Below are 72,089 nucleotides of genomic sequence, written 5' to 3'. Positions count from 1 at the left end.
AATTCCCCAAATATTCATCCTTTGCCCAAAAATTACCAAAATGTCTCAGAACTCATATTTTCATGTGTAGATAATCCCTGTAAAATTTCATGACTTAACTCTAAACCTACCACAATCTGTCCAAAAATCCAATACCGAACGTAAACCGAATATACCTTTTGTTTTCCGCCACTACAAGCTACAAACTCGTCTTTTCGCTTTATCTACCACTAAACACAGATCCTACAACCAACATACCACAATACCAAGCAAGTTACACTCACGATCAAGCCTCTTACACTATAGTTTCGGTTATGATTCAAGAACAAGGATTTTAACCGTAAAAATTCGTTTTTGGTTCGTTTAACTCCTTTCTTGGACCTAGATCCCTTGTATAACCCGTATACATCACTTGATCATGCAAGAATTAGTTTTCATCTTTGAAACCTCATTTTCTTGCAAATAAACTCAAGAAACGAAGATGGAAACGTAAATAACTCGACTTTTTACCTCGGTTTTCTTGCTAAAATCTCGGTTTTTGAGTGATAATGTGGAGAGGAAGAAGGATAATCCATGGTTGCTCAAAAAAAGAAATGAAGGAATGGGGTTGGACCCTTGGTCCGATCGGAAGTTTGAGGGGGTGCGGTGGGACCCACCTTTTCATTCTTAGCCACATATTTAGATTTCAGAAATCCGGATAATGTTTTGGATAATCTGGTTCAGCTCGTTTTTCGGTTAAATATTTAATTTGGCTTAAAACGAGGCTAAAACGGTCGTTTTCGGCTTAAAAATGAAATTTATATAAAACCGATTTAAAAACTTTAAAAACTTAAACCATGACATTTATTAACTTAAAACATCATATTATTAATTATTGCGCATCTTTTTCGGCTTGATCGATCGTCTCTTGCTCGGTTTGGTATTAAAGGTTTCGTTTAACGTACCGACGTACCATTAAATCGAAATTCTTTTTCTGTGCTTCAATTCACTTATCCCGAAGCTTTAATACTTCGTAAACATCACTAAATGTCATAGATATCGTCTATAATTGTACCCTCGATTCGTTCGGGTTTCAATAACTATCGATCGATTAATCGCATGTTAAATACGATGAATTATATATTCACGTATAATCAATACAGTGAACCATGTATTCTCGTATATTTACTAGGGTAATTCATATACCCGACATTAAATATAACGTAACTATTGTCTACCGGTTAGGGTATACCTGGTTTAGTCGGAATCGTTACAACACTCGACCCTAATGGCAATGAATACTACACAACCAAGGATAGAGGAACAATTCAACTTAAACTAAAATAGATCAACTAGTCATTCAAAACACCTAAACCTGACAAGAAACGAACTCGCTCTCGCGCAATCCTTATTCTAGCATGCAAAGGCAATGAGACAACCCTAACTTCCTATCACCTCTCGGTCTCAAGAAGGTGTCTAACCGCTGTACTTTAATCAAATAATCATGCAACAAAACCCTACGGTTGTTCCTACCGCAAACAAACCCTAAACACAAAGTCTAGAATCAAACAATGCACCGATCAATCAACACAAAACTAATCAATCAACACACGGGGTTTATGCAATGAATCACTAAAATTTCCAGCCCTTAAACACAACCTATTTCATGTCTAAATCAAACTTTACAATAGCAATTCAAGTCTATCAATCAAACAATCCAACAAGCTCATCAAACACTAACAAGAATCATCATTCCTAGGTAGAACTAACAAGATTAGCCGAACATAATTTTTGGACAGCAGCAAACACTTAATAAAACCATTAATAAACTCATAGCAATCATCTTAACAATTGTCCAACGATCAAGAATAATCATAAACATTTCAATCTCTAACACAATTGCAAAACAAATTAACAATTAAGCAAGAAACTAAAAGTTTGATGAACAAAGTAATGAATGAAAGGATATGGAGATGTTCCGGGCTGCTCCTTGGCTGTAATAATCAATGGAGAATGATCCCGAGGCTTGCACTTGCTTCCTTCTTCCTTCCCAAGCCGACAAAACCTTCAAACCCTAAGCCCAAATAACTTTTTCCTTTTCATTTCTCCCTTGGCTGCTTGCTGCGATCGCTGCCACTATTCAGCAGCTAGGGTTTTTTTAATTTTTTTATATTATAATATTATAATAGTATTTGGGCCTCCATGATGCATACGGGTTGTCTTGAACTTATATGCGTAAAAGGCTCGTAGAATGCTCGAAAAGTCCCGGTTTTCTTCTTTCTTTCACCCAAAACCTACAAGGTTATTAAACTTACGTAAAACCTATCTAAAACGAGTAAAAACACATAAAATATAATATATTACGTAGATAAAAGGTGCGGAAATTACGTGTGTTTTACAACACATCAGTTGCCACGGATCGATGACTTGTTTGATCAGCTGCAAGGTGTTAGTTGGTTCTCGCGAATAAACATTAGATCGGGGTATAATCAGTTAAAGGTGAAAGAGGCGGACATCCCTAAGACAGCGTTTCGGATGCGGTACGGACACTACGAGTTCCTTGTGATGCCGTTTGGTTTAACCAACGCTGTCGCGGCATTTATGGACATGATGAACAGGGTATGTCGGCCGATGTTAGACAAGACGGTTATCGTTTTCATTGACGATATATTAATTTATTCAAAGACCGAGTCTGACCATGTTGAACACCTGAGGAAGTATTGGAAGTTTTGAAGGAGGAGAAATTGTATGCAAAGTTCTCGAAGTGTGCATTTTGGCTGCGAGAGGTACAGTTTTTAGGTCACATAATCAATCCCGAGGGGATTACTGTGGACCCAGTCAAGATAGAAGCGATAAAGAATCGGAAGACTCCGCGAAACCCGTTGACCGTTGACCCGGAAAAATGTTCAGATATGCCTACTGTAAGCAAGATTACAGTAGACCCAGTTAGCTGGCTATTATAGGAGATTCATTCCGGGCTTCTCCAAGATAGCCGCACCGTTGACCGGCATGACCCGGAATACTGTAGTATTCAGTTGGGGTAAGAATCAGGAAGAAGCGTTCGAAGAATTGAAGAGAAGACTCACTCGGGCTCCAATCCTTGTTCTGCCTGATGGTGAAGAAGATTTGGTAGTTTGCACTGATGCTTCACATCAGAGGTTAGGTTGCGTGTTGATGCAACGAGGGAAAGTCATAGCTTATGCGTCTAGGCAATTGAAAGTTCACAAATGTACGTACCCGACGCATGACCTAGAGTTAGCGGCTGTGGTGCATGCTCTCAAGATTTGGAGGCACTACTTGTATGGTACCAAGTGTACTATATATACAGATCATAAGAGTTTGAAATACTTCTTCGAGCAGAAAGAGCTGAACATGAGGCAAAGAAGGTGGTTAGAACTGATATAGGATTATGACTATGACATCAAGTACTATCCCAGAAAGGCTAATGTAATCGCTGACGCCTTGAGCCGGAAGAACGCAGAAGTTATCATGACGGTCAAGTCTTACAAGTTGGTTATCAATTCGGATTTCTTCAAAGAAATCAACACGGTGCAGAACGAGTTGATAGATAATACTTGTTGATACATGTTTTGTACATCTCGATCTTTATCAGGGTTATTAATGTAATAGATTAAAGTATAGGGGTTGTAATGTAAATATGGTTAAAAGGCCATTCGCTCTAATGTAAGTTACATTCGTTACCCCGTAACGAATGTAACTCATTCGTCTAATTATAAGCTCATTCGTTAACCCTATTTAACGAATGAGATAACGAATGAGGGCCATTCACTATCACTTAAAGTATTAACGAAATAAGCATGTTTATTCGTTAAGGTATTTGTAACGAATGACCTATTCGTTAAGTTAAGTTTAACGAATAGGGTCATCTCCTATATATCCCCTGTAAAGTATTACTTTAAAACAGTTCTGATTATTCCATCTCGAGTCTCGTTATTCTGCCGAATTATTCTCTCAACACACACATCACACATACATAACGTAATTCAAGCATAACCGTATACCTAATCAACATGAGCATCGATGTAATCATAAGATCTAGATCCATTATAAGCTCTCTCAAGTGGTATCAGAGCTAGAGATCTGATCTTTGGTGTTACTCAGTTGATTATTCGTTCAATTCATAGTGTATTAAAGCTCTATTTATGATGAATTGATAGTAATCGAAGTTTAATTGTGTCAAGTTGAAACAGAGGATCATAATTGACTGTAATTAGCACTGTTCTAAGTGTATTAAAGGATTGATTAAGGTAAAATTGATTCGGTAATGGAGGTTTCTGGTTAATTTGAGGACGAATTGAGGATTAGTAGATGAATGTTTCGTCTGGACTTAGTTTGAATTGGTTTTTTGAGTTTATTGAGGATAAGTGATAGGTCTGGAATGGTTTGAGATAACGGACGTGTTCGGATTTAGTCTATAAGTTGATAGGTATCGTGTTCAGGAGCTTCGAACTAGTTTAGACAAGATCTGAGTTTGTGAAAGTTTGAAAAATATGAGTTCTTATTCGTTTCTGATGAACACTGATTCGTTACAAATGAATACTGATTCGTTAAATCTTAACTGCTCATTGGTTAAGAATTACCTGTTTATTTGCTAAAATTTACAGACTCATTCGTTAATCTCTCACTTTCGTTATACTCACATTTGTTATTCAGACTCCTTTCGCTTAAAACCTTATTCGCTAAGAGCCCATTCGTTCACACATTCGGTACACTCATTCGTAAATTTCTCTTTCGTGTCAATTCATAACGAATATAACTTTCATTCGTTAATCATCCATTCGTTAATCGGTTCATTGGTGTAAGGTATTAACGAATATCTTCGTTAATCATCTCATTCATCACTGTGATCACATTCGTGTGAACAGTAAGTCTAAGTTTACAGTTTTACAAGTTTAGTCCTTGAAGTTTTAACAAGTGTGATCATAGCTTCGCAAAACATGTCTTACTATACATTAGCCTCTCAGAACGTATTACTGCAGCAGATGCTAACCATGGATAATGAAATTGGAAGTCACAACAAATGTCCCAAATTGTTGAAATTGTCAGACTTTGCTCGCTGGGAACCGAGGTTCCGTGCTCACTTGGGATCCGTGCATCCAAGTAGTGTACATTTTCTTGACGATGTGTATGCCGCACCTTTGGTAGGCAGTGACAACATGGGGTGGACACCGAAGGAATTCAAAGATTATGAAACTCAAGAGTTGAAAGATTTTGAGAGTGAAACTAAAGCCTACTTAACTCTAACTATGGCATTACCAGAACAAATTTTTCATCAATACAATACAATTAAGATTTGTGCTTCTTTGTTCACATCTTTGAAAACAAGAAGTTTGGGGAACACACTTGAGAGTAAAAAGACGCTCGTAAAATTTCAATTTAGAAATTTTATTTTGATGAAAAACGAGACGGTTGAAGAGATGATTAACAGATTTAGTCATCTGATTGTGGAGATGTCAAGTGTCAATCTTGAGCCAACTGAAACAGATAAGATTGATACACTGAAGAATGCTTTACCTCCTTCATATTCTACTTTTCTGTTTGTATTGAAAGAAAAAGGTTTCTTTTGAAACACCGAGCTCACAGCTGTGCAATTCATCAACAAGATTGAAGAAAGAGAATTTGATATTAAATGTCAAAACTCGTTGAAAGAAAATCAAAACCAACAATCTTCAACTCAAAACCCTTCACTCTATGGGGGTGCAAATCATTCTTCAAGTTCTGATTATTCTATCTCAAGCCTTGTTACTCTGCCGAATTGTTTCCTCAACCTACACATCACACACACTAACGTATCTCGAGTATAACCGTATACCTAATCAACATGAACATCGATGTAATCACAAGATCTAGATCCATTATAAGCTCTCTCAAGTGTTGAAGAAATTCCTAATGTAAACTGTTCTCCTAATATATGATTTATGGCCAATAGAGCTAATGCAAACACAAGTGCTCCATCATCAAACTTGCCTAAAGTAAATCTGCAAGAAGCTAAACAACAGTTTTCATTCTTGTGTGCTTTCATGACTTCATATGAACAGCTTGTTGGAAGCAAGATTGCCACAAGTGAATTAAGAGATGAAGATTATGATCAAATTGACCCAGATGATCTTGAATTAATGGATCTCAAGTGGAACATAGCTATGATCGTTCGAAAAGTCAAGAGATTCATGCAGCGAACTGGGAAAGATCTTCCTGCTTTGAATAAAAGGGTCGGATTTGATAAACTGAAGGTGAAATGTTACAATTGCGGGGACTTTGGCCACTTTGCCAAAGAATGTGATAAGCCAAGAAAAGAATATTTTGGGCCACACAATTCAGAAAGATCTTCAGGGAAGAATTCATCTGGTGGGGATAAGAGTAAAACGACTCTATCTAGTGGTGAACAAGATAAGTCTCATGCTACTCAAGCTCTAGTGGTTAATGAAGCTGTTGATTGGTCTCAACGTCTGTTGGGAAATCAAGCTAATATGGCAATCGTTGAACCAGTAGAGAAATTCGAAGATGCTAGCAGTAATAATATATCTGAGGAAAGTGATTCATCGGATTCTGTGACAGATACTGATCATAGTCTATCGTCTCAAACTGAATCAATTCCTGATCAAGTTAAATCTTATGCATGTATGGCTAAGATTGGTGAGGTATGTCCTAAACCTCAAATTAATGTTTCTGAATCTTCAACTGAAGTGATTGATTGTGCTGAATGTGCTGTATTTAAACCAAACTTGAAACAGCCTTAAATCAGAACAATACTCTCACAAAAGATCACTTTATGATCAATGAATGCTACAAACAGAAAACAAAATTGCTAGAGCAATCAACTCTTAAAATTCAAAAACTGTCTGAAAGCAATCATGATCTTAAAGCTAAGGTTCAGTGTAAGATCATCGAAGTTGATCAACATTTTAAGGAGATTCTTCGACTCAGAACTTGTATTTCCAATCTCTAAAACGAAGTAATGGAACTTAAAAATAAACCTGGAAAATTTAGAGATTCTTCATTTCTTTTAAATGAAATAATCGAAGTTAACCATTCACATAAGAAAAATGGAAAAACAAGTTTGGGATATGTCGAAATTCCTCCTCCTTTTAAGCAAGATTACAGTAGCATTCCCGATGTGGAAAAATGTTCAGATATGCCTACTGTTAAATCTGAGAATGTTGATACAACTGAAACTACTCGTGAACCAATTCATGTCAAAAATAAAAGTGTTTTCACCAAAAATGAATTGGATGGTTCAATCGAGGAGTTAACTGAACCAGATGAAATTGTCAAAAACAAAGATATACCAGTTGACAATCACATTCTATGTGAACCCGAAGAGTTTGAGCAAGCAGTTTATGACTCAAAATTATCGGGTGGTTCAATGAAAAAGTCCAATGTAACTCCTAAATTGAAGAAATCAAATAAACCAACTGTAACTGATGAGGAATTGATGAAATTTGTTAATCCTCAGTCGGGTTCTTCAGATGGGAAAGTTTTTAAATTAAAGGGTTTATCAAAAGTGTTCTCAGACAAGGAAGTTCCTTTGAACCTTCTTAAACCTGAAATGATTGAAAGTGTATATCAAGATGATACCTCAAAGATCACCGAACTTGAACAAAAAATTTTTCAATCAAAATTGGTTAAAGTTCATGAAAAACATAAAAATGATGTGTTTAAACCTATTAGATTTGTAAAATCATCGGGTTTGGAGAATTCTTCGAATTCAACAAATCTTGAATTTTAAAAGAATAAAAAGGGTGTAAAACATGAAACACCAAAGAATGTCACATTTGAGAAACTAAAGATGATATTCGTCAATCTTTTCTATCAAATACTACTTGTGCTTCACCACCAAAATCTTTGGACTCTCGATTATGTTTCAAATGTGGTGAACCGGGCCATGTCTCCAAAAAGTGTAAAACAAAGATAGATGATATCAAAAGCTCATCAACTTGAAAGACTGATTTGTTTCCAAACATAAAAGAAAATCAAGTTGATGAGTGTGTTACAATGTATTCGAATATTAATCCAAAGAAAGTTATTCGGATTGATTCGGATAATGTAGCAAACAAATGTGTTGAACATACTCAACCAATTTGTTCAAATACTGATTCGGGAAGAATACGTGATGGATACTTAAAGAAGAAAACTAAGAAAACTGTCACATATTCTCAAGTCCCGAATGTTAGCATTAATTTAAATGTTTCTCCTAACGTATCTAAAGGAGAGCCCAAGACTGAGGCTTGGGCTGCCTTTTTGAACTAATCATTTACTTGTTTGTGCAGAGTTCATCCAGTTCAGGTTCTACACACAAGTGGATTTTGGATAGCGGATGTTCTAGGCATATAACTGGCAACCTAAATCTTCTGAGGAATGTTAAAAACATTCAAGGAGGTTATGTTGCGTTTGCCGGTAACAACGGGGGAATGATTACAAAGGAGGGAGAAGTGTCAAACGGGATTGTAACGTTTGAAAAAGTAAATTATTGTGAGAAGGTGGATCATAATCTGCTAAGTGTTTCACAGATATGTGATAAAAAGTTTGCCACCATTTTCACATACAAGGAATGTATTATCCTTCAACCCGGATATACAATTCCTGAAGATATGGTTGTCATGAGGTCACCTCGATCGAATGATATTTATGTTTTGGATATGAGTTACGATGTCAATGTTCCACCCTCAACTACATGTTTTATGACTAAAACTATTGAAAAGGAATCTATTCTTTGGCATCGACGCATAAGACACATTCACATACGCAAGATGAACTTTCTTATTACAAATGAGTTGGTGGATGGTGTATCCTTTAAAAATTTCAAGATCAATGATCATTGCGTTGTGTGCAAAAAGTGGAAACAAAAGAAGAAATCACATCCCAGCAAGTCACTTAACACGATTGTTATTCCTCTGGAACGACTTCATATGGATCTCTTCGGTCCAGTGAATCGTGCCAGTATTGCTGGAGACTGGTACTGCTTAGTAGTGACTGACGATTTCTCACGTTACTCTTGGGTGTTATTTATGGGATCGAAAGATCAAACACCTTTCTTAATTCAGAATCTAATTACTAAGATCGAATCACTTTACAAACTAAAAGTGAGACGAATTCGTAGTGACAACGGCACTGAATTCAGGAATAATGTATTGGATTTCTTCTGCATACAGAAAGGAATTCATCGGGAATTCAGTGCACCTTATGTTCCTCAACAGAATGGTGTTTCTGAAAGAAAGAATCGTACGCTAATTGAAGCTGAAAGAACGATGCTCACAGATTCGAAGCTACCCGTTCAATTCTGGAACGAAGCTGTGAACACATCGTGCTATACTCTAAATCGCGTACTAACAGTAAAGAAGCTCAAGAAGATGAGTTACGAGCTTCTAAACAATCATAAACCGAACTTAAAATATTTGGAACCGTTCGGGTGTCCATGTACTGTTTTGAAGAGAGAGGCTGGAAAGTCTAATGAAAAAGCCTTTGAGGGATATTTCTTGGGATACAGTTCTCCTAAGAAACGGGTATTCAATATCTCTTCGGGTTGTGTGGAAGAATGGTATCACGTTGATTGCCAAAGTTATACCACTCCACCAACTGGTACTAGTCCCGACTGGATGTTCGATTACGATGGATTATTTAATTCGTTTACTTCAATGGTTGAAGAAGTCTCTGAAGATCTCATTAGATCTTATTTAGAGGAACAATGTCTTCCGAATCAAAGGTGTTCTTCAGTTGATGTAAATGACTCACCTAACATATCAGAAACATCTAACGAAGTTTCTGAATCTTCCGATGATGCTGATTTTGTGGATACATCGTCCGTTATGTTAGATGAAGCTCCAGAGACAACTGAGCCAATTCTAATTAGTGATGATTCACTGACTGTCTCTTCAGACACAGCAGAGGAAAATATCACCAATTTGGGTGATAACGTATCTGTCCCTGCCAATCCTTCTTTAAGGAGTCATTCGAGTCATCCGCAAGAACAGATAATTGGTGATGTGAAAGACGGAGTTCGCACAAGACACCAATTAGCTATTGTATGTGATGATCAAGTTGATCTTAATGTATCTCCTACCGAGGATTTGATAGTTTGTGCTTATGCGGATTTGCACTCTTCGGGCATCCTCAGTATTGCACAATACACCTGCTTCCTATCACAGATAGAACCGACAAGTGTCACAATGGCACTTAAGGAACTGTCTTGGGTTGAAGCTATGCAGGAGGAGCTGCAACAGTTTGTTCGACTGGGTGTATGGGACTTAATAGATAAACCCGACCGTGTGAAAAAGGCTATTCCGACCAAATGGGTTTTTAAGTGTAAGAAGGACGATCGTGGGGTAATCGTGAGGAACAAGGCACGATTGGTCGTTCTTGATTACAATCAGCAAGAAGGCATAGACTACACTAAAGTATATGCTCCGGTAGCACGACTGGAGGCTATACGTATCTTTCTTGCCTATGCAGCCTATAAAAACTTTAAGGTTTATCAAATGGACGTGAAATCGGCGTTCTTGAACGGGGCTAATCATGAAGAAGTGTATGTGATGCAGCCTCCCAATTTCGAGGATCCAGACTTTCCCGAGCATGTTTACCGATTAAACAAGGCTCTTTATGGTTTACACCAGGCCCCGAGAGCCTGGTACAGCACGTTGGCTGACCATCTAATTGAAAGTGGATTCACGAGGGGGACTGTGGATTATACGTTATTCTATAAGAAGGTGGGTGATGATTTGCTCCTCGTCCAAATTTATGTGGACGACATCATTTTTGGTTCGACAAACGACAGCTTGTGTAAAGATTTTGAAAAGACGATGCAAACCAAATTCGAGATGAGCTCAATGGGAGAGATGAACTTTTTCTTAGGATTGCAAGTTCACCAGTCTGATTCCGGGATCTTTATCCATCATACGAAATATGTGAACGATGTCTTGAGCCGTTTCAAGATATCTGACAGCAAAATTCCTTCGACACCTCTTCCCGTAGGTCACAATTTATCACCGGATGAATTGGAGGATACCGTTGATCCAACCCTATATCGTGCTATGATTGGTTCTCTCATGTATTTGACTGCATCGCGACCTGATATTATGTTTGCTGTTTGTTTGTGTGCTAGGTACCAATCGAGTCCCAGAGTGACTCACCTGGTGGCAGTAAAGCGCATCTTACATTATCTGAGGGGAAATCCAGACATCGATTTATGGTACCCCAAAGACGATAAGTTCAATCTCACCGCTTTTACTGATTCGGACTATGGCGGATGCAAAATCAACTTCAAGTCTACAACAGCGGGATGTCAATTCTTAGGAAACCGGCTTGTTTCCTAGCAGGGTAAGAAGCATACGACGGTCTCAACTTCAACAGCCGAAGCGTAGTATGTGGCGGCCTCGAGTTGCTGCTCACAGGTTCTCTGGATCCAGCAACACTTGCGGGATTACGGTTTGAAGTTTCTTGCTACTCCCATTTATATTAATAATTCTGCTGCAATTTCAATCACCAAAAATCCGGTTCACCATTCGAAAACCAAACATATTGAAATCCGTTATCACTTCATACGTGATTGTTTTGAAAAGAAATTAATATCAATTGATAAAAATTCACACGAATTTTCAAAAGGCTGACCTTTATACCAAAGCGTTTGACAAAACACATTTACAATATCTGTTGGGTATAAATGGTTTAAAAACTTTAACAGATATTCAAAAGCTTGGTTAAATCATTTTATTTCTTGTTTGTTTCGTTTTTTGTCGTTTTTAGGGGGAGAAAATATAAAAACCAAAAACATTGTGTTTTCAGTTTGTACAGAGAAAATTAAAAAACTCCAAAAACATTCAAATATTGAAAATTTTCAAATGAAAAATGATCCTCAAAATGAGCTTTGAAGAAAAAGGGAAAATGATAGTACATTGACGGGATTGATCTAGTACATGGATAAACTAGATTAAAAATTACCGTAAGGCCAGTAATATGATATGCGAAGATAGGCTTGACAGACTATATAGGAACAGATAAGATATTGTAAGGCCCCGAATTCCGGGAATCCTACAGTTGGTGATCACTTCCACAAATTCACAAAAAAATTTAAAACCAAACAATTCTTTGTATTTAAAACCAGTTCAGAGTAAATAATAGCGGAAAAAGTTTAAGTATTAAAAATCCCAAAAACGGGTACAGGGGTCCAAAATCAAATGTAAATAAAATATTTTTTTTATTGGAATTCCTCGACCAGAAATGCCTTCAACCTCCCGAGTAACATCCAGCACGTCCAAGCGGTAGCATCCACTTCTTAACCTGAAAGTCAATCTAACATACACACAAAGTCAGCTTGAGCTGAGTGAGTTCAAGTTTTCATAAGCAATAATTCATACTTTATTTCAAAGTTATAGTTATAAACAATAGAGAGGATAAAAATAAAATAAAAAATATAATTCACCAAGTAATACATTCATCATCGAACACACGTACACGGGCCTCTCCACCACGAGTCAAGACTCGAGTAATATATTTGACCCGGACGCAGTAAGACCTAAGCATGTGACACGAGCCTCTCCACCACGAGTCAAACCCGAGTAATATATTTGACTCGGTCACGGCTTACACATCCAAGCACGTGATACGGGCCTCTCCACCACGGGTACAACCCGAGTAATATATTTGACTCGATCACGGCTCAACATTCAACGGCCTCTCCACCACGGGATTTTAAAACCCGAGAAATATATTTGACCCACCAAAATGATGATCACGTCACACGGGCCTCTCCACCATGGGATTTGAAAACCCAAGTAATATATTTGACCTGGCCGTGAATCACCATGCACACACACATCAATAAGCCTACTCACATCATTTTTAGTCACGAGGAACTAAATATCATCACACAACCGTAGGCTATAAGGTAACACATATTTATACATACATACATACCTCCATACATACATACATATATATATATATATATATATCTAAATATATATATATATATCATCCCATACGTGAACTAAGTAAATAGGTCTACTCATATTCAATTACTACCAATTCTATTAACATCCTCGAGTCTAGACCATCAATAATGTATGTAACCTTAAAGGGTACAAGACCATAAACGAGTCTAAAATATCCTAAAGCATATAAAATAATTCAAATATAACTTTCAAAATGCACAATCACGAGTGAGACCATGTAGTACCATTCAAATAGTTATAACGGGTAAAATCGTATAAAATTGGATTTCGGTGTGTATGCTAGCCCAAAACGTAAAAAGATTAAAAAGGGGTATCATGAACTCACCTGAAATCAATCGAACACCTGCAACGAGCTAGGAAATCCCTAAGTGCACAATCACAAACAAGGGCCTGTAAATTATACACAACGCGTTACTAAACTAGACCGTAAGAAAACTCTTGCCTAATGGGCCATTCAAGCCCAATACTTTGGCCCAAGGCCCAACAACTTGGGCCGAGGCCCAACCCAAACCCAATTACTTTACCTAAGCCCCTAAAACCTTTCAACTAACCAAATCCACCCTACGATTATGGCCGGGGCTAACCATGATGCACAACTCACCCGCCGGTAATCAAATCGAGTCGAATACGCGTGTAATAAATCTTAAAACCAATTGTCAAACGAATCAGCCCCAAATGACCAAATTCCCATCTTAACCTTTTCTTACATCATAATTATGTTACCCAAGTTGATAGGGTTGACGGTTCCTTTTTACAACTTTCAATTTAACATCTAAACGAAAATTCGCGCGCCGCCGACTCGATTGACCAGTCACAAACCAAAAAAGCCCCAAGTATCAAAATTTTAATTTTCCCACAGTCCTTAAACCACCCTAGGGCTGTACAAACTAATTCGGTCGGTCATCCGATTGATTAACGCATCAAACTCAACAATTGCCAATCCTACATCCGGTAAACCCTAGTTTTCGAACTAAAATCGATTGGCTGGCCTAAACACCTCCATTGACCATGAAATTATAATATGATGTACATGCCATACCTAGTGGGATTTTGATGCGAAAACCTTACTCAAAACAGCACCGGAAAAGCTTAATTGGACAGCCACCCGGTTAGCCTACAACAAGACGTTTTTCGATCAATACGCATAATATAAGGATCAATTAACGTGTAAAAGACTTGGGGAATCATAGAACCGACCTGGAATTGGAGTTTTATGGCCTAATCACAGCTGCAAAAAAGAAAAATCGTGGGTGCTTGGCTCTTGCTTACTGCCGATCGCAGATGGGGGGGGAGGGCTAGGGTTAGGATTGTTTGTTTTATGATATAAAATAATAATTTACCCTCTAGTCCCTCCAGTATGAAGTGTATAGCAACTTGGGTTGAAATTTAAGTGAGAAACATTTTCGAGGGTGGTCAAGGAGCCCTCGGAAGGATGCCAGGCCAGGCCCGAAAGGTGAACACAACACTACAAGGTTAAACCTTTTTATCGAAAATTTACGGACATTACAGTTATAAACATAATGAATGCCGAACCTAGTGGAATTACATCTTGAAAGATTGATACTGTATCTGATTTAAAGAAAAGTCAAAAGTCAAAATGATTACTGTGTGAGCATGCTTTCATTTTTGAAGAAAATTCTGCCTTATTTTTATTTTATTTTGCAAAGAAATTCAACTTTATTTTTTCTTTATTTTTATTCAAATATTGGATCCTCTCCTGCGCGATAAGATTATCCGACCTGAGGGTTAATATTTAAGTATTCTGCTTTATTTTCTTGGTGTTTCGTATAAAATCTTGGACTTTCTTTGCGCGATAATACGGGATTATCCGAATTGAGAGTTAAGATTTTATGCAACTTCAATTTATTTTTATCCTTTTATTTTATTGAAATAGAACCTTATCTACGTGTAGTAATACCGATCTTAAGGGAAAATTTTGACATTCTGCTTTATTTTCTTTTTATTATTTTTGCATGAGTCACAGTTAATCAAAATTTGGAAAATCAATGAAAAACGTACATGTGATGTTCAATGTATAAGAGATAGAAATGTTATATCTGATTGATGGGGTCCACATATGGTTTTGTGCCTAATTGAACCAAATTAAAGCATATCGTAAAGTTTCTGACAACTCTGTGAAAAGTTTAAGAGGACGGTTATATCTGCAATCATCGTTGGGTTACGTGTATAATAATCATCAAAATTGAAGTGTTACTTAGTGACATTTTAGTCAATATGATTCCCTGCTCAACTCATAAAAATATGTATTGCTTTATTAGTATAGTTTTACATTCTTGTTTGTCATTTGTTAATTGAAAATTTTTGAAAATCCAAAACAGATTTTAATTCTTTTTCATTTCTACTTTAGTTTCGATTTACCAAGCTAGCGAATAATTCAAAAGAAAAAGAAAAGGATTGATCCCCAAAATTTTTAAGTTAATCATGCTTAATGTATTTACAACTGGTATCAGTTGTATTTTTAACGTAAAAATCCATTTTAAGTTAAACTTTACCGATCAAAGGTTGATCAGGTATTTTAATGTATGCAATTAAAACCTAAATTGGATTTAATTGAATATTTAAATCATTGTTTAAAACCCTAATTGGTTTTAAATATTATGTAATTCCTTAATGAGAATTTTGTCTCATTCGCTAAGGAACATGGTGATTCGTTAAAATGGTTTAACGAATGTAAAAGCCATTCGTTATTTTAAGATTAACGAATGAGTTTCTTATTCGTTATAACTACATTCGCTTCCGTTGTTCATAACGAATGGATGACATTCGTGTAACCATTAACGAATGGAAGAATTTAATTTATCATTCGTTAATATGTTAACGAATGACACTCTTATTCATCAGAAACATTAACGAATAACGTATGTTCGTTAAATTTAACGAATGAGAGATCTTTTCGTTTAAAATCTTAACGAATCTGGATCATAATTTAACGAATGAGGCCATTCGTTAGTTCAAATTTTGAACGAATGACCTCGGATTACGTGAAATTATTGGGTATATAATCCCAAGGTTAGACGAATGGAAATTCATTCGTCTGTTCCTATTCCATTGCCTCCATGAACGAACTATTGCCAATTTTTCTCAGAATCATTTGCTTGCTTATTACCGATATTGATTAACATCTTTGCTAACGTAAGCGACTACGAGCTTGCTATGCAGTTTCAGAAGGTTGTTAGAGTCAGTTATGCATACAAGATTCACAGTTGTGTTGATTGGAAGACCAAGATGTTCCAGAGATAAATGATAAAGAGCTCGAGACGAGGGGGAGTTTGTTGATACATGTTTTGTACGTCTCGATCTTTATCAGGGTTATTAATGTAATAGATTAAAGTATAGGGGTTATAATGTAAATATGGTTAGAAGGCCATTCGCTCTAATGTAAGTTACATTCGTTACCCCGTAACGAACGTAACACATTCGTCTAATTGTAAGCTCATTCATTAACCCTGTTTAACGAATGAGATAACGAATGAGGGGCATTCGCTATCACTTAAAGTATTAACGAAATAAGCATGTTTATTCGTTAAGGTATTTGTAATGAATGACCTATTCGTTAAGTTAAGTTTAACGAATAGGGTCATCTCCTATATATATCCCCTGTAAAGTATTACTTTATTAACAGTTCTGATTATTCCATCTCGAGTCTCGTTATTCTGCCGAATTATTCTCTCAACACACACATCACACATACATAAGGTAATTCAAGCATAACCGTATACCTAATCAACATGAGCATCAATGTAATCATAAGATCTAGATCCATTATAAGCTCTCTCAATACTCATGGTGTAAAGACCAGGTTTGACCGGATGTGGATCCCACGACATGGGAAACTTAGAGGTCGAATCCTAAATGAGGCCCATAAGTCCCGTTACTCGATTCTTCCAGGATCCACCAAGATGTATCAAGACTTGAAGAAAGACTACTGGTGGCCGGGTATGAAGAACGAGGTGGTGGATTATGTTAGTAAGTTCTTGACTTGCTTGCAGGTTAAGGCCGAGCACCAGAAACCGTATGGGAATTTGCGGACACTGGAGATACCGGAATGGAAATGGGAACACATCACCATGGATTTCATAACTAAGCTACCGCGTACACCTAGAAATCATGATACCATATGGGTGATTATGGACCGTCTGACAAAGAGTGCTCATTTTCTGCCTATACGAGAGACCATCTCGTCAGAAACGTTGGCCCACGTGTTCGTCAAGGAAGTGGTTACAAAGCATGGGGTGCCGTTATCGATTGTGTCAGACAGCGATACCCGTTTTACGTCAAGATTTTGGAAAAAGTTCCACGAAGCCATGGTGACAAGACTGAACATCAGCACGGCGTATCATCCTCAGACTGATGGACAGTCCGAAAGGACTATCCAAACCCTTGAGGATATGCTACGTTCTTGTGTGCTAGACTTTGGAGGAAGCTGGGATGATCATTTGCACTTGGCAGAATTCTCTTACGACAACAGTTATCATTCAAGTATTGGCATGCCTCCTTTTGAGATGTTGTATGGTAGACGTTGTAGAACTCCCGTATGTTGGGGAGAAATTGGTCAGAAAGAAATTGAAAGTTTAGAAATGGTGCAAGAAACCTCCTCAAGGTTTGATCAGATAAAGGCCAGAATGAAAGCTGCCCAAGATCGTCAGAAGTCATATGCCGATAAGCGGAGACGGCTGATTGAGTTTAATGTTGGAGACCACGTGATGCTTAAGGTCTTGCCTTGGAAGGGGATTACACGTTTTAGAAAGAGGGGAAAGTTGAGTCCAATAATCATAGCCCGAGTGGGTGAAGTGGCTTACAAACTTGATTTACCTGATGAGCTGGAAAGAATTCACCCTACCTTTCACGTATCCTACTTGAGAAAATGTCTAGCGGACGACTGTAACGCCCGTTAATTCCGATTTCAAGAATTAAAGATTGTAGTGTATGTATAACTCTCGGGACTTAACCGACGTTTCTCGGGAGCCTTTATGTCATCCCCGCTACGTTAAAAACACTTAACCTTCCTTACAAGTCGCCAAATCTTGCAAATTCGAGGGACTTGGATGAAACATATTTGTAATATATCATAAACAAAAAAAAAAAAAAAGAAAAACCCTAGCTGCTGCTGTTTGTGGTCGGCCAAGTCCAGCCACCCCCTCCCTTCCTTGTTTCAACTTTTTGATCGATTCCAAGCTCCTAGAAGTAGTTCAAGGTATGTACTACAAACCCCAATACTCTTTTTGTTCACCCCTAATCGTTTTGATGCTCAATTTTGCCGAAACTTTTCGTTGGACAGATTTTCATCCATGGTGTAATTGACCCACTTCCCGTGGATAAAAATTAGAGTTTCTGGTGTAGAAATATCCCCAGGTATGGCATTTACATCATATTAAAATTTCGTGATCATTGGAGGTGTTTAGGTCGGTCAATCAATTTTAGTTCGAAAACTAGGGTTTATCGGGTGTAGATTTGCAAATTGTTGAGTTTGATGCGTTAATTGATCGGGTGATCAACCGAATCAGTTTGTACAACCCTAGGGGGGTTTAAGGGCTGTGGAAAAATTAATTTTTAGATGCTCGGGGCTGTTGTGGTTAGTGCCTCGTCAATCGAGTCGGCGGTGCGCGAATTTTCGTTTAAATGTTAAAGTAAGAGTTGTAAAAAGGAACCGTCAACCCTATCAAATCGGGTGACATAATCTTGATGAATGAAAAGATTTAAAATGGAATTTGGTCCATTTGGGGCTGATTCATTTAACAAATGGTTTTAAGGTTTATTTCACACGCATTCGACCCGATTTGATTACCGTTAGGCCTTGGGCCAAGTTTTTGGGCCTTGGGCCAAAGTGTTGGGCTTGAACGGCCCATTAGGCAAGAGTGTTCTTACGGTCTGGTTTAGTAACGTGTTGTGTATAATTTACAGGCCCTTGCTTGTGATCATGCACTTAGGAATTTCCTAGCTCGTTGCAAGTGTTCGATTGATTTCAAGTGAGTTCATGATGCCCTTTTTACTCTTTTTACTTTTGGGCTAGCATGCACACCTAAGTATTTTCTTACATGATGAAATGTTTTTAAACGAATTTATATAGGCTTGCTAGCATATGGTAGGCCTTGGGATGTTAGATATATATATATATATACATTATTGCTTGGCCTATATCTGGCGATGTTGTAGTCGTTTCGACTACTGATGTTGTGTATGCCTACTTTGTGTTTGCATGCACTGATGTTATGTGTTTGGGTTGTACGTTTGCTCGACCCTGATGTTATACGTGGATGTTATATATATAAATACTGTGATATATATAGAGATGTAATTGAAAGGATGTTTACATATACATTTTGTATATGTATGTATGAGGATGTTTAGTTTCGGTAATGATGATTTGATGGATGCACCCTTTTTCTTTTTTTAAAACTTTTGGTAAGACTATCATAACTATTATTTACTGATATTATTTACTTAAAACTTGAACTCACTCAGCTCAAGCTGACTTTGTGTGCATGTTAGTGTGAGTTTCAGGTTAGGAAGAGGATGTCTTATAGCTTGGACGTGCACGAAGCTACTTGGACGGTGAAGGGCATACGGGAAATTGAAGTTTTACCATTAAACATTTATTTTTAAAAGTTTTTATTTAAAGATAACTATGTTGATTTTGGGCAAAATTCCTGGGTTTTGGGAACTTATTTTATTATTTATGTTTTCCGCTGAATTATACTCTGAATTGCTTATTTTAATGAAATGAATCATTTTTAAGTTTAAATATTTTCACAAGTGTTTTCAATGATTACCAACTGTAGGGTTCCCGGGGTTCGGGGGCTTACAACGACACATCTCATGTGCCACTACTGGACATCGAGGTGGACGAACAGTTGAACTATGTCGAGCAGCCCATTGAGATAGTCGATCGCAAGGAGAAGCAGCTTCGTCGTAAGGTTATTCCCTTGGTGAAAGTGATATGGAAGCACCGTAAGGGATCGGATGCCACTTGGGAGGTCAAAGAAGAGATGCGCAAGTTTTACCCGCATTTGTTTAGTAATAATAGTTAGGTTTCGGGGACGAAACCTCTTTTAAGGAGGGTAGACTTGTAACATCCAACTTTGCTAAATTATAAATAACAGAAAGTTCTATGATTAACTGTGTGTCGTTAACTAATTGGGTGTGTTGATGTTTGGATAACAAATGGTAGAAGTGTGAGTTGGTTGTGGGGCCCATAGTCCCCTATATAAACCCAACCCCTCCTTCCTTTCACCACTTTCTTCCCTTCCACTACACACACACACTCAAGAACACACACATTTTCTCTCAAGACCGGAATCCGATTCCGGGCTAAAGCAAGGAAGATCTTGGTGTTCGAGTATCTCAAACATCAAGAAAACGTCCAGATCTTCGGGGTTGTCCAAATCTGAACCGAACCCGGAGCTAAAAAAGGTAAGCTTCGGCCAAAGGGTTAAGTTTTACGATTAGAATCGACATGCAAACCGATGTAATGATAGATCGGGTTGTGAAATGTAAGAAAAACATGAACTTGGTGAGTTTTAGCCTCACGGGTGTATTATAGAACAAAAAAAGGTGATGTCTGGACTATGAGAAACACGGGTATACAAAGTTGGTATAACCCAAAACCCATAAAAAGAGTAGAATCGGGTCCTAAGGAGGAAACAAGGAGAAAAATGGCTTTAAAATGGTAAAAACGATGAAAGGCAGGAATTTCGCATCGCACAGCCATACGAAGTGAAATCAATAATTTCGCATCCCACAGTCATGCGAAGCGAAAAAGTCATGCAAAGCGAAATTCCATTCGAAGCGAAAAAGTCATGCGAAGCGAAATTCCATGCGAAATTTCATGAAATTCATTTTCTGATGCATTTTTTTTCTTCCAACTCAACCCTAGCCAGGGGCTCTGCCCCTTGGACCCTGCTAGGGGCTGCCGCCCCCAGACCCCGCTACTAGGGGCACTGCCCCTGGACCCACGTTAGTTGAGGGTTTCACTAACTTAGATGTAGGAAGTAGTAGTATTGGATAATTGACACGCGTAATATGTTGTACAGTTAGTCGTGCGCAACTAAGGAAAGGCATTACCATTAACAGCGAGAGAAACCGACTCCAGGTGAGTTCTAACCCCCTTTATCTGTTATGTTTTCGGGGCTGTGTGCATACTCCTATGTGGTGGATAATACACTTACTTGATTAGTAAAGTGAATGATACGTGTATGATGGTGTATTGAATGTATTGTTACATAATGATTGTATGAACGAGTAAGTATATATATATTTATAACTAGAGGATAGGTAAAGTATGCACGTGTGATAAAGGTATGGTTATTCGAGACAGAAGGGACCAGACCCTCATAATATCTGAGATGATAGGGACCAGACCCTCATAATATCTGTGATGTTATGGACCAGACCCTTATAGTATCTGTAATGTTTAAGATAGAATAGCTTATGGTATACCATAGGGTTTTATGAAAGGAAGTATTTAAGAACGTGTGCATGTACCTAAAGTATGTATGAAAGAAGTAATAGTAAATAAGGTATGAATACGTATCTCCGGACACGTATGAGTATAGTATGAATGTTATGTATGTTAATTGAATAACTAGAACTCACTCAGCATAGATGACTTTTAGTATGCACGCTGGCAAATAGGTTGAGGCAGCTGGCTTGAGAAGGACACATGGCATGAACGGAAGAGACTGGCATCTACGAAGAAGTGTCATGAATGTTTTAATTAATGTTTATGGAAAGACAATTTGTATGTTAAGACAAAAATGAATGTTTTATAATGTGATGTTTGAAGTTTTAAATTATTCCGCGAAAGTTTTAATTAACTTTGATTTTAGAACTGTGTTTATGAGTAAATCCAACACCAAAGTAGGGTTACCAAGAACGGGGCCCTTCATTAACTATCTTGTGTCAACTACAGACTGTCTAACCGGTTAAACCATAGGCATCCACGATCGCTAACACACGGCACTGGTTATCAAAGGGTCCCTACCAGTGCGACTCAACTAAGGGAAACGTACGCTTTCTCGCAATTAACTGGTCAAAACAATCCTACGAGCAATTATTATAGCAACCAACAAACTAATCGGTCTAATCGACAAAAACCTAAACCGACTAAATGCACGAACAAACTAAACATCAATACTCATAGATTAACATCAAAATAATTATAACTAGTTGTTCTGGTACATGAGAAATAAACTGAAAGATTACAAACTATACATCCCGGGTATGACTTGGTTTAGCAGCTTCTCGGCATCTCTCAGTCATCGATTATGATGTTATGGAACATATATAAGGCCTTGAGATGATTGGAGGTGATGGTTGGCTGCTCTCCTTCTCAAAAACTGCTCTGGAAACTCAATGATAGCGTTTCGGGTCGGAAAAACGTGATATAAAAACAAACCCTAACTTTACCGACTGTGGGGACCATCGCGTAGCGCTATGGTCTCCTCCCCTGGTCCATCGTGCTTCCCGACTGTAGGGACCATCGCGTAGCGCTATGGTCTCCTCCCCTGGTCCATCGCGTAGCGCGATGGACCAAAAGTCAAGGCCCATTAAAAAATAATAAGGGCATTGCGTAGCGCGATGCCCTGCCTTCCACACCCATCGCGTAGCGCGATGGGTGAATTCACTCAACAGATTAGTTTTGTGTCTCGATTTGAGTGTTGGACATCCCGGGTCTTTTATCCCGTGCTCGTACAGGTCCAAATTAAGCGCGCTAAGTACCTGTGACCAGAAACACAAAAAACACGTATGAAGTACCAAAGTTTCTAAAACTAAACGAATAAAACAACTAAGTTAACGAGCTACAATATGTATAAATAAACCGAACATCAATAGTTGCAGGGCAGCATAGGATTCATAATAATAATAATAATAATAATAATAATAATATAATAATAATAATATTTAGAGTAATAAAATATAATAAAAATAATAATAATAATAATAATAAATAGACAACAGTAACATCATGTTACAATAATAATAATAACAATAATACAGATGACATCCAGATACTAGTGGTGGATTGGTTAAGGTATGGTTGTGGGTATGAGAGGTTGTAGGTTCAAATCCCACCTCCAACAATCTATTTTTGAAAATGCGATTGGGCTTGTAGAATGGAATGCAATTTGGGCCATGCAATTGGATTTGGGCCTTACAAGTGGATTTTGGCCATGCGATTGGATTTGGAAGTGCGACTGAAATGGGCCATGCGACTGAAATAGGCCATACGATTGGACTGGACTGGCAATCTGATTTGGATCCATGCAGTCCGATTGGGTCCATACGATCCGATTTGGGTCCATGAGATCCGTTGGATCCAGATGCTATTATGACCTGTTGGACCCAATCTGGCCAAGCCCAAGAGCTAAGTAGGCCTATTCCCTAGTTAATCCGAGATGAACCAACAAAATAAACCAAACTAACCAACCTCGTCACCTCTGTATGTCCTGATACTTTTTAAAGATAAATTATCCGGTAACAAAAAGAAATATATATATATATATATATATATATATATATATATATATATATATATATATATATATATAATATTAATGGTAAGGAACATATTTATAATAAAGGAGAGGAATATATGTAATAACAATTAAAGAGTATGAACGTGAAATAAAGACCGTCGTTAATCAAAGTAACCCTGTTAGATTCATTAACCCAAACAAACGAGCCCAGCTTATCAAGTATGCTAGATAACTAAACTACAAATTTAGTTAGTTCTATTGGTTAGTTATACGATTAATTAATGAATACGTATGTTAAACAATTAGCCGTGCACAACTAAGGAAGGGGATTACTATTAACTCTGAAAATAACAAGATCCAAGTGAGTTTCTAGCCCCTTTTCTTTGTTATGTTTTTCAGGGCTATGTGCATACTCTATGTGATAGGTTAATACACTATTATATTTAGTAAGTGTATGATATGTGAATGTGTATGTGTATGTGTATGTATAGACGTATATTATTATATGTATATATATATGACAGAAGGAATTTATGGATGTATAGTTGTATGGTTGTATGGTTATCCGTAAATAAAGGACCAGACCCTAAAAATATCTGAGATAGAAGGGACCAGACCCTAATGATATATGAGTTGGAAGGGACTAGACCCTAATAGTATCTGAGATAGAAGGGACCAGACCCTAATAATATCTAAGATGGTAGAGATAGTTACGTATATAGTATGAAAGAATGTATGTATGTATGTGTAAAGTATCTGAGCCCGGCCACCCCGGTTTATGAATTTTTTTTAATACGAATTGAATCCAGCCACCTTAGCATTTTTGTCCAAACTTCGACACAACTTACTTGACCGTTTATAACCTAAATCATTGACTCTAAATAAGCATAACAACCATAATTGGCTACCAATGACTCTAATTGATCATTACTCACTATAAATAACCATAGTTAACTCTAATTAACCCGTAATATTCTTAAATGATTCATCATTAACCATGAATGACCCTAATTAACCATTATTGATCATTAATAGCTCATATTAGCTATTAGTGGTCATAATGATCATTAATGACTTTAGTAGACCATCAATGATCCTAATTAATCACCAAAGCTTAGACGGAATTAACCAATGACTCTAATTGGTCAATAGTGATCCAAATTAAACCATTATTGACAATCAATGTGTCTATTTTGCAATCATTAACTCTGAACTATTACTATAGTCGATAATGGTTGAATTTACTATGATATGAAAAATAATGGGCATAACACTTTAGTCATTTCCTATACAAAAGGCATCTGAGACTGACAATATGTTCCCAACTCCCTATTAATGTGCCTTGCAAAAATTATTAGGATCATTTTTCAATTTTTAATATATTCCCTATGTATGACATACTGATCAAGATTAGTCACCCTTATATTTAAACTGTTTTTCATTAGAAAGGGAAACATATTTTGGGACTGAAATTTCGTAGACAATAAATTTCCCTCTTAAACCTTATATGCAAATACATATTAGTGGCTAAGTTTAAGTCGTAAATAAGATGCCAAAATATTAGTGACTGATTATCAATTACTAACATGAGTTACATAAAAATCATTTCCTAGTATTATCAAAACATCAACAAGTGATAAAGCGGGTCCCCGATATTACGTTTTAAAACTGATGCATCAGTTCCTTATATTTTCGTCAGTAATGAGTTCACGATAAAGGTATGGGAGACTAAAAATAATTATTTAGTAATTTTCTATAAAAAAAGGTATTTGAGACTGGCTATCAGTCCCAATTGCCTCGAAACGTTAAAATACGCGTCGATTATCCTAGACTAAATATCATACCATAGTCACTTTATCTTCAAAACTATTTGGAGACTGAGTATCAATTTTGAATAAGGTCACTCACAACGTTTTTGAAACTAGTTTTCAGTCTTGCATACTTTCCTGGCAAGAAATTGCACCAATAGTTTTGGGGGCTAAAAATCAATCCTTATCCTTTTCATACACAAAGTGCTCTCAATGGTTCGATGCATTTTGAGAATATTAAGAACTAGTTTTATTAACACTATGGAAATCAAATAATATTCAGTTCATTAATTTATTTAAATTCAAAATACTGAGAATATTCTAAAGGATTATTCTAGTCAAGGGTTGTTATAGTTTCCAACTTTATCCCTTTAATTTAGCATGTAGTTATGTATTTTTTGCTATATGTATCCTTGTACCATCTATTCAATTGTGTGAATTAATATACAAAAAGTTCACTTCATATGGTAATCAGAGCCTACAAACTCTTAAGAGTACAACGATCCACATCTTAGTTTCTTTTTCAAGCTCTCCATCACATCCATCAATGGCTTCTTCCACTACAATCCTCATTACCGTCACCGCCTCCACCTACTTTACTGTCAAACTAACCCGTCAAAACTACTATATTTGGAGACGCCATGTGTAGTCCACCCTAATCAGCTTAGGCTTGGACGACTTTTTTAATAGCGCCCTCCCGGCTCCGGTAAAAACCACCAAGGACAATTCGACCATCAAAACCAATCCAGACTATACAACCCCGTTTCGTCAAGATCAGGTTATCTTTAGCACCTTCCTCGACTCATGTTTTGATGAAATCCAGCCAGTCATCGCTTCTACCTCCACTGCTGCCGAGGCTTGGGAGCGCCTAACAGCTAGCTTTGCAAGCAAGTCACGCTCCAGAATCATCTCTTTAAAGTCCAAACTCGCAAAGAACCCCAAAGGGACTCGGACCGTCTCCGAATTCTTGAATGAGATGCGGTCCATTGCTAATAAATTAGCTCTTGTTCAAAGCCCGATTCATGAAAAAAATCTATTGGCTCATATTCTCAACCAACTTGGTGAAGAATACAACACCATCACTGCTGCTCTTAAGGTACGAGAACAACCAATCTCCTATCCAGAGCTCTTTGACAAACTCGTGGACTTTGAAGATCTCTAAAAGAAGTTGTCCGGTACCGCTCGTCTTGCCACCGCAAATGCAACCCAGCGTCAGCAAGGTCGATCTTCATTTAGATATGAGTCACAAAATCGCAACAACCAGAACCAATCCCAAAAGCCCTATCGGTCTAACCGAAACATGTCTGCTTCATCTGGCACTCGCGCCAACCAGTTTTGCAATTTCTGCAATATTCCTGGTCAGGACACGCGTGACTGCCGAAAGCTCGTTAAGTTCTTGCAAGAATCAAATCTCCTTTCACAATAACTCCTCTACTCCCGTTGCTAACGCCACTACCGCTGCTCCAACACTTCAAAGGTGGATGATGGACAGTGGCGCCTCTCACCACCTCACCTCATGTCCCGCCACCCTCACATTGTTTCTGAATACGATGGTCCTGATGAAATCGTTTTGGGAAATTGTACGGGTCTTTATATATCACACCACACAATTCGTTTGTTGCAACTAAACCATTACAACTTCTTTATTCCGATGTATGGGGACCGGTTCAACAATCTATTGAGGGTTTTAAATATTATGTTGTATTTGTGGATTACTATTCAAAATACGTGTGGCTTTATCCTCTTAAATACAAATCCGATGTGTCAAAAATCTTTACACAATTCAAGCTACTCGGGGAGAAGTTTTTTCAAACACCCATTATATCTATCTTCACCGATAATGGTGGTGAATACATTGGGCCCCTCCCTTTTCTTCAATCAATGGGAATTTCCCACTATACCACTCCGGCTCATACCCCCGAACAAAACACGATTGCCGAGCGCCACCATCGGCACATTGTCAAAACCGGTCTTACCCTACTACACACTGTCGGCTTACCACTTAATTTTTGGTCTCATGCGTTCCAAACGGCAGTCTATCTTATAAACCGTCTACCTACACCAATTCTTAATTCCAAAACACCTTACCAAATGCTATATCGTACTTCCTCGAACTACAAAAAAATAAAAACTTTTATGTGCTTGTGTTACCCATGGCTTAAACCTTATGTCACGTCTAAACTATAACCTCACTCCAAGCCATGCATTTTTTTAGGCTACTCCACCTCCAAATCCGCTTATAAATGTCTTGACCCTCAAACACATAGACTTTACCACTCTAGACATGTTACCTTTGTTGAAGATCAATTCCCATCCAAACAGAAATTGTCCACTGTATCACCGCTTCCAAAAGTTGATGATTTTCTAACACATGCTCATGTCTCACAACTTCCCACCCAATCCTTACCTACTCATGCATCACCTTCACCTACTCATGCAACTTCACCTTCCATGTCACCATCCCATGTAATCTCTTATTCCCACTCTCATCTTTCAATATCTTTAGATTCACCCACCCACTCTACCACTCAAGAACTTTCCACACCCTACTCCACTCATTCAATCCAAAATGCATCCCCAGTATCATCCTCTACCAACCCTGACCTCACCACTCCTTCCTCTAGCTCATCCACTGCTTCCATACATTCACAAACTCCAACTCCATCTCATGCTCAAACTTCAACCTTACCACCTAGACATCGAAAACTAAACTCTAAATATTACAATTCCCATTTTGTTAATTCAACCACGGTTTATCCTATCCCACATGCTCTTGAACCAAACACCTATCTTCAAGCATCTAAAGACCCACTATGGCGCAAAGCTATGGATGACGAGTATAATGCTCTGCTTCAAAATCAAATGTGGGAATTTGTTGAACCAAACTCACGTCAACCCATTGGAGGCAAGTGGATTTTCCGCATCAAACGCAATCCCGATGGCACTATCGCCAAATACAAAGCACGACTCGTTGCAAAAGGCTTTCTACAAGAATATAGCAAGGACTATTTCGACACATTCAGTCCGGTCACCAAACCAGTTACTATACGTACAGTCCTTTCTATTGTCTTGTCTCGAGGTTGGTCTCTATGTCAACTCGAAGTTAATAATGCGTTCTAGCATGGTACTTTACAAGAGGAGGTCTACATAATGCAACCTCCTGGTTATGTTCATCCACAACTTCCCACTCATGTGTATAAACTAAAAAGATCCCTTTATGGTCTTAAACAGGCACCGCGAGCTTGGTATATGACGCTAACATCCTTTTTAGTTGAATCCAATTTCACCAAGTCCTTTGAAAATGCCTTATTATTTATACACAAACGAGATGGCACCACTTGCTACTTCATGGTTTACGTAGATGACATAATTTTAACAGGTAACAACCAGGAGTTTATTGATCAATTTGTTTACAGTCTTGCTTCACAGTTCTCGGTTAAATATTTGGGTTATCCTACTCATTTTCTTGGAGTGTAAATAATACCAACCAAAAATGGTTTATTTCTATCCCAAGGTATATACGTGACTTATTGACAACACATCACATGGATGGGGCTAAACCAGTTCTTACTCCTCTTTGCTCCTCACAAGTTCTAACTCTTGATGATGGGTCACCAAAAGTTTATCCTACTCTTTATCATAAACTTGTGGGTTCGCTTCAATATCTTGCTTTCACAAGACCGGATATCTCTTTTGCTGTTAACCGACTCTCACAGTTCATGCTTCAACCATCTCAAACTCATTGGCAATCTCTTAAACGATTACTTCGTTATCTCAAAGGTACCGTTTATCATGGGTTGTTCCTGAATAAGAAATCCCCCTAGAGCTTACTGCGTTTTCTGATTCTGATTGGGGGGCATCTTCACGGCTGGTCGGTCGACCACAGATTACATCTTCTATCTTGGTAATAATATTATCTCGTGGAAATCTGCTCGACAAAAATCTGTCTTCCGATCATCAATTGAAGCGGAATATAAAGCTCTTGCAAATGCGGCTGCCGAATTAGCCTGGGTTGAAAACTTACACAAAGAACTTAATATTTCCACGTCCGCTGTTCCTAGGCTCTACTGTGACAATACAGGTGCGACATACTTGTGTGCAAATCCAGTCTATCACTTGCGCATGAAACATGTTGCTTTGGATTACCACTTTGTTCGAGAAAAATTCACATACGGAACTCTAACATAAACTCAATGGATCAACTGGCAGATGCACTTACGAAGCCGCTGTTTCGAGCTCCCTTTTGAAACTACGGTCCAAGATTGGAGTGATGGATCCTCCATCTTGCGGGGAGCGTATTAACACTATGGAAATCAAATAATATTCGGTTCATTAATATATTTAAATTCAAAATAGTGAGAATATTCTAGAGGATTATTCTAGTCAAGGGTTGTTATAGTTTCCAACTTTATCCCTTTAATTTAGCCTGTAATTGTAATTGTGTATTCGTTGCTATATGTATCCATCCTTGTACCATGTATTCAATTGTGTGAATTAATATACAAAAACTTCACTTCATAATATATTCACTCTTTAAAATTTTTAATAAGTACCAATCACATTAACTCTTTGTAAGATAGAAACTATTGTTCTTACCTGGTTTTGATGTATTTGGAAAGCTGGTAACGAGCTAATTAAATTGATGGAAGAGGTAAAAGTTTTGGGTTTCTGGTGGATTAATAACCGGGCGGGCTTTTGTGCTTTGACTTGTGAAGAATAGCACGCTTGAACTAAATATTAGCGACAATATTACATAATCTATAATATATATAAATGAAATCCCTAAAATCCTATGTGTCGCGATGTGGTCGCTCCCCCCTTTTATGAAAGCCACCAGATTGCTTGATTTTTAAATAGAAACCTCTTATTGATTTAACCCAAATTCATAGGTACAGGTCTTACCAAAACCAGATAGCTCTTAAACGGGTTATAACATCTCATTAAATTAAAAATTAATCTTACCAACTATTTGATATGAAAATCCTATAAATGGGGATATACTAAAATTTAATATCCAATTTAAAAAGAAAAATATATTATTTATAATTAATAAACAATTTTATAGTATAAAAACATAAGCGGGTCATGAGTCACCAAATCCAGATAGCTTTTAAACGAGTTATAACATATCATTTATTTATGAAACCCTTTCATCATCAACGCCAACGTATATTATTAACTTTTTACAATAAAGAAAATTAAAATCCAAAAAATAAATATTAAAAAACAAAAAATGTAAAATAACCATTCTCTCAAGCCATCAGATTGCTTTATTTGTAAATGAAGATTTCTCACGCATTTGACCCGAATTCACGGGTAAAGGTCTCACCCTATGCAGTTAATATCGGTGATATATCGCCGATATATCGGTTATCGGACCTCTACTATAATATCGGTGCAAAATATCGGTCATAATATCAGTCCCGATATTATCGAAGATAATGACCGATATATCGCCTATAAGTGGTACTTGGCGACTAGATATCGGCCACATAGGGATTTACGACAGCAAATTCCGACATCGGCGCCACAAAATCTGCCGGAAACGATGAAGAAAGTTGGCGCCGGAATGGATGAAGAAGATAGAGAGCGGCTGCAGTTTCCTAGAACCTGATTTTTAAGTTTTAGGTTAAATAAGTTTGGTATTTGACATTTAGCCCCTCCCTCTTTCTCTATTTTACGTAAAAGATCTAAAATTAGTTTGCGTATTATAACAATTAGCCCCTCTATCTTCACTAGTTTACATCTTGGCCATCAAACTTATAAATTTAACATAAAAGTATAAAATTAACATTATATGCTTATAAAAATTTTATATATATATATATATATATATATATATATATATATATATATATATATATATAATTATGCATGATATTAAAATTACCGATATCTCATGTATCGGTCCTCGACCGATAACCGATATTTTTCCGCATTAACTGCATAGGTCTCACCAAACCCAGATAGCTCTTAAACGGAAAACATCTCATCATATTAAAAATTAATCTCATAAAAATTTGATATGAAAATCCTATAAAATAGGGATATACTAAAAATTAATATCCTATTTTATTTAAAAAATATATATATTATTTATAATTAAGAAACAATTTTATAATAAAGAAAATAAACGGATAATGAGTATCACCAAACCCAGATAGCTTTTAAACCGGATTATAGCATATCATTTATTTGTGAAACTATTTTATCATCAAACCTTAAGTATATAAATTATTAACTTTCTTACAATAAATAAAATTAAAATCCAAATATATATATATAAATATTAAAAACGAATAATGTAAAACAACCTCATAATACGGAAAAATCTAGTAAATATATATCCTTTGAACTAAAAATAGAGAAAACCCAACAAACTTGGAAAAACATCACGCTTTCCAGATCAAATTGTGGTTATTCTTTCTGTTGCCATAACTATTTCCTTCAATTTTTCTCTTTGCTTTCATTATCAATTGATGGTCATTTTTCGTTTTCATTTAGTTTTCGGTTCTTAGTAATTTACGAAGCGATAATCATTGGTTTATTCGATTTGATCAAATTATCGTTGGCAATATACGGACACAGATTTAATAATTAGACTTTGGATTTTATTCCGGTTATTTCCCGGTATGCATTTAATTTGCTTATAATATGCGGGTTACGACGTATTATCTATCTTATTGTATTTTGTATGAATGATGCTTAAGATCATGATCTTGATTGTGTAACTTAAAGTATAGGCGCTTGTTTAGAACCATTGTGGAATGGATAATGGTGAAGGATCGGGTAATCGGGTCAGGAATGGAGAAATAGAACCTCAAAGAGAAGATGGTTCTACGGGTCAAGACCATGTTCAAGAAGGTGGTCCAAATCGACGTATTCAAGAAGACGATTTTGCGGCTCAACATGATGGTCATTCGGCACAAGATCTTGGTCATGCGGAAAAAAGGCTTGACAAGTCCGAGAGTAGACTAGGAGATGTTGATACGACGGCACCCTTTGATTCGGTTAAAGATGCCGTTTCCATGTTCAGCGAAATTGTGGACTGGAAAGAACATAAAGTTCAGATTGCGGAGGTATAATCTGAGTTATTATAAGTTTACTCGATATTATATTATTATGTCTTTTATCTCGTTCATGATATGCAGAGGCGCAAGCGAGCAGCACAAGAACTACGAAAAGCACAAGAAGAGCTCCCGTCATTAAAGAAAAAGTCCAAAGCCGCCGAAGAATCTAAGGAACAAGTCTTAAAAGAACTCGAGAGTGCAAAGAGGTGTATGGGGGATTTGAAACTGCATCTGGAGCTAGCCCAGACCGAACAGAGTCAAGTAAAACAAGACGCCGAACTCACAATACTAAGAGTGGATGAATTACAGCAAGGTATTGCAGATGAATCTAGTGTGGCTGCCAAGGCACAATTAGAAGTTGCACAGGCTCGACATCAAGCTGCGATTTCTGAACTCAAAGCGGTTAAACTCAAGCTCGAAAACCTTGAAAAAGATTATAGTTTACTTGTACCAGATAGAGATTTAGCTATAAAGGATGCTGAAGAGGCTGAGTCTAGTTCTACAGAAACTGAGATAAATGTTGAAGATCTGACTGTTAAACGGATAACCACGAAAGAGGCGTTAGAGTCGGCCCACGGTGCTTATTTGGAGGCTGAAGAACACCGGACCAAAGTAGCTACGGAGTATGAACAAGAACTGGAGCATTTAGAAGAAGAATTGGAAAAGATCAGCCAACTGGACGCTGCTCCGGTGTTGCTTCACCATTTGGAAGCGGAACTCGCGTCTTACATGGAAGAAACTCACAAAGGTACACAAACAGCGGTCGATTCAGCGAAAACCGACCTTGAAGAAGTGAAGAATAATATCGAAAACGCGATAAGCGAAGTGAATAATATGAAACTAAATGTTAATTCGTTAACCTTGGAGTTAGAACAAGAGAAAGCAGCACTTGTGGCGGTAAAACAGAATGGTGGGACGGAGGCTGTTGTAATGGCGGCTCTCAAAGCCGAATTGATGAGAACGGTTTCCGAAATTACAATAAATGAAATGAAAGAAAAGATGCCGAAACAAGTAGACAACGCAGCCGAAGAAGCGGATCAAGCTAAATCGCGTGCACGAAAAGCACGCGAAGAGTTGAAGAAAACCAAAAAAGCAGCAAGACAAGCTAAAAAAAGAGAAGGCCGAGTGATGGGTAAACTAAATGCTGCGGTAAGGGAGGTCGAGGCAGCTCGCGCATCAGAAAGGTACAGAATAACGAAAACCCCAATAAGACATTTATATTATTAATCAACTATATAAAATATATACAGTTATTCAGTAAAGATAATTACAAACAAAACCTAACTAACCAATAAACCATAACTAATATGTTCTCTCTGGTGAAAGGTTTGCTCATGGAGCGATTAGCGCGGTTGAGGAAAGCGAGTCGGCCAGAAGCAACGAAAGTGAACCCGAGGCGGGAATCACTCTTTCTGTGGACAAATACCATGAGCTAACCCGGAAAGCTAAGGAAGCCGAGGATGAAGCTAACGATCGCGTTTCAAAAGCCATTTCTCAAATTGATTTAGTGAAGGAGTCAGAACTGGAAACTATGAAGAAGCTTGAACAAGTGAAGCGTGATAATGTTTTGAAAAAGGAAGAGCTCTCTGCTACGGTTCAAAAGGCGGAGAGGGCGAAAGAAGGGAAGTTGGTGGTGGAGCGGGAGCTTAGAACATGGAGGTCGGAATTCGAGCAAAGATGGAAGGCTGGAGCGGCTCAGAAGAAAAACAAACGATCGTTGATACCGAGAATTTGTTTGTTTTTGTGCAGGAAGAAAGGGAGACATTCAAACAAGAATAATACGTGAATAAGAATGATGTTGAGCTAGGGTTTTCGTTTCAATCATGTACAAAAACCAGTACCTAATTCCCCCCTGAAACATCAAGTAACAAAAAAAAAACAAAAAACAAAACAAAACAAAACAAAAACAAAAACAAACAAACCACCGGACAAATAACGAAATCATCGACTTCAACACGGAATGTGTCACGACTATCCATATTATCTACAACTTATGTATGCATCATCATCACCATCACATGCTAGTGTCTTGTGAAGTCGAGTGATACTTTCTATTACGAAGATGATTAATTCGTTTATAGGATTTTGTATCAACATCATACTAGCTAGCGGCTTCTAGTGCGTCTAGCACATGTTAATAATCTCATGTTACATATGGTCAAAAAATTCTAGTGAAGCCGTCTTTAACTCTTATCGCCTATCTAACTCCTATGACCAATCGTAACTCCACTGAAAGAAACCTTAAAGATGCATTAGATATAAGGTCTTCAGTGATTTCTGTTATAGGAGAAGTGCCGAAAGGAAGCAGCAACCTGATAAAAGAAAAAAAAAAAGAATGACCCGTGTGCATGACAATGCGATCTTACAAACTAGAGGTGGCAATACAGATCCATTATTACTTATAAATGAGTCAGTTTGGGTTATGTTTTGTTTCATTAGATCAAATGGGTTGAAAAATAATTTTTAGCTACGAATGAAACAAGTCCACCGGGTTGAAAATCACAGATAGTGTTATCAATGCGTACCCTTTAAATTCTTTTATTCAAAAAAGTTTACTATTATTAAGAAATTATAGTTTGCAAAGTGCAATTATAAACTATCTATGTAGAAGATTTGAACGAAAGTGTTTCAAGTCAACCTAACCTGACTGGCCTAGGAACCAAATGGGTTGGTTTGGGTCAATTTGGATTACTTTTTAAATTGAGATGGGTCAGGATGGATAAAAGAATTTTGTAAGTAGGTCAAGATGGGTTGGGAAAATGTTAGTGACTTTTGGTTATAGGTTAGAATGAGTTTCTTTATGGGTTAGAATTTGGGGTGTTTTTCGGGTTTGTTATTCGGGTTTCGGGTTTTTTGGGTCGGGTTCTTCGGGTTTCAAAGTTTTAAATCTTGACCCGAAACCCAACCCAAATCTCTCACGGGTTCGGGTAATTTGGGTTCGGGTTTTTTCGGGTTGGGTTAATCGGGTTTCGAGTATCCTAAAAAACAAACAAACAAAAGAAAAAAAAAACACAAAAACAAAAAAAATTTAAAAACTACAATGCTATATTAAAACAACATATTCTTTTTTGCCTATAACAAAAATAATCAAATAACAAACTAACATAACTTGATAAAACAATTCAAAAGAAGAGTAAACTAACCCGAGCCTTAATCGTATTCAATCGGGCGTGATTTGGTTGTTCGATTTTGGTTACTATTAGTAATAAACGGAAAACATAAATTAATAATAAACAATCGATCCATAATTGTTATAATGACAACAGTCGATTAGAGCTAGATTATGATAACTTTAGTGGCTAAGAGCTTATTATACATAAAAATATATTTAATTTTAAAACTAAAAGTTTATTCGGGTTTTTCGGGTTGACCTGAAACTTATAAATCAAACCCGAGAACCAACCCAAATTACTTCGGTTCGGGTTCGGGTTAGTCTTTTCTCGGGTCCGGGTTCTTCGGGTCGGGTTAGTTCGGGTTCGGGTGCAGGTTTTTTCGGGTCGGGTTTCGGGTTTCGGGTAAAAGTGACAACCCTAGTTAGAATGGACTAAAGCAAGCTTTATCCAATTTTATTTCAAATAAAACCCACGGAACCGAATAGAAACCGGAATATCGAAACCGAACATATACCAAAACCGACCAAAATGAAAAAAAGCAAAATTGAAGCGAAAAAAAACTGAAAAACCCGAACCTGAACCGAGACAAGACCGAGGGTTTTTTTTTATTGAACGAGAAAGACAATGGAAACATTTTAGTTATTTTACTTTTTGCGTTTTCGATTTATATTTTGAGTTATTATCTTTTTTAGGGGTTTTTGAAACCCATTGTATTTTAACCTTTACTTAGTTAAAGATGGGTTAACTTTACCTATCTTGACCCATACCCATCCTAAACCGAATAAAACCGAGAAATCGAAACCGAACAAAAACCGAAAACATTGAAATCGAATAGATACCGAAACGAGAAAAAAGCATAAATGAACCGAAAAAAAAACCGAATCTGAACCGAGACGAAACCGAGTTTTTTTATTTTTTATGAACGAGGACGACGGGAGAGACATTTTAGTTATTTTAGTTTTTGCGTTTTTTATTTATATTTTGAGTTATTAATTTTTTATTAACTTTTTTGAATATTTTTTTGAGGGGTTTTTGAAACCCTTTGCATTTTAACCTTTACTTGGGTTAAGATGGATTAACTTTGCCCATCTTGGTCCATATCCATCCTAACCCTCTATTTTAAAAATCCATCCTGACCCATACCCATCCTGACCCAAACCCATTCTAACCCATCACCCAGATTCAACCCAACCAACTCATATTGTCACCTCTAGTAGGAAGTAACCACTTTGAGTTTTTGACCCTTTTCCAGCTTTATTAAAAAAATAGTGAATTGCATATTAAGGTTTATATGATATTGCACAAATCGTCCTTAGAGGCTTAGAAATAAAAATCAATTACATGAATCATCCTCTATAAATTTTAGGTTTGTCAACATTTCGTCCTTTACACTAACTAATGTTATATTCTCTGTTAAACTTTTATAAAATGACTAAACTGCCATTAACATAAAACACAAACCAAAAGGAATAAAAATAAATACCCCCTGCCCTTCCCCACACTTTACCCTCCATTATTGGGTTCGGGAAGAAGAAAAAGCATGGCTGCTTGTGTTCTAATAATATTTTATATTAAACAGGTTAATTGGTCATTAAACGGCTGCTTGTGACAAACCATAAGCGTAAGGGACGATTCGTGTGGTTGAAAGACGATTGGTGATATGATATAAAATTAAGGGCGAGAACTATAACAACAATAGGTACTTTCTTAATATTAACTTTCGGTTGTACCTAATCATTGCCTGATTCTGATTCACCATAACTACCCTTCCTCTTCTTGTTACAACATGTGTTCATCGACTGTGTTGCAAAATCTTCCTCAACAAAGTTTTGATCCATCACCTCTACAAAAGTATAACAAAAACATGGAATAAATTTAATATGATGAATATGTCTCATATCATGTAAGGATGTTGCATAGAAGGACATGTGTTACCGCAAATAGTTGATGATAGTTTTGCCCGTGGTGAAGGAGATTCTATAGATCCATGCCTATTCCCGTTTCTAAAATGTTGGATCCATGGATTTCTAGATGAAACATTGTGTCGTTTTACTTCATTGTGTGCCACGTTTTCTCTCTTGAAATCAACCCTTGACCAAAATCCGTGTTGTAAAACCTTAAACTAAAACATACATGATGTTAGAAACATACTTTCTAATTTTGGGAAGTTTTTTAGCGCATTGTTATAACTTATAAGTTCATAGATGAATAAGAGAACCACTTTGAGCAAGTTTTATTAGAAAAACATTTATTCTTCAAAAACACATAAAACCTTCCCAACAAGGAGACCCAAGAACATTGTCGCATCACATCAGCATCACTTTTTTATATTTATTTTTAACTACCAATCTTTTTATTTTGATAAAAAAAATAATTTTTAAAAACATAATAAAAGGTAAACATTGTAATAATAGTAAACCATATAAAATAAATTTTTCTTAAATGTTTAAAGTTACATAATAAATACTATTTAATGTAAGCTTGTACAAAATTTAAAAATGATTATTTAAAATATAGGTGTTTTGCATTAATAAATTTAATTAACATGTGGTATAAACTTGTATTGAGGAAATATGCAATTGTTTTAAGAATTTAGTTTAGATGGAGACACATGCAATTGTTCCAAAATAAAATTTGCTTTTTCATAACTATATATGTTTACACACACATGCAGGGATTAGATCGGGTTCAAATAGGGGTTAGCGTGCGAAAACGTACAAATAACTTGAATAATTATTATTATTATGAGAGTTTTGAATTAGTGTAATAATAATTGTTGTAATTCATTTAATTGCAGTGTAATAAATGAACCGGAGTATTTATTATTTCGCTACCTTAAAGTTGTGTTGTAAGAATAATTGTTTATGTTCAAACATAGTTACTTTAAAGTTGTATCGTAATAACAATAGTAGTATCGTAATAATATATATTTTCGTTTACATGTTAAAAGTTGTTTGTATCTGATCCTAATACACACACATCATTGTGATGAGTGGGTGCCCAACCCCCCCCCCCCCCCAACAATGGCGGAAAACGTGAGAAAAAGCTACTAGTCAGCGCTTTTGGGGGCCAAAATCGCCCCCCTCGGGGGTGGTCTTACCAGTACAGTTATTTGGGTCCCTTATTAGGTTATAAACTTATAACGCTGTCCATTACACGATAATTTTGAAATCCCTATAGATTATGAATGGAGGTACATTGCATTTACATGCAATCATATTGAAAAAAGAATGAAAAAAATTTTAAAACCTGGCCAGAAGGGGCATGCATTTTCTTGGATGACAATGAATCTGATGAACACTCGTTTTGAGTTTGCCAACATTGCATATCCAATGAGTTATACAACTTGTCAACAAATGAGGCCTCCATTGACTTTAAGTACAAACTATGTTTTTCATCAGTCCATTCTGATGATTCTTGTTTTGGGGATTCCTGAATTCGCAATTTGTAAAAAAACATTAAAATTGCATATATAATTCAAACACTCTAATATTAAAGTAAAAATTGTTTGCACACAAACAAACAACCACCATAAAACATGTACAGACGGCAATTGACAAAGAAACAGCAACCATGAAACATGTTCAGACAACAATCGGCAAACAAACAATCAACAAGGAAAAATCTGCCTATTCTAAGCAAATTCCTTATGAAAGTAATGGTAAAAAAAAGCATTTTCGAATGTTTTAAGTTACGGGCCCAAAAGCAATGAAAAAAAGCGTCTCAACGGGTCGCACGCTTGTTCAAACAAACATACGTGATTTGCCCGGCCCCCAAATTCTTTATCCCGAGCGCCATTTCATGTGAACACATTCAATATAAGGGTGTTCATTATTTGGTTTGAAACCTACTAAACCGAAATCGTATTCTTAGTCAGTTAATCGGTTCGAGTTGTAACCGAAACAATTCAGTTATCGGTTTTATAAAATACTGAGATCGGTGAACATAACCAACTAAGAGATTCAGTTAGCCAACTTGGTGGTTGTAACCATTATTTGAGTGTTGAATTCATTTTCGGCTTTACAAAATGTCTCGGTTAACAATAATCGATTAAGAGATTCAGTTATTTGGTTAACCGACTTGGAGGTTGTAACCATAACCAAATAACTAATTTGAGTATTGAATTCGGTTTTCGGCTTTACAAAATGTAGTGTCGATTAAGAGATTAACCAACTTGGAGGCTGTATTTGTAACCGAAAAACATGCATAGAGTTGAACTGAAACAAATTGAATGGATTACAATCATAATTCCTCAACAAACAAGATGAAATCATTAATCTCGGACCATAATTACTCGAACAAATTCGAAAACTAAGAGCCTTAATTAATAGTACCATAAAGGAACTGTCCTCGCCGGCGTCGTTTCCGGTCATCTCCGAACAAAGCTGGTCCTCCGCCATTGATTAGAGAGATAATAATGTGGAGTTGGTGGGAGGAGAGATGGAGTTTGTTCTGTTCTGTTGCCAGGTGTCATATGCTTTTCCACATGGCATGCTGCCACGTCACCATGTAGATATTTTGCTGCTGCTGCTGATATTTGTTCAAAATATCCGCACTCTACTTTTCTTTACTTTATTCTCTCTTATTATCTGAATGTCACTCACAATATTCCTATTATTAGTTAAATAAATATCTTTAAAACTAAGTTAAAGGTCAAATTCTAAAATCATGTACGCGTTCTGTGCTACCTACAATAATTAAAGTAATATGAATTGAACATGAAGTATTCTATAAAAAAAACATGATACAATAAACCTTAAATCAATAAGCTACTGAGGGTGGGGTGACTTTTTTTTTTTAATTTATTATCAAAAAGAGAGTATTTGGTATTTGCATTACATGCGGGTAGGTGCCAAATAGGGTGGTCACATGTATACATAACGCAAATACTAATAAAATATAATAACCTAAGGTTCCGATGGGGACATGATGACTAACGCTAGGTTTCGAGGGAAACAAGATTATCACACCAACTAGCCATCAGGATGTTTAATACTCCTAAATTCCATGTGCGGCCTGGAGCTTACAACGTCGCAAATTCAACAAGTCGTTATTTGACACAACAATAAACACCAAAATCAATATCATATTAGAAACAGAGAAAGGGATCGTTTGAGGCCACATTGTTAAAACAAGAGTTTTAAAATGGGGGTCCACTGGGGTTGCCGTTAAGGAGCCCCTCTACATTGTTAAAATAAGAGTATGAGTTATACCCTGTATTACCTAAATATAACTAAACAATATTCACATATGTTGTTCTTGGCAGATGCCAACAGGTTGATGAAATGTATTCGATCATACCACGTCCACATACATCATAGCATATTACAAGTTTGCAACCAAAACACATCAACACTATACACATAGGTTAAAAGTAAACCATACAACAAATCCTTAAATTCATCTAACCCGATCCGTCCACAAACAACCCCTTACATATAAACCTCCATACCAATATACTTTGACCCCCGACACAACGGACACATACTGACCTTACTCTCACACTCTTTACACAAACAAAGATGCTTACACGGCAACAAAAGCATGCAAACCTCATTCACTTTACACACCTTACACCTCATCATCTCCCTCATCCCATTATTATTCTTGCATAGCAGATGAAAATCAATTGCACGCCCATTGCAACACGAGGCTGTGTCATCTACCTCACTGTCACCACATCCTTCTTTTCCATCTTTGATCTGCTTGTTGTTGTTGTACACTTGTTCAAGATCATATTGCAAAGTGATGATTAAGTTTTCATTGTGTTTGGCCCGCTGCTGCCAAGTGCCAGCTTCCATGGCGAGTTGTTCAACTTGTAACTCAAGTTCAATGTTTTTTCTGTTGATGTTTTCAACCTCGGTTTCTTTTTCACGAAGTTTTTGGATGAATTTGTCTTGTACATGCGAGATTAGTTGAAGCTGGTTTGTTTGTACCTTTTCCATAATTGCTTGCCTGAGTCTGTCAGCCTTTTTGATAGAAAAAACATATTAGCAAATCGGTAAAAGTTTGCTTATAAATAAGACAATAAGGAACAATGCTGGTATGAGAAACAATGTTGGGTAGGCCCGCAAACGAACCGAACGGACATGAACGGGGCATGTTCATGTTCTTCCATTTAACTTTAACCGAACACAAACACAAACAAATGTTTTTGTTCATGTTAGTTCGTTAAGGAAATTAACATGTTTGTGTTTGTTCATGTTCGTTCGTTAAAAAACTAACATTGTGGAGCACAACAGCTTTAGCTAAGGGTGTAAACGAGCCAAGCCGATAGTGTTTAAAATCTAACATTTCTTTTTATATATATTTTAATTATAGTTTTATATATAACATAATATATATATATATTATTTAGTTATTTTTTATCATAACTTTAGATATTAAAATAATTATTATAAATATACATTTATTTAGTAAATAAAAATTATATAAGTAATAGGCACAATTAGGCTCACGAGCCACTCGGTAAGTGAAGCCAAGGCTCGGGCTTGTCTACTAAACATGCTTATAGGCTTGATTCTTGAGCTCGTTTAAGCTTGGTGTAATTCGAGCTTTTAATGAGCCAGTCACGAATAGCTCACAAGTGGTTTGGCTCATTTACACCCCTAGTTTTAGCTAACATATTTAATGGATAATTAGAGGTATCATGATGGACGATCATGTTGCATAAAGAGTTCAGTCAATTTAAATACAAGTTGAAGCGGGCAGGGTCGGGTTGAGTTGACACAAAAACACTGATTTGTTCATTTTTTCTAAAGAGTGGACATAATTTGTGTGTTAATTATCATTACAAAACAATATTTAATACACAATTACTCTAAAAACGAATTTAGGAGGGTGGTCTGCATTAGAAATACACTATTAACTTCTTTTTAATTGACCCTTTTGACATGAGCCACAACCCAAAATTGGCCCATTCATAAGTACATGGATTGGAATGGCATACTATATTAATGGATAATGAATTATAGAGATAATGAAATGATGATACAAACGACACTCAGTTTTAGCATAAGAGTTAAACGAGAGCAATTAAACAGTCAGATTTAAAATACTGGTGGCATCAGCTTACATGCTAATAGACTATAATTTCTATGAAAATGCCACAATAGCACTACGAATGCTTTAGATTGTACAAAATAGAAACTGATGTAAATCTCGACAATAATAAAATGAGCAGACCAGCTAGTCAAGAAAAACCTACTTTGATTATAAATAATACACGAGTCACCGTGCAATAAGTTGGTGACTTTTACATAGGTGTGCTACACTCAACCCACAGCCTCCTTAAAATCAAATTCACTCATAAAGTGTTGTCTAACTTCAAACAAGAAAAACACACAGTTGTCATTTGTTACGTGTTCATTACATCAGTTTAAAATGTCAATATTCTGTTAGGTGCAATCTTTTAGTATAGTATATACTGTCATTGCATTACATATAAAGTTTTGACTTTTGAGCTTGAAGTCTTGAACCAAATTAGGCTTTGATAGTTATTTAACACACAAACATACCTGAATTTTCATGAACCTATCAATCTCAGCATCTTGTCTCCTCAACTCATGCTCAAGTTCATCTTCCACAAGCCCAGCAACCAAAGACGACTCACCAGACGACACCAATCTACCATTGTCAAGAGACAAACCTAAACCAGTTGAAACCGATCGTTGCTGCAAGAAATCAATAGACGATATCTGAGAATTTCCATTATTATTCCCAAACAACTGCTGCTCTCTTGGCCTCTTGTTCATCAACTCCAAATCATAATTTCTCTGCAACTCAAATCCACCGTCACTAGCATCCGTACCCGGTGCAAACCCTACCACATGAACTGCACCAAAACAAAATCCAACAGTACATATTCCAATCAATAAAATTAACACAAAACATAACCAAAAAATCACAATGTGGTAAAAATCCATTCTAGACGGCGATTAATCACCGTTCACTCGATAGGCGCTGGTCACCGATGCGATTTGAACTAATCGCTCCTATAATCGGTCAAATTTTGGTCAAAATAGGTCAAAATCTTTTAAGTATTTGAAAATATATTCTTATTTATCCAATTAATAAGTTCGAAAAAATATATATAACATTTTGAGACCGATACCTAATCGCGTACGTCGTTACCAATTCGGTACCGACTTTTTGAGGCTTCGGGATCGGTACGGTACCATTATTTCCCAACTTTTTGCCTTCAGTACCGGTACCAGTACCGTACTGGGTATTTTTAGTAACCGTACCCATTTTTGGGGTTTTTCAGTACCGGTACAGATACCAAGCTCATCACTACTTGAGCAATGAGAACTCGAAAGAACTCCATCTAATGATAACTTAAAAAATTAAATTTATATATACTACATGTAAGTTACATCTACGAAAATTATAAAAAACACGTGGATCGACTTAAAACATAGGAATACCGAATATGTAAACGTTCATTACAACTACGCAAATTGCACTATTCACACCTATAGTTAAAAAACTAGATATAAAATTCCAATCCGAATACTCTCAATTAATCCTTATTACTAGCTAGTCGACTATCGAGTTCTACAACACCATAAAATCTAGAAGCAGAGGGATTTAGGGTTTACATTGGGGAATATACGGAGGATGCTGAGGTTGATCGTTGTTCATGTAGCTGATCGACGCTGCAATTGGAGCTTCCATGTTGTTGAATACACCTCTAATCGTCCAATTATAACAACAGAACGAACGATTAACCATGTTATGGTAGGAATTAAACTTTCTAGGGTTTTGAAAAGGGGGTTTTGGTAATACCTGAAGGATTTCGATTGCTGCTGCTGCTGCTGTTGAAGGTAACTGTGGAACTGGTGGTGCTCCGGCATAGCCATGGCTTGAGAGAGATCAAGGTTGAAATGGGGGTTTTTGATTTTGATTTTGATTTTGATTTTGATTGTGCTTTGGTTTTTGTTTTTTGTTGCTATTATTATAAGTTGGGAGTGGTTTTGTAAAGTATTGAAAGATGAGGGTGATTGTGAATGTTTTGTAAAGGTTAGTGATTTCATTTTATAATTGCAAAATCGTCTTTTTATACTTTTATTATTATTATTCTTGGGGTTTTTTTTTTTTAGAATTGAGTTTAATGGTCATTTTCGTCCCGATGGTTTGATGTTTTTGCTACTTCAGTCCAAAATTTGAAATTTTGTCAAAATTTTATGTTTAATTTAATTCAGTTTTTTTTTTATCAATAACCCCTAAGAATATAGTCCAAGCCTAAAACCATCAAGCATCGACCAAAACAGGTCTACATTTACTCTGTCGATAACAATAATCATACCCCTCCTCGTATTTAGTTTCTAGACATTTCCTAAACTCTCCCCTATGGGGAATCATTGGTAAAGTGGTCAAGGTAATTCCCTGAAACAGTACTATACCGATTAAACTAAAATCGTTTCTTTGGTTAATGCATAATAGTTAGGGTTTAGAGTTAACATATCAGCAAACATCTTGGTCGAAATCAACATCAGGGGTCAAATATCCCGCTTTTCCATGTTTGCTCAAGAAATCGATACACTAGATCCCATGTGTGTTCTTCAAATCGTGGTGTTGTTCTTGAATTCTTCAAATCGACATCAACTCTAGGGTTGAATTCGACGAATTCAAGAACAATACCACGATTTGAAGAACACTGATGTTCGGTTTATTTGTATATAGTTTTGTTCGTTATCTTAGTTGTTTTAATCGTTTAATTTAGGAACTTTGTTACTTCATACGTGTTTGTTGTATTTTAGGTCACGGGCACTTAAGACGATTAATATGGACCTGTACGAGCACGGGATGAAGACCCAGGATGTCCAACACGCAAACCGAGATGAATTATGAAGCTGCTGAGTGAAGCAACCCATCGCGTATCGCGATGGGTATTGAAGACAGGGCATCGCGCTACGCGATCCCATTAAAATATTATAAAATGTTTGACTTTAGTCCATCGCGTATCGCGATGGACCAGAAAGGGGGGCCATCGCGATACGCGATGGGTCCCATAGTCAGGAAAGTTAGCGATTTTCGTTAAAATACGTTTTGAAGACCCAACTCGCATTCATTCAGTTCCAGGCAGTTTCTAGAGCAGCAAGAGGAGAAAACCATCATTCCCATTCATCTCAATGACAGAGACATTATCCATATCACTAAAATCGAAGACCGAGAGATGCCGAGACGCTAGATCCATTGAATCATACCCGAGATGTATAGTTTGTAATCTTTTAGTTATTTTCTCATGTACTAGAACAACTAATTGTGATTGTCTTTGTGTTAATCTATGAGTATTGATGTTTAGTATGCCCGTGCATTCAGTCGGTATAGGTTTTTATCGATCAAAACGATTAGTTTGTTGGTTGCTATAATAAATGCTCAGAGGGTTGTGTTAACTAGTTAATTGCAAGGAAACATACAATTGCCCTTAGTTGAGTCACACTGGCAAGGACCGTTTGATAACTAGTGCCGTGTGTTAGCGATTATGGATGCCTAAGGTTTAGCTCGTTAATCAATCTTTAGTTGACATAGGATAATTAATCTGCTAGGTTGCATGAGAATACTGTTAATTACTTACTTGAATTCCCGGGTGTGATTTGCTTTGTTTGACTGAATATTTGTTTAAATCAATCCAATTATTGCTAGTGTGATCAGCACTGTTATTAGTTTACTTCATAATGTTAAGAATCGATTTCACATTACACTGGCCACATATTCCTCGTGGTTCAACACCCTACTTACCCTGATTAGCTTATGGTGATTAAAACACTGATTCAATTGTTTTTTACTAGATAGCGACAGTCTAGCATCAAACACACATGCGATTTAGTGCATTGATTTCTTAAGCAAACATGGAAATGCGGGATCTTTGACCTCCTGATGTTGATTTCGACCCAGATGTTTGCTAAGATATGTTAATCTCTAAACCCTAGCCATTATGCATTAATCAAATAAACAATTTTAGTTTTTCGGTATAGTTCGGTTTTAGGGAATTACCCTAACCACTTTACCAATAAATTCCATCATGGACTGAAGTAGCAAAAAAAAAAAAACTGAATTAAATTAAACATAAAATTGACAAAATTTCAATTTTGGATTGAAGTAGCAAAAATATCAAACCGAAGGGACGAAAATGACCATTAACTAAAAATAAACAAGAGAAAGACAAAAATGCCCCTTAAACTAATGGCATAATTGGATGCCGTTAGACGGTGGGACGTAATTGGCTAACGTTTAAAACTATAAGGACTAAATTGACAAAATTGCAAACTTTGGATTTAAATGGCAAAAGTAGCAAACCACAGGGACGAAAACGATCATTTACTCTTTATATAATTCGATGCTTCAGTTGCGTTATAATAATCTGGTAAAGGAGCGGAATTGAAGGCCAAAGTATAATCTTATTTAAAGTGGAAAGCGTATATAAACGAAAAATAACATCAACACATGAAAATATCATGTCTAATATTTATGGGTTTCCATCTAGAGAGGTCCTAGGTTCGGATATCTGGAGCGTTAAACTATTAATGGATGGCTAAAACTTATTCTAGGGCTCAAGCACGGTTATTTGTGGTTGGTAGGCCTAATAGCTCACCATAGACTCGAAACGCCATTAAAATAAATTGATATAAAGCATCAAATTGGTGTTAAGCAACGACCTATTAGCAAAATTTATATAAATAGGTAATAAAGAGAAAAGAGATTGTTTTCTTATTTATGTGTCAATATGTAGTACAATTTATGTGTCAATATGTAGTACAAATCCAGACTCAATTCGTAAACATGAAATTAATACATGTGAGGGGTTAAGTACATGGAGAGTCATTAAATAAAAGTATAAGGTAGCTTTGGTATGCAGGAATGGAGGGCGGAATGGAATGATTCATTGTAAAGGAATGGAGAAAAGTGTATTTGGTTGATCAAAAGAATGGAATGACCCTTTACCTAGTCCATTCCATTCCCTCTAAAATACCCCAATTTCATTCCATTCATACCTCATGTTTTTTTTTTCATTCCATTCCCTCTTTCACCCCACTCACCTCCACCACCCACCACCATTGTCGTCCACCGCCGTTGTTACCGCCATCAACACCCTCACCACCACCACCACCTGCCGCCCACCGTCACCGTTGCCAACCACCACCATTTCCACCACCTCCTGCCACCTCCACTATTACCGCCACCACCCACCCCAACACCGCCACCACCACCCACCTCCAGCCATTATCTCCCGTCGCCCACCACCACCCGCCACCACCAACCACCATCACCGCCCACCAATGCCATGACCGCCACCTACCTCCCAACACCACCGCCACTCACTACCATTTTAGTTTTATTTTATCTTTTTTTTCCTACCTACCAAACAACGCAAAGTAATCATTCATTGCATTTCCATGTAGTAACCAAACATCTCACTGGAATGGTAATAACTCATTCCATTCAGTTGTCCATTCCATTCCGTCGTCCATTCCATTACCTCATACCAAACAGACCCTACATATAACACTATTTTCTCCTTAAGTTGTTTGGCCTTACCAATTGCTCCCATTCATAATGTTTGGAAATCTTTCACAGGTGACTGAGCTTGTGGACGGAATCTTCATCGGAGGCTCCATTAACCACGTCGTTGCCGATGGAACTTCTTTCTGACGGTTCATGGCAGCTTGGAGCGAAACATTCCAATCCAACACCCCAGATTTCATATCAAAATCACAGGCATTTCGACAAACACCCATTGAAGGATGCGATCATATCATTAATCTCCCATATACACATCATCATCAGTTCACCGAACGGTTGCAATCTCTACATGATCTCAAAGAAAGATTCGTCAATTTCTCATCCTATTTTGTTTCAAAACTCAAAGCAAAGGCGAATGCCGAATGCAACACACAAAAGATTTCTAGTTTGCAAGCGGTGTCCGCACTTTTGTGGAGGAGCATAACACAAGCAAGGCGGGCCCCACTCGACACCGTAACCGTGTGCAAACTTGCGATTGGGAACCGGCACAGGCTGAACCCACCTTTGCCGGATGATTATTTTGGAAACCCGGTGCAACTGGTGAGGGGAACCGCAACAGTGGGGGAGTTGTTGGCTAACAGGCTTGGTTGGGTGGCTTTGCGGTTACATGAAGCGGTAACCATGATGATATCGTGGTGAGAAAGTGGGTTCATTCATGGTCTAAAAGTCCGTCAATAATGAAAATGAGTGGGGTGTTTGATCCCAACAGTGTAACTATTAGAAGCTCACCGAGGTTTGATATGTACGGGTGTGAGTTCAGGTTGGGGAAACGGTTGCAGCTAGAAGCGGGTGTTCAAACAAGTCAGATAGGAAAATTACAATGTTTCCAGGTCGGGACGGTGGCGTGAGCATGGGTGTGGAAGTGGAAGTTTGTCTTTTGCCAGAATATATGATGGGTTCAGCCCATTCCCTACCCCTATATATAGGGATGAGCACGGTACCGTACCGGTACCGAAAATCCCGATCCCGAAAATCACAATTTTTTGGTATCGGTACCGAAATGTTCGGTCCCGTGCCGGGACGGTACCTGTATTTAAGGTAAAATTCGGAAAATACCGGTACCGTACTGGTCCGGAAAACTCAAAACCTTGGTACCGATTCGGTACCGACGGTACCAAATCGGTACCGACGGTACCAAATCGGTACCGATTTCGGTACCGGTACCATACCGATTTTTGCTCATCCCTACCTATATCTATATATATCATATAATTATTTTCTCTCTCATGTTTAATTAAATAATATTTTTTTATACCTTTAGCATCATATTTTCTCTCTCTTTCACTTACAACTATTTTATGAAAATATTAAAAAATTATACAGTATCTACAGTGAAACCTCAAATTTAACTTTCCCATATAAATTTTCTCTCACCTCTACTCACAACCACTCGTAACCATACTATATAATTTGCAAATCCCTCTCACATAATTTTAGGGAACAAACTGAGAATGCTCTTATAAATGGTTTAAATGGTGACATTTAAAATGAAGCCTAAAAGTTTTGTATGCTTGTGTTAGATGCAATTTTGGGTTAGGTTTTGTCTAATTATTTAGGTAGTTCTGAATATAGATTTGTATTGTAGACTTGTAGTATACTTTATACGTTGCACATATTAATTAACATGTCATTTTAACAATTTAATTAATAAAATTGCTCGTGTATACGCTTAAGTGCTTCAAATCATATGATATCAAGAACCAAATATTAGATTTATATCACAAATAAGAATTCCAAGTGAGTTGGAACATAAGACCGTTATCAAACAGTTGTGATAGAAAATATAATACATATGTTTTTGGACAAAGGAGCCGAAGTTGACTTACAAAATTAAACATTTACCACTTTCAGCTCTCTTACGAAGCTCCTCGGTCTCCCTTTGGGCTCTCTCTAAAGTCTCCCTGAGCTTACGGATCTCATCATTTGATTTCATTTGAGCAGCATGAGCCGTCTCTTCAGCCTTCAACCGTGCAAGCTGTTCTTCTGCCAATTGTTGTTCAAGTCTAATTGTTGTTTCCTTCAACCTCGACTCCACCTGTGAAACAATTACACCATATATCCATTTATTTGCAATGCTAGGCTACATACTCGTGTACTACACGAGTTGAATAAAGGAAATATTATATAAAGAAAAATTTCTTAAATTTTGCAAGATGTAAATTCATATAGTACGTGGCAGTGGATAGTTATTCATTAGGTATATATTTGGTGATCTTGGCCCATTTGTCTATAAATGAGGTGCTATGGACTATGTTAGGGGTCTGCATGGCCTTTCGGTTTCGGTTTTTTGGTTTCCATTTTTCTGGTTTTGGGCTTAGGTACGGTTCGGTTTCAGTTTTTAACCATTTGAACTTGAAATTTTTAGACCGAAACAAAAATTGGTCCAAAATAATGAATTTGGGCCTAAATCATGTTGTTCATCAATGATTAATTGATTATTATTATACATTTAGGCTAATATATTTGGATTAGACTATCTATAAATTACTTAGCATACAAGATAAAAATATGAAAATCCATAATTTCAGTCCGGTTCAGGTTTTCAGTTTCAATTACATGCAAAACTGAACCAAAAATTCTGTTATTTTCAAAAATATAGAACCAAACCGTCGGTTTCTGTTTGGGTTCGGTTATTTCGGTTTCATGCACACCCATAATGATTATGTTTATCTCAAATAAGGAATGAGCCAAACTGGTCAAAACTCGTCTGAAGAGTAAATTTAATGTATTCAACAAACCCCTAAAATGCTTTATACAAAATTTTGAATTAAATTTTAAATAACACAAGTTTTGTAATCATGCTTAAGGCATTAATTATTTAGCATAATATGACATGCGGATCAATCCAATCTGACATGACCTTCCCTAACTATGAGGGTGATCATTGGATCGGAAATCAGTTTATGCAGTTTATTCTTTTTTGAATTTTTTTATGTGCATCTAACCAAACCGAATTCAACTGAATTATTTGGTTTAGTTCAGTTATCCACTTAAACTGGTTATTATTCGGTTTTTTCGACTGAATTCGGCTCAGTTATCCAAATAAGCAAGATACGGGGAAACGATAACCGAACAGAAAACTGAATTCACAATTCGGTTCAGTATCTGATTAAACCGGTTGTTATCCGGTTTATTCATTTAAATTCGGTTCAGTTATTCGAATAAGCAAGACTTGTGGAATCGAAAACCAAATTCACAAAGCGGTTCAGTTATCCGATTAATCTAGTTATCAGTCAGTTTACTCGATTAAATTCGGTTCAGTTATCCAAACATGCAAGACTTTGTGGAACCAATAACCGAACCCATAACCGAGTTTGCAATCCTGTTCAGTTGATTTTCGATTAATATGCAAACCATTGTAAAATCAAAATGACAGTAAATTGTAATTTAAATTTGTAAAGATACCATTTCAGTTATTCTTTTGAGTTGTTCTTCATATGATTTATGCATCTGTTCTGTGAGCTCAGATATCTCCTGTTTTGTATATCCCTGCAATGATTGAACTTCTTCGGTTTGTTCATGAAGCTTTAAAGTCCCTCTCTGTCAAGTAAATGTATAATTTGGATTAAAAAATATTCTTAAAAAATGGTAATAAAAAATAACGTTGTTCACCTTCAATTCACTAAAAATCTCATCGGTGTAAGGTTTCCCGTTATTCTTAGTCAACACCATGTTGACCAGAGACAGAAGTTCTTGTACTTGCTGTGTTTTCTTGTTCTTATCTTTTGTCCTGTTATCAAAAATGACATATCTATCCCCACACAGGCTAAGGGTTTCCTGAACCAATAGTTAATTTTAATTAGTCAATGGTTTCCAATAGGAAAAATAAACTTGTGATTAATGCCATTTTCAATTTCCAAAACTACCCCTACTTGATGGCATGTAGGGGTGGCGGCCGTGTCGGGCTGAACAATTTTGGGTTAAATTTACAAATCTGAATGCGGCCTGATATGTGTCAACCGTCAAATAAGTCAACCCGAATCCAGACACACTTCAAATCGTGTAACTGGAAAACGACACGTATATCTCATTTATCTTGAACGAGTTAAGCGTGTTGACAGTTAGTAAAAATGTCAGTGAGTTGTTAATAAGTTTTAATCAAGTTGTAAACAGGTTAAAATGGTCATAAACCGGTTGGCAGGTTGTAATAAATGAATCAAAGTTACAATCAAGCTGTAAACAGGTTAAAATGGGTCATCAACAGGTTGGTAGGTTGTATTAAATTGGTTAAAAAGCCATAAACGGGTTGGCCTTTAACATATGCATTTTACTAAACATTTTAAACATGTAATCCGAACACGACATGCTTATTAAACAGTTTAGAAATGACAACCCAAAGACCGATTATTTTCAAACATATGTTTATTATACAGGTGTAAAGTATTATCACCCTACGTCTTACTTTATGGAGAACACAAGTAAAATGAAAAAAAGTAATTATTAGCTGATGACTACTATTTAATAAGTTTGAAAATGAAAATGAAAATAAAAAAATAGCAAAACATTGTGTATTAATGTGCACCTTTAATGATTCAGGACAGTCGTCTAAGAACTCTTCCAAAGTTTGTTCATTCTCCTCAAGTTCATCTCCACCAGTAAAAACCACAATCATATAATCATTAATTTTGCTCCCAAACAAAGTCCTCAAACTACTTATTGCAGCTTCTTCTTCTTTTGAAAACCGGTTCCGAACCGTGAGGACCACAAGAACCGCGTGGATACCATCCCTTGCCATATTTATACATTTCACAATCTCTTTTCCAATATACTCAGTATCAACTTTAGAATCAAACAATCCTGCATTTGTGTTAGCCGTTAATAGTCTAAAGTAAAACATCGGTAACTAACAACAGCCCATTAGCAGTCTTATCATACCAGTGTTTATATATTACTAACAGCATTTAAGATGTGAAGTGTGAGAAGTGAGAACCATTAGTGTAACTATGCTTGAACAAGAATAATTATTGTTACGCTACAGTTTGGAATGTAACGTAATAATAATTACTCTAGTTTATTTTGTTGTAGTGTAACAATAAATTACACTTGAACTAGAGTAAATTATGCTTGTATTGCACCAAAGTAATTATCATTATGGTACAGTTTACCGTAGTTCATCTTGTTGTAGTGTAACATTAATTTTGACAGAGTATTAAAAATTAATAATAATATGAATACCAGGAGTATCAATGACATTAAGCATGTGCCCATCTTTGAGCACGGTGGTCCTGATCTCGGAAGTAGTGGTGACACCGCCCGAGCTGGCCTTGGAAAGAAACTCTTTCTTGCCAAGGATGCTATTGCCGGTGGCACTCTTGCCGTTGCCGGTCCTTCCAACCAAAACAAGCGTTCGCAGTGCATTCAAAGGAGGTGATGTCAACTCCCAGTCATCATCAACTGAACTTCCACCCATCCTCTCTGTAACACACACAAATCAACACTCCTAAGTCAACTCACTCACAATAATAATCATACTCAGCGATAGAGGATAGGATTGATGATGCTCTAGGTACTGAACAGGGGATTATTATTATTATTAGAAGAAGAAGAAGAAGAAGAAGGCACCTGATTGGCCGATCGACTGTGTATTTGAGGAGGTTTAAGATGAATGAATATATTAATTGAGAAGAAGAAATCAAAATTCTACTCAAATTCGGATAAGAGACCAGAATTGCGTGGTGAGTCAACCTTTGCTATAAAGCAAAAAACACCTTATGTTTGATTTTCATGTGGCAACAAAACGAACCATTAATGAAAATCCTTCTAAATGCATGATTTTATTTTTTAAGGTATAGCTGTTTTTTTTCTTCATTTAAGAAATGGAATCACTAATTATAACAGTAATAATATATTATGATTATTATGATTTATTTTTATATAATTATTATTACATTATCATGGTTATTATTATTATTAATTTTATTATATTATCATTATTTTTGTATATTATAATATAACAATTATTATATTAGACTTATTATCTAACAATATTAGTATTATTACTTGGTGGCTCAATGCTTCATAACATGCAGGCGTGGTTCAACATTTTTATAATTGTTTTCATTCGTTTAATGGTCACGTTAAAATGCCCAGGTTTTAAAAATGAGTTAATATGAATATTCATATTATTAATACTTATATTAATATTTATTATTATTATTATTATTATTAGTGGTGGTGGTGGTATCATTCCTTTTCTAAATGGTAACCAAACACGACAATGAATGGTAATGATTTATTCCATTCCTTTGTCCATTTCATTCCTACGTCCATTCCATTCACTCATCCATTCCATTACGACATACCAAACATACCCTTAGGGTATGTTAGGTTGGAGGTAATGGAATGAAGGGGGAATAAAATGAGAGAAGGATTGGAATGGACAAGGGAATGAAATTGATTATTACATTCCTTTGTTTTGTTTGGTTAACCTATTGGCAAGGTTGTAAAAATCGTTAGGCGGTCGACTGGGAAGTTGCGAGTACTCGAGAGTAGTCGTGGATTACTCGAAAAATACCTAAGGAGTACTCAGCCGAGGCGCGGAGTACTCCATCTAGGCAGGGAGTAATCGGGGAGTACTCGGCCCCTACTCGGAAGTTTTACAACATTGCCTATTAGAATGAATAAATTATTATTTTATATTGTTTAGTATCCGCAAAAAATGTATAAATAAAATAAAAATACTCATATTTCAAAAAGAATTTTAGCAAAATAAAAAAAATTGCAATGGCAACGGTGGTGGTGGCGGTGGCGACGATGACGGTGGTGGTGGTGGTGCCGATGGTGGTGGTAGGATGGCGGCGACGGTGATGGTGGTCACGCAATGATAGTGGTGGTGGCATTGGTAGTTAGGCAGCGGCAATGACAATGATTGTGGTGGTTACAACGATGACGGTGGCGGCGGTGGTGGTAGCGCTGGTGGTAAGGTAATGGTGGCGGCGGTTGGGGGGGGGGGGTAGAAAGGAATGGTTTTGATGGAATGTGATTCCATGTGTAATGAGTGATTTTATTCAATTGAGCAACCAAACACCACTTTTTTCATTCCCACGCAATCAGTCATTCAATTCCTCCTATCATTACTGCATACCTAACGCTACCTTATGGATTTACACGTACTTGTATTTTTTTTACCAATATTAGGATTAGGAAAAAGATTATTATGATAAATTTTTTTTTTACTTCATAAATAATTAAGACCATCTTCAACGCAAAGTCATGTGACTCAGATTCGTCGGTTTTTTTTTTTTTTTTTTTTTTTTGAAAAAAAGGCCGAAGCCTTGGCAAACTTTTATTCAAAAAAGAACAAACAAAACAAGGCATCACTACTAGCCGGGACATATCCCCAAACTAGTCAAGACCCTAAAAGAATGAAAGCAAACAATCCTAACATTACTAGCCCGATATCTATACACGCATCTAAAATTGGGCTTAGCTCCTATACATTTTCTAAAAAATAAAAGATCAAAATACAAGTACACAATCCTATATACAAAAACCATCTTGGGCCTAAAATCAATCAACAGTATGTCCTCTTTATTTCCAGCAGTGTACATTAGCCAATTTGTAAACCAATTTTGTCTTTCCTTGTTGCATATGACCTTCAAATCATTTTCACTTCTAAATTGCCAGCAATACCCCTGCATTTTACAAAGCCCAAACAGAAGACTTCGATCCAACTTTTGACTTTTGCAAAAGCATCCCAACCTGATCTTTGACTTTCTGACCATATTGCCCCTGAATATGCAATTTCTAGTATTTTCACAAATACCCCTGCCCATATAACAGCTTATGAACACTCTTATAATGTCTATAATTTTGCCTCAAATGTTGCCATTGATCCATCATAACTATATGACCAAATTGCTCCTGCATATGAATTCTCCAAAAATTCCTGAACTGCATTCGAGAAAACTTATTGACATTATTATAAAGCCACATATACCCTTGTCCATATAACTACCTATTCTCACTTATATTTTGCTTATGGCTTTTCCTCACAGGTTGACTTTGAACCGATAATTGACTTCTCATTGTTGACTTTCAATTTCTTGACCTTCTTGACCACTTCAAATCCCCAGTCTTTACTCAACTTAATTGAACTAGTTGTTTCTTTAATTGTCATTATCATTCCTGTTTCCTTCGTCGGTTGGGATGAGAAAGCGTGGATTTTGGATGCGAGTGGGCGGGGTCATTTGAGGCCATGTGTGCAACGGCTATAGATAAATTATTATTATTATTATTATTATTATTATTATTATTATTATTATTATAACTTTTAAACGTCCAACGAATATAAAGTATTGACCAATTAAATTTTAAAATACTTAACGGCTAGTTTTCTAAAAAAGTTTTTTTTTTTAATATTATAAATTATTGTTATTAGTTTTTTAACTTTTAAACGTCCAACGAATATAAACTATTGACCAATTAGATTTTAAAGTACATAACGGCTAGTTTTTTTAAAAAGGTTTTTCTTTTTAATATTTTAATCACTATAAATATAACCTATGTCAGAAAATAGGGCTACCACTTTTACTCGAAACTCAAAGTCCAACTTGAAAAAACCCGTGTCCGAACCCGAACTAACCCAACTCGAAAAACCCGAACCTAAGAAAAGACTAACCTGAACCAGAACCGAAGTAGGGATGAGCTCGAGATGGTACCGGTGCCGACCGGTACGATCCCGAAAATCCCGATCCGAAATTCGGAAATAGTTGGTACCGGTACCGAAATGTTCAGTTCAGTACCGGTCCGTACCGATACCGGAAACTCAAAATTGGTACCAGTACCAATCGGTACCCGTACCGAAAACGCTCATCCCTAAACCGAAGTAATTCGGGTTGGTTCTCGGGTTTGATTTATAAGTTTCAGGTCAACTCGAAAAACCCGAATAAACTTTTAGTTTTGAAATTAAATATATTTTTAGGTATAATAGGCTTAGTCTTTGTCACTAAAGTTATCAGAATTTTGGCCTAATCGACTATTGTCATTCCAACTATTATGAATCGATTGTTTATTGTTAATTTATGTTTTCCGTTTATTACTAATAGCAACTGTAATCAAACAACCATATCACGTCTGATTGTAGACAATTAATGTTCGAATTAGTTACTTAGTTTTACTCTTCTTTGAATTGTTTTATTACTTTACTAGGTTAGAACATGTGTGATACACGGGCTTGTCAAAATTTAGACTAAAACGTAATAATCAACAAATATACAAAAACATGATCCCGTAAACCTCGAGGAAAATTAGCGAATAAAAGGAATGCAAAAAAGAAATAACATATTACAATATCCGTTCATGCATGTGTTGGAACAATATTCGTCATTGAAAAAAGAATTGTTGAATACTAAAAATGGCTATTGAATTTACGTACAAAAAATCGTTCACCAACAAAAGAAATTGATGAGCCAATCCAGTGATCCACTGGAAAAAAAATAAATGAAAGCCAGATAACATAATTATAGGGATCTCCCGATAACATAATTATTGGAGTGTTTATCTTTATGCTAATAAAATATTTTATAAATGATAGGATTAAGAGCATTCACATTAGCATCCGTATCTTTTCTTTTAAAATTTATTTCTAATAAATTCTAAAGGAATGGGCTCGGTTCAAGGCGGGCTGGGTTAGGGCATGTTGATTTAAAAACAACAATTAAAGAGATAAAACAACAAAATAATGAATTTTTTTAAAAATCGCCCTTGAAATTCAGGTTAGAATTTTTTTTCTTTCGAAGCTGAAAACCATAACCAAATTCAAGAAGTTTAAAACTGAAACAAAAACCAAATAGAATTTGGGTTGATTAATTACTTGAAATCCGGATATACCATATTCTGCACCAAAATTTTTGAATCAGGAGAGCAAACATTGATTATGAAGTATAAAGATAATATAAAAAAAATATGATGTGCATGAATAACTTGCAAATAATTGATTGAACTTGCATCAAATGTTAAATACTTCAAAGCCAATAAAAGCACTTGAATATAATTGAGTATTCACATGATTTGAGAGGGGGGGGGGGGGGGTTGGCATTTAAGCTCAGGCTATATGTGGTTTTTTACATTTGTTATTATCCATGTTGCAATTTGTGCAAATTTAGCTTGTACCAGTTGTTGATGAGACTTACAAACAAAATGAACTAAATTTGTACAAACACTTTAGACTTTAGATATGAAAGTAACAAAGTCAATCATTATAACTTAAATTTAGCTTAAAAGGATAAGTTGACCCGAACTCATTTTTCTAAGAAACCAAATTGACCCGAACCAAATTGATGTTTTTTTAAAAACAACCCATTTTGAGGGTAACTCATTTTGCTAAGAATCCATATACGATATCTGCAACTTTGACCCGTTTAACATTTTGGTCAAACTTATTCCTTATTCTTAAAGTTGACCTTCTTTAACATATATTTTTCAACAATATTAAATTATGTTATCATTGCAGCTGATAATCTGATTTGGGTTGTGATAACTTTTAAAGTAGATATCCAAACACCCGCATAGTAGGATTTATTAAATGAACAACAAAAAGTTAAATGAAAAAATAATTACCAGGTTACCAGGTGTCGAGGGTCAGCAAACATGGGGGAAAAGACCTCTAACAACAAGTGATTGGCCCTAATGAAAAATAGGTAACATTAAGCTTATAGTTCAAACCAGTTTACCTCTAAATTGTCAAATAATACATAAATTAGAAACATCATACCTAACTAAATGTCTTATGGTAGATTGTTTACAGTTCCTAGCGCTACTGTGGCTACCAGAGATGGTTGAGTTAACTAGATCAGAGATCACTCCAAGCATCCAACCAACAACCTATACACAAGTATCTCATAAACAATACAAATAATAAAAATTATATTTAACAATGAAGGAAATAATAGTAAACAAAGTTACTATGATTCTTGGCAACACTACGATTCTTGATGACAAATTTCTTTAATTTTTACTGTTGCTACCAGAAACGATTGAGTTAACTAGAGATCAAAGATCACTCCAAGCATCCAACCAGCAATTCCACCACCGCCTACAACCTATACACACATATCTGATAAGAGATAATAAAAATAATAGTGAAAACAAATAAAAAATAATGTGCATAAGGCGCATGAGTTGGATCTTAGAGATTAACAATCAAGATTTCGTACCTAAGAGTGTCACACTCACTTATAAACAAAACAAATCATAGTTTCTTACATTATCTGATGAAGTTCAGAAACCAAATTGTATATCTGAAAAAAGAAAATATATTCATAATACTCACTAATAGTGAAAACCATTTGCGATAAATCTAGAGCTATACTATAAAAACTGATTAACAAATACATGTTCAATGTGGGGGTGGTAAAGGTTGATGAGCAATTCCATTTCGGTTCACAATTCATTAGATTGCAAAACACAAAGAACACTATTTAGGATAACTGGCCAACAAAACTTCCTCAAGTATAGCTAGTGAACTATAAAAAATAAAATAAAGCTTCGATCAATTCAAATGGGCATAAATTAATGTTCGATTGAGGGCATAAATCAAAGATCGATCGGATAATAAAACATTATTACCCATAAATGCATCTTCAAAATCAATTAAAAAGGTTTAGACTAAAGAGTACCCATACCTTAATAATGAATCCGGCAAAGATAGTGGAACGGAGCTTGAATAATATATTGGAATCTGTAAATTGAATTTGTATGATCTGTAAATAGAATCTGAAAATTGAATATGTATAATTGTAAATAGAATTAGGGTATAAAACATCATAGAATTAGGGTTGAATTTGTAAACAGAATCTTTGAACATAAGCATAAGTTTCGACATTAATCGAATTAGGATGCAATCGAATCACATATGAAATGAATTACCCATGAATCGATTTGTTTAACGATGACATCAGATGAATTGGATTACATATGAATAGGATTGTTTAGGTTTAAGGATTACCTTTATAGTTGAAGAGTAATTGATTTGAAAGAAAATGCGATTGTCACCAGAATCGACATGCAGGTGATTTAATGTGTTGTTATGGTTATAAGCATGAGGGATGAATATGGTTTGTAAGAGGAGCCCGCGTAGTCTATTTATTTATTTATTTTGATTAATGAAAAAAAGGAAAGATTACATTATTAGGAAAAAATGCCATGTTGCAATTTGAAGCCATTTGATGAAAAGTAGGAGTTTGGTGAAAAATCCATTCTTTTATTATATAGAGAGATCAAGTTATGTTGGTTTATTATTTGATTATTGTGTTATGAGCAAAGAAAAATATGTTATTTTAATTTTAGCGTTGAAGTTTTTTATTTTTTTTTTGTTTTTTGTTTCATTTTCTAGGATACTCGAAACCCGATTAACCCTACAAAAAAAACCCGAACTCAATTTACCCGAACCCGAAAAACCAATGAGAAATTTGGGTTGGGTTTCGGGTTAAAATTTAAAACTTTGAAACCCAAAGAACCCGACCTGAAAAACCCGAAACCCGAAAAACGAACCCGAAGAACACCCCTATCAGAAAATAAACCTTAATAATGTTAACTTTGTTATGAATTATTGTTATTATGGTTATCAACACTTAAAATAGATTTAGCTCATTGTTCAAGTTTTCTCATCCTTATATATATCTCTTATTGTATATTATTGTATGACACACTTAATTAATAAAATCCTCTATTTCTACTTGCATGTCTATCTCTTATAATTTTGCTATTAGACTAGTTTCACCACAAATTAATTTTGAAGTTGGACCACATATCATACGGGTAAGTCCATATTGTCTAACTACCAATTATTATTTTTTTTATTCTCTCAAACATAATCCATATAATAGTTCATATGATTTTGGGTTGTGCGAGACTTGTTTTGCTCCTCTTTGAGCATGTATCAACATAAGCATAAAGGGTATGCTAATTGATTTAGTTTCCTTTCATTAGTTTTGTTATACACAAATCAAGTAGTATGGTTATTATTAATATTAATTTTAAATTGTGCTTACAAAAATATGTGATTTAGTATTAATTTTTTTTAACTACGTTTCCATTAGGAAAATCAAAGGCATATATACACGTATCCTACATTATTGTATTATTTGAAGTTTTATATTTATTTGTTTTCTTTTATATAAAAAAACTGAGGTACATAACAATTCGTTATAAAATTCATATTTTATATGTATTGCATGATTGTTATTTGAAAATTAGGATATTTTTGTTTCTTTATTTTTGTTCTTTTGAATAATCATGTTATATGTTTTAGGTAGTGTTTGTTTTTACTTAAAACATCTGTAGGAGGTTTATGTCTGCGGGCGCGCAGATATAAGCTTTTTTAAAGACTGTTTGTTTTTTTTTTAAATAATATCTTCAAACTGCTTTTATGGTCTTAAAAAATAAGCTATTGTTTAACTTCTTCACACATCTTCACACTTCTTAACATCCTACCAACACCCAATGTCTAACACAACCACCACCCACCATGCGCTGCCACCACCACCACCCACCGTCCGCCCCATCACCGACCATCACCGCCACCACCCACCGTCCACTACCACCTCCCACCACCACCACCACCGTCCACCACCACCGTCCATCACCACCACCACCCACCACCATCACCCACCCGTCGGCCACAACCATCATCCACTACCACCACCCACCGTCTGCCACCACCACCCACCGCCACCACTTACCATCCACCACCCACCACCACCGTCCACCACCACCACCACCATCCATCACCACCACCACCCACCCGTCGGCCACAACCATCGTCCACTACCACCACCCACCGTCCGCAACCACCACCACCTACCATCCGCCACCAACACCGTCGACCACCCACCATCACGTCCATTTACTTTGAGACGTGTCATAGGTTTTTGAATGTGACAATAATGACCATAATCAGATTTGAGTTATCAAGTGTTTAGCATATAACCAGCAGATACGTGCATTTTCATAATCATCATATATTGTTTAAAGCAATAAATTTGGGGTTTATAATATCAAGGTTGAGTTAAAGGGTAACAAAAATAAAAATGATGAGAAGTTAAAGGCTAAGTACGGTTCGGTTCGATTATTAGGCGAAACCAAACCAAAACTGAAGTAATCGGTTATTTGAATATGCAAACCGTTTGATTTTCGGTTTTCCGGTTAATTTCGGTTTTGGTTCGGTTATTTTAGGTTTTTTTTTTCGTTATGTGTTGGCATCGTAAAAGAAATTTAAAAAATGAAAATGCATATTTTAAGCTTGTATAAGAACGTGTTATAGTACCACATGCCACATATATATTGAATTCTGAAAACAAAAATAGACACATATTACGTGGAATTATACGAATACAAAATTTCTAAATAGAGTTTAAAAATTTAAAAGCAATAAAAGTTTAGTCCCGATCTTCATTTATCATCTTATTTATTTATCTTAGAAGTTTAGTCCATTCCTCATCATCTTGATAATCTTTATCATCATCAATCGGTTCGGTTCGTTTTTTTATTTTTTAAAAATGGATAACCGATCGAAACCGAAATTTCGGTTTTTCAAAAAAATAAAAAATTAATCGTCGGTTAATGCTTCGGTTCAGTTTTTTCGGTGTGGTTTTTTCGGTTAATTCGGTTTCGATTCAGTTAATTCGGTTTTCCGCTCACCCCTAATGAGAAGCTATAATTTATTGTCATGTGTCAAGTGAGAATCAAAGGAGGAATGACATAAAAGAAAAAAAATACATATTTCTCTAGTAACATACAAGACACATGCCAATTACCCAATCATTTTAAAACGTCTATAACTTTTTCGTTCGACATTTTTATTAAAAAAAATAGTTCACTGTAATAACAAGCTTTTTTTTATCTTTAATATTAGTATGACTTCATTTTATAAAAATAAAAAAATTATATCATTATGGCTTTCTATTTGTCATGGTGTCTTATGTTTCATCATTGTGTCTCTATATTTCTCATTTTATCTTTATGCTTATCATTTTTTTTTTCAAAAGTGATGAAATCTGAAAATTGTAATAATGAAATATCACCGCTGTGTAATTCTAATATGTAAATATAATGATAACATAACAAATATATCTAATACATAAAAGTATAAAACACAATGATTAATGCATATTACACAATAGCATAAAACATAAAACACAATGGTAAATACATACACAATGATCTGAAACGTAAAACACAATGGTAGTTATATAATACACAATGACCTGAACATAATACACAATGACTAAAAACAAAATGATGAGTAAAAAGACAAAATAACGAACAAGAGATAAAATTTTGACCATAAAGACACAACGACATACGTTTTGTTTTCAAATTTTATCTTTAATATGTGTAACTATTGAAAAACACAATGATTATAACCTATAACACCACGCAGGAAACTTAATTAAAAAAACACAATGACAAACAAATAACACAATATATAAAAACCCAGTATTTTTTTTATACATTAATATGACACTCATATTAAATATAAAAAACCACTTGTTATTACGGCGATTTTATTTAAAAATTGTCGTATGAAAAAGTTATAAACGTTTTAAAATGATAGGAAAATTGACATTTGCATTGCATGTGGAGAGAGAATGTCTACAATATGGACTATTCCATATATGTACTTTCCATCATTTTTTATTTTCAAATTAATCACAACTATTCAAACCTAAGATCAATGGATTAGATTACTTCTTACACTTCTCATTTTTTTTATTTAATTTGTATTTTAATCTAACCCTATAATATCAAATCATTATTATGGTTAAATAGAATTGATTATGTTATGAAAGAAAGCAATTAGTAATCACATACTTTAACCCTAAATAACTGAAAGATTTTATCATTATTTGTTTATATATTATAATATTTCTAAAAGTTAATATTCATGTTTATATTTTTAACTTAATTAAAAGTTTGTGAATTGTATAAATTTAAATTTTGATATAACATAATATGATTGATTATACTAAGATTACTATTTAATGTTGGTATTCACATAAAAGAAAATGCGTTCAGAAACTTGCTATGAAATTTATTTTCTTTATATGGGTAATAATTATGAGTTTTTTTTTTATTTTAAAATTATTACCTAATGCCCAAATATTGTCTTTAAATAATCTTTTAAAATAACCGAATAAAATGCGACAATTGATTGGTATTCTGTTTCATAATCTTTAAATTGTTTATACTCATCATGTTCCAAGAAATCCATTTAACGATTTATAATCACATGACATGTATTACGAAATAGTTGAAAGATGATGTTTGTTACTTTACATTTACGACTTATGATTCAAGAGTTATGCTATTCGATCCATGTTTTCTTAAATCTTATGTTAATATTATTGTTTATTATAACATGACGTAGATTGATAGAGATATTTGTTTTGAAAATAGAGTCATTAGGTATATATTTGACTAGTTATACCATGGTAATTTAATACATAAATTATATGTATTTGCTTGTAAGTGATGAAAATGTTATTTCACAAAGTTTTATTGTAACTCAATTTATATGACATGTTACAATATCATGTATCATATGTTTTCACTTGATGTATACATTGTATTCTATATTCTATTAACGTATATAGTATTGAAACGAACAACTAAGCAAAAGTTGTGATTAAGTAATCACTACTCTTATGAGAAAGTTTTAGAATTCATTTATACATTGTATTCTATATGCATATAATGAGATTATTCATTAAAATTATAATGATACTAATGGGATCAACCATGATAAGTGACAAATAGTTTGATCATATATGAGAAGATGTGAAAATATACAAGCTATGAAACATGATAGTTGGAAATGATAAAGCATTGTTCTCCCATATCTTATTTCTTATGTTAGCATAGTGCAACTGATACATATACGATCATAATATGAAGTTTATAGATCATGATTATTTATTACCAGGTCAATGATATGAAATTTATTAAAAAACCAAAAGATTATTCCTAATAATTATACATGTAATATATTGCTATCATCAAAGTGGAATTATTAATTTACCAACTGAAGGAGGGTATGAATCCCTAAATGTTACAGAATTGAGAAAATGATACATATATCCTAACATGATACCATTTAGTGTTTTAAAATCGATGCATCATCTAAATGTTTATCAAGTTTGCAACTTCAAGTTTGCGTGGTTTATGGCTTAGCTAACAAGAAAGCAAGCATATTATTTTAGATTGACATATTTATTTTTGGTTATAATAATGTATTTGATTCCCAAGTTATTAATAATCCTTGGAATAATTGTTGAACTTCATATAGATTATGTTCACACATAAATTGCTTTTGTTCAGACAATTATTAAACGTCTACAATTGATTTCAAAGCAAGTGATCATAAGAGCAACAATTCATGTTTGCATTTGGGGTACATGCATTTTACGTACACAATCATTAATTCACATCAAGCTAACAAGTTATAATACTAACTCCCCATTAAAGTTGGTTTTGATCAGAACCAAGTACTTCCTATTAAAGATTTTGGTTGTGTGATATGTAATGCAATTGATCTACCACACGTACAAAGATGAAACCTCAAAGGAGGTTGGAAATTTATATTGGGTATGAAACATTTATTTACTATTAAATAGTTAGAGTCGTTAATTAAGAAATGTTTACAACTATTAGAGTAAAATAACTCACTATCCCCAAGCAGAAGGGGATTGGCAATATATAGGCTGAACGATTAAGAACAAGGTACATGAAAGGTTTACAGTAAATACAATAAGTCTATTTATCTAACTAGTTTATATTAACACCCCCGCAAGCGAAACGGTGGTGGACCGATGCGTAAGCGGGACCGAAAAAATTCAAACTAAGGCCTTGGAAGACTCTTGGTAAATATGTCCGCCACTTGAAGATTGGTTGGAACAAAGGCAGTATGGAGCTTTCCGGAAGCGACTAGCTCATGAATAAAGTGGTAATCCAAGTCTATGTGCTTAGCCCGTTTATGAGAGACTGGATTCTGAGTAAAAAATAGATCACTTTGGTTATCACATAGCAAAGTCGGGCGATCGAGCGGAAGAGCATGAAGCTCATGAAGTAAGTGGGTGATCCAAATAATTTCAGTTGCAACATTTGCCATGGCACGATATTCCGACTCGCAACTGGACCAAGACACGGTCGGTTGCTTCTTAGACTCCAAGAAACAAGGTTGCCACCAAGAAAGATGGAGTACCCATAGGTGGATCGACGGGTTTCTAGGCACCGAGCCCAATCCCCATCAGAGAACCCAAGGAGACGGATTGAGGGTGGCCGAGTGAAGTTGTAACATCTCGGGAATACCCCATTCAAATTTTGTGCCAAAAGTGACTAACTTAAAGGGGTGAAAATGAAAAATTTGGTTTTTCAGACCCATCGCGCTACACGATGGGTGGATAGATTAGATCATCGCGCTATGCGATGCAATTCCCTAGAGGTTCTGAAAAGGGGGCGCCGCGCTGCACGATGGTCCGAGATCAGGTGGGCATCGCGCTACGCGATGAGCCCATTAAGCAACTAGGGCCACGTGGACAACCACGTGTCAACACGTGGTAGCTTCTCACTGAGCGGCGTCGAGCTACGCGATGGCCGTAAGGAAAGTCCCATCGCCCTCTACGATGGTGGCCAAAACTCGCATATAAAAAGGGAGCTACGGGTTTGAACCCCATTCATCCCACAATCACATTCACAAACACACACTTAGCCTTGGGGAACGTGCTAAGTTGCCGAGTAGTTATGAGGTCCGTTTCTTGAAGTTCGTGCAAGTATTGGAGGTTTAACACGCTATAGAGCAGTTAAGTGAGTTAGGAGCGAAGTTCTGCCAACCAAGCAATCATTATGCCTTAGTATAAGTATTCCGAGCATTCACTAAGGTCAGGTCTAGGTTTAAGCTATTGTTAATCATATTATATTAGCTTAGACTCAGTCAATGCTATGGCCTTTAACCTTGAAAGTATTTTCAAAAGCATTCATAAACAGTTTTCAATAAACATTATTTTGATAATGATAATGTTATACAAAATTATATTTTGACGGGCATGTAGTAACTGGAAGGGGGATATCATTAGTAGACTCTTCTTGCCTAAGGTAAGTAATTCGTACACATCCTAATCAACAACGGGACCCGTTTATTTACCTGGAGAAGTTTTCCAACGTGATAGACTCTATTAGGCCAAAGCATGCTATACCAAACGTCACACAAATACAATCATGATTTCAAAATACATTCACAAACCTAATCAAGGTTAAAACCAGACTTAAAGTCTGCAATCTAATCAAGAAACACTATCAAGGTGATCATTCAAACCTATTTGTTTATACCTAGCAATCATTCACAATCAAGAAAGGTTTTCAAACAATCACATCATCGGTACAGGTGAATACGTTAAACCTTTACAAACAGTCAAACAGATTTATACTCTATAAGATAGACAGGTTGTTGTCTTATAGAGTCAGTCAAACATTTACATGAGATTACATGATCTTTAAAACTTTATAATACAAAGTAGAAAATAAAACAACTCAGACTGAATACACATGTGCCTGGATCCAAACATAACCGTTAAGCCTATACAGTCAAAGGCTACGTGGCCACGGGCTAATGGTCATATATAGTTTCTCCGGTATGGGCTACGTGGCTCAGAGACTTGTGTGTGTGTAGGGCAGTGTTACAAATACCGGGTATAGTAATATATCTGCTGAGATTGTCAAGAAAACTATATTTGTATTATGATTTTTATTTAAATACTTTTAGAGTCATAACTATTCACCAGCACATAGCTAATGTATTTTAATCCCACTTACAGGTAATTAAGTTTGATGGTATATAGCAAGGATTAGAGTCGTCTCGAAGATAGAAGTTCGCACTGCATGATGGCTCAATTTTGTTATAAAATCTTTGTAATATTAAAAACAATGTTTTGTAAAGCTTTAACTTGGGTATTTAATGTAAATTAATATTATATTAAACCTTTAAGTCTTCCGCTAAAATTAAACCATAACTCTGATACATTAACAAAACAGGTACCAACTGGGAGTCACACGCCTAGGCTCTAACTTGGGGTGTGACAGGTTGGTCTCAGAGCCATCGGTTTTAGCGAATTAGGTATTATAATAATAGTACCTAAGCTTTAACCTTAAGATTTCCATTATTATTATTATTATTATTATTATTATTATTATTATTATGTAGGGATAAGATAAGATTGGTAATCTTTTCTATCCCTAAGACTAATTAAGTGCATATGTCGTATGTTAATTATCTTGGTCATAGACACCGAGTCGCTTGAAGAACTAATCCCACACCTATTCTTAATCCGCCAGATATGGCCAGCAGCAACAATCATAGTTACTATACTAGCTTTTTCGGTCGGGAGCAGCCGACAGTTCCGAATTTTCCATACGGGACTCAACCAGTATACCTAACAGGTAGCCAACAAATGCCGATTGAGATATCAGACGACACAACTGAAAACAATCCATAGTATCACGAGATAGAGGAAGTAGAAGTTCAGAGTAGATTTAAACAGGAAATTCACACCGATTCCTCTAGTTGGATGAATTGTCACTTGGACCCAAGCATATGGCATTTCGGATCACCACCCACAAATGCTTAAATATTAGCAGGACCAAGTCACCGTAATCCCATACAATCACAAATGCCAGAAGATGATTTAGATCCTGAGGAGGAAGAAGAAGAGTTTCATCCTCAATTTCCCTCATATGTAGGTCCAATCCCAACAATCTCGGAACAAGCTAACGAGATAAGAGAAGAAGGACGTTTGATAGAGGAATTTTACACCAACAACATACCTGATGAGGAAACGCAGGCATACGTAGCCAACCCCCAGTTATATCCTAGGGAAAATGCATATTTATTCCCTGCCACATCAGCACCCACAAGTTATCCAAATCTTCGTAACGCGGTGATGGATGAACTTAGGAATGAAAGGGTAGATAAAAAGAAAATAGGGAAGAAAATAATAAAGAAGTGTGATAAGATGAAAAGTCTTGTCAAAAAGTGAGTCAAAGATTAGAATGAGTTGTTATGTAATGTTGTTGTTGTATTTCCTTTCCCATGTATCATAAATCAAAGTGAAATGGAAATGTTATATTACTGTGTCCTAAGCTATTATTATCTTTATTTTACAGCATATCCGGAAAAGAGAAAGCTGATAGTAACCCAACTGTCCAAGATAGCAACAATGGAAGGACAGTTGAGGAAAATATCCGAGCAATACCTCCTGAATACGTGTGTGGTATCCGTGACCTAATCAAAGAAGCTGTTAATCCGTTAGTTGAATTAATGAAAAATAATCCAAGTAGAACTGCTTCCCGTTCCAAAAGACCAAATCAAAGCAAAAATGAAACGGTTCAATCAAAAAGGGATACTAAAAAGGAAACTGAAAAGAAAGAGTCTGAAAAGAAGGAAACGTGTTAGGCCCCGAACCCCGGGAACCCCACAGTTGGCATTCATACAAAACACTTATTAAAATAATTAAACTTGAAAACGGTTTCTTCCATTAAAACAAATGTCTCAGAGTGTAAATTCAGCGGAAAACATAAATCGTAAGATAAGTTCCCTAAAACCCGGGAATTTTGCCCAAAATCACTTTTAAATGTAATTCATAAAACTATTTAAAATCAAATTGTTCAAAGTACATTCTTCCATCCACGTATGCCCTTCACTGTCCAAGTAGCTTCGTGCACGTCCAAGCGATAAGACATCCTCTTCCTAACCTGAAACTCACACTAACATGCACACAAAGTCAGCTTGAGCTGAGTGAGTTCAAGTTTTAAGTAAATAATATCAGTAATAACAAATATGGTAGACATACCAAAAGTTTTTAAAGTAAAAAGAACGCATCCATTAAGTCATCGTTACCGAAGACTAAATATTCTCATACATACATATACAAAGATATACATATAAACATCCTTTCAAGTACATCCTTATATATATAACAATATATATATACATATATATATATACACACATATATATATATACATATATATATACATACATATATATATATATATGTTATGTATATATGTATGTATATATATATATGTATATATATATATGTATATATATATATATGTATATATATACATGTATATATATATACATGTATATATATATATGTATATGTATATATATGTATATATACATGTATATATATATACATGTATATATATACATGTATATATATATATGTATATGTATATATATGTATATATACATGTATATATATATACATATATATATACACATGTATATATATATACATATATATATATATATATGTTATGTATAATATCAGTAATAACAAATATGGTAGACATACCAAAAGTTTTTAAAGTAAAAAGAATGCATCCATTAAGTCATCGTTACCGAAGACTAAACATTCTCATACATACATATACAAAGATATACATATAAACATCCTTTCAAGTACATCCTTATATATATAACAATATATATATATATATATATATATATATATATATATACACACACACATATATATATATATACATATATATATATATATATGTTATGTATATATGTATGTATATATATATATGTATATATATGTATGTATATATATACATGTATATATATATATGTATATGTATATATATGTATATATACATGTATGTATATATACATATATATATATATATATATAACATCCACGTATAACATTCAGGGTCGAGCAAACGTACAACCCAAACACGTAACATCCACGCATGCAAACACAAAGTAGGCATACGCAACATCCGTAGTCGAAACGACTACAACTCCGCCAAATAGAGGCCAAACAATAATGTATATATGAATATATATGTATATATATTTTTAACATCCCAAGGCCTATCATATACTAGCAAGCCTATATAAAATCGTTTAAAACATTTCATCAAGTAAGAAAAACACTTAGGTGTGCATGCTAGCCCAAAGTTTAAAAGAGTAAAAAGAGGCATCATGAACTCACCTGACACAAGACGCGGATTCACCATGAGCTAGAGAATCTCTATGAAATCCCAAAACTCAAACACCTGTCGGTTTACATTCAATCAATACTAATGACATCAAGATGACTCGTTTATCCTACGAGATGTTCTAACATGGTTTGAGATACCTAAACCCTCGACCTCATCAAACTTACTCACAACAGCCCCCGAAGTCTCACATTCACCAATTCGACCCTTAGGTATTCCCGAGAATAAAGAATTCCCAAATTACCCCCGGAAGCACTAGTTGATACTAATACAAGCGTTTAAGAGTCGATTAGGCCATTTACATCCAACTCAGCCCCGTGTGGACCCAACATGATAAAATCACAGCCAACAAGTCCACACGACGCTACACGATTCAAATGGGTCGGTAACTCGCAAGTACAACGCACCAACTACTCAATAGACGCAATTGCGCGTTGTATCGACCCGTTGGAGTAACCGACAACCAATTCAGCCCCATAACTTATAAAAATGAATTTTGAACAGCCCATACATCAAACCAAGTGTCCCCGAGCTAAATTGGTCATTAATCACTTCAACCCTCGCGTTAAACGCGCCAAACTACAATTCTAGATGACCAAACACTAACAGTCAAGCTACAACTAGTTGACCAATCTAGCGAACACCAATGAACACAATACTTAAGTATGATATACGGGACATACCTAGGAAGATTGGGGTGCAAAAACTCACTTCAAACAGCCCCGACAAGAACACAATTGAACATCCACCGGTTAAGCCTAAAACGAACTTATCGATCAATAACTAGTAAAACGTGTAGATTTTAGCATGCGAAGATGCATTTAATTATATAGGATAACCTTTGAAATAAATTATTAAATTTTTACCAGACTTTAATAAATGTCTTAGGTTTACAAAAGTATTTTTATTATATTTTTCTATTGGATAAAAAAATTAAAAAAATTCCTCCAACATAGCAAGGTACATGCAGCTATTTCAGTGCGCAATAAAATAGTTTTATTTTTATAAAATTCATTACCAAACCAAATTAAACTATTCCAATTGGGTTTGATTCTTAACTCAAAATATTAAGTTCCAGAAGTGGAACCAAGTAATTTGGACTTGTCGAAAAAGGGTTATGAAGTCGGGAAGACAGACCAGA

The 72,089-nt window shown here is 35.8% G+C and overlaps 2 protein-coding genes and 2 pseudogenes across 2 annotated transcripts; 2 read left to right on the top strand and 2 right to left on the bottom strand.

The window, feature by feature from the left end:
* The first annotated feature begins 31,994 nt into the window (after positions 1-31,994).
* On the top strand, positions 31,995-34,083 carry LOC143633355 (protein WEAK CHLOROPLAST MOVEMENT UNDER BLUE LIGHT 1 pseudogene; annotated as a pseudogene).
* A 6,478-nt stretch (positions 34,084-40,561) lies between these two features.
* Positions 40,562-44,271, bottom strand: LOC143633339 (BOI-related E3 ubiquitin-protein ligase 1-like). Its single transcript, XM_077101662.1, has 4 exons — positions 44,198-44,271; positions 44,011-44,102; positions 42,928-43,244; positions 40,562-41,379 (listed from the first exon to the last, which is right to left on the bottom strand). Exons 1-4 carry the CDS (start codon positions 44,269-44,271, stop codon positions 40,843-40,845), a joined length of 1,020 nt encoding a protein of 339 aa, XP_076957777.1. The 3' UTR covers positions 40,562-40,842.
* A 3,697-nt stretch (positions 44,272-47,968) lies between these two features.
* Positions 47,969-49,472, top strand: LOC143633354 (putative acetyltransferase At3g50280; annotated as a pseudogene).
* A 172-nt stretch (positions 49,473-49,644) lies between these two features.
* LOC143633346 (immune-associated nucleotide-binding protein 9-like) lies at positions 49,645-53,370 on the bottom strand. The gene is made up of 5 exons (XM_077101668.1): positions 53,111-53,370; positions 52,458-52,732; positions 51,548-51,712; positions 51,341-51,475; positions 49,645-49,970 (listed from the first exon to the last, which is right to left on the bottom strand). The coding sequence occupies exons 1-5, from the start codon at positions 53,343-53,345 to the stop codon at positions 49,758-49,760; spliced, it is 1,023 nt and encodes a 340-aa protein (XP_076957783.1). The 5' UTR covers positions 53,346-53,370; the 3' UTR covers positions 49,645-49,757.
* Between the last annotated feature and the right edge of the window lie 18,719 nt (positions 53,371-72,089).

Source organism: Bidens hawaiensis, unplaced genomic scaffold (genome assembly GCF_021521415.1).
Source record: "Bidens hawaiensis isolate Kalapana, Puna unplaced genomic scaffold, B.hawaiensis_p1.1 tig00006693_1, whole genome shotgun sequence".
NCBI classification, from domain to species: Eukaryota; Viridiplantae; Streptophyta; class Magnoliopsida; order Asterales; family Asteraceae; genus Bidens; species Bidens hawaiensis.
The sequence above is the reverse complement of the archived record's forward strand: the minus strand, read 5'-3'. Positions and strand labels throughout refer to the sequence as shown.

Excerpts from the sequence above, each read along its gene's own strand:
- LOC143633339 (XM_077101662.1), bottom strand. The coding sequence starts at position 44,271 with ATGGCTATGCCGGAGCACCACCAGTTCCACAGTTACCTTCAACAGCAG. Across the intron at positions 44,103-44,197 it reads CAGCAATCGAAATCCTTCAG|AGGTGTATTCAACAACATGG; the intron begins GTATTACCAAAA and ends TTGGACGATTAG. Across the intron at positions 41,380-42,927 it reads ATAGGTTCATGAAAATTCAG|GCTGACAGACTCAGGCAAGC; the intron begins GTATGTTTGTGT and ends TCTATCAAAAAG.
- LOC143633346 (XM_077101668.1), bottom strand. The coding sequence starts at position 53,345 with ATGGGTGGAAGTTCAGTTGATGATGACTGGGAGTTGACATCACCTCCT. Across the intron at positions 51,713-52,457 it reads ACTGTCCTGAATCATTAAAG|GAAACCCTTAGCCTGTGTGG; the intron begins GTGCACATTAAT and ends CTATTGGTTCAG. Across the intron at positions 51,476-51,547 it reads AGATTTTTAGTGAATTGAAG|AGAGGGACTTTAAAGCTTCA; the intron begins GTGAACAACGTT and ends TTTACTTGACAG.